General features: G+C 42.9%; 1 pseudogene; it reads left to right on the forward strand.

The window, feature by feature from the left end:
* The first annotated feature begins 18,365 nt into the window (after positions 1–18,365).
* Positions 18,366–48,753, forward strand: LOC149977443 (uncharacterized; annotated as a pseudogene).
* Positions 48,754–72,089: the final 23,336 nt, after the last annotated feature.

Genomic DNA, 72,089 nt, shown 5'->3' on the forward strand with positions numbered 1-72,089 from the left:
GCTAAGCCTGATAGCTCGCCACAGGAGAGGGACTACAGGACTCTGCCGGCAGCGTATGGGTGGCAGGGGTATTGGTGGTGTTGGTCTGGGATGGAGGGGCGCTGAGGGAGGGTGAGCAGCCACCTGCCATGCTGGAATGAATTTATGGAATGCCAGGCCAGTGAACAGACCGAGTAGGCAGCTAGACAGGTTTCCCTGGAGGAGGATAGGAGGAGGGGAAGGTGGGTGTGAACAGGCTAAAGCTACTGGAATGCTGGATGGGTTAGTTGTAGAACAGCAGTCAGGGCCATGCAGGGCATGGCACTAGGTGGGAGCAGTGGGAGGCAAGTGCTGTGCAGTTCGGAAGCACAGGAAGGTGTACAAGTCATTTAACTGGGAGCTGTGGAAGGTTTTCTAGAAACTATTGACACTTTTCTTTGATAATCTAATTGGTAAATATAGAGGTCAAGGCTCAAGGTGGGAGCAATGCATTGTGGGGGGGGGGGGGGGGGTGATGTGCAGGCCAGGAGTACAGGACAAGTGGCAGAATAATTTTCTTAAGATCGGAATAGTACAAGCTTTAATTGGTCTGACATGTAAGTAATGATAAAGGCTTGACAGTTCCTTAAAATTGTACGTAACAATTGCAAACTAGTAAGAGAACAGGAGCTGTACCTTGTCTCACTGGCAGAGAGAGACTATAGTCAGAGACAAACAGACTGCTAGAGTTCCAGTGTCCAGACAGAGGTTTTTCAGCCTAAGCGTAAACTAACTAAAGTTTCATTATGAGCTGAAGACTAATCTTTCGATTCATAACACTAACAGTTCACCACAGAGCAAGTCCATAGCATATGATCTGAGAACAGCTCGTGGGGTCTTAATAATGACTTTTCTTCACTTGAAAGGGGGGATTTGAATCTCAAAGGAAAACCCATCCAGCAGTTTCATGAAATGCATAGTTGATGAGGAGACAACCAGTGAGGCAAAGTCCTTTGACAGTTATTCAACGGTTATGGCTGCAGGGCAGGTAGTTCTGGGAAACGGAACTGTTATCTTGTCCTCCTCTCACTGGAGTTATCACCTAGGAGATAAGTTTAGCTACAGTAAATGTACGCACATCATTCTCCTTTCTTGCTGATCAGTCACTGTAACTGTCCCAGCAATGGAGAGAGAATGGAGCCCCCCCCCCATAGAGTCTTCACCGACAATGGAGAATTTTATTAAGCCCGCTCTTACCATGGGGGACGAGTGGAACTAACAGCAAGAGCATATAATTCAGTTCATAAAGGATGGCTACACCATATAATTGTTTGCCATCCAGGAACAATTCATATGGTTATGTTGTGTTTGAGTATTTAAAATAACTGGATGAGCAAGGGCTGTGAAAGGAAAAGCGGAAGGCAGATAGAGGTATAGAAGAGAAGATGGGATGGGACGGAAGATCAGGTAACAAAGTGTGAGTTGTGTAGGTTACTGTATGTCAATTTCAAACATGATCATTGATGAATCCGTGCAGTGCAGTATATCTTTGTTCTTCAGAGATTTACCCATTTTGAGCACTACAGTGGGGTGGAGAATTGTGGCCCATGTATTCCAGAGAAATACATATTGCATAGTATTCAGTAGAGACTGCTATCAGCCAACTTCTCTAACCCCTTTTCTGGCCTAAAAAGTACAGGTTCCGGTGTGGTCACTGTGAAATGTCTTTGGTCTTCAGAAATGTACAGATTTTGGGCACAGCAATGGGAAGATAATGGTGGCCCATATGTTCCAGACAAAAAAAGAGTCATCACCATGGACAGACAGAGCCCGGGAAATCAGATCAGTGCCAGGCTGTGGTCCCGTGCAATAACCCTAACCCTTAGTCTCCTGGGTGAACCATGGATCCACGCCCTCCTTCTCCCAACACGGTGTAATGGCTCCATCCGAACAGGTCGTTAACAGATGGTGACATTCAATACCCTCCTGATGTCCCTCTCAAAGCTGGGGACCTGACTTTGACTTAGTGTTGTTTATAAGTAGGCGCAACACCTGTCAAATGCAGGCCCTCAAGGGATGGGCATCTGTCTGGATATAAAAGTAATTTGACTTGGTCATTATACGAGAAAAAGAATGGGCCAGGCAAACGGAGACCTTGAAGTGATTTTAAGTCTTTCAGGTCTTTGTTTGTTGAAGACAAAGGGCATAATTTCTGGTGCGCTGTGGATCTTGTGATAATGTGAGGTGCATTATTTATCATTTAGAGAAGACACTCTCTCTGTGTTAAGTCCTTTTCCTGCCCTCGTCATTCTCACACAGAGACAGAAAGAAATAAGACAAAAAAAGGGAAAAGAAAGAGAGAGGCGTGAGTGGGGTACAGAGGTAGTTTATTTAAATGTTCCTGCTGAAGGAGTTAGAGGACCCTTGGCCATCTCACAGTCCTGTCTCTGTGTGCCCTGAGGGACACAGACGCCACCATCTGTGCTCTGTCACTCCAGTCACCCCTTTGTTTGCTCCAAGAAATAAAGGCTACCATTCGTTCCACTCCTTTCATTACATACTGATTTCCTTCTGCCCAAGTTGGACTATTTAGCTCACTTGTCCTTCGTGCGCTGCCGTGGGTGTTCCAAAATTATAATTGAACGTGTGAAATGATCCAAAGGTCATTCACGTAGGCTTTTTGTTCTTTTTACAGATTACCGCTTGACATGTTGTTTTGTTTTTCGATTGAGGACGGGTTCTGAAGTGTAGGTTATGAAAAATTCCATTGCGGCTTTAAGAAATCTATTCACAAATGTGTAATGGATTCAATAACACATCAAACAACTACAGAAGGATGCCTTTTCAGACAGCTTCCTTTTGGAATCTTTTTTTTTATGTGTTTAAAACAAGTCCTGGTCACCTACCCACCTTCCCTGTCAGAGACTAGGAAAAGGGATTAGAGAAAATGACCCCAACTGGGACCAGTGTGACACTGTATTCTCTCACAAAACATACTACAATAATACTGAAAGTGTGTGAGACAAACTCTCCCAATTACAAACATACACGATGAAATCCCTGCAGCATCATTGCTCCAGAGTTCCAGCACACAGAGCAAAGAAGATGACGCTTCTGTGTTATTATAACTCCGTCTTTATGCCGTATATGTATATCGCATGACCAGTATAACAGAGACCATATGGTAATCGTGATCGAGGCCCAGAGGGCATTGGTCTAAAGCAGTGCAATTTATAGGGCCATTTGGTACACAGACATGGAGACTGGACCTGCTTTAAATCTATCTCAGGCAGCTTGCAGTAGCAGAATGGGCTAATGAAGCAGCAGGACTCAGGCTGCCTGGGGTCAAAATGCACAAGCAGTTCAGACGGCTCCACTACTGCAAAGAGCTGGGGATTCAACCATGTATGCAAGCCAAATGACACCCTATTCCCAACATAGAGCAATACTTTTGACCAGAGCCCTATGGACCCTGGTCAAAAGTAGTGTACTATATAGGGAATAAGTTGCCATTTGGGACTCTGTCCAGACTTTTCTGACCAACCAGGACCCTTTGAACATACAGCCCCTCTCCAACGGGACCCTGCTTCATACTGTAGTATGGGGCCAACAGGGCCTTCTGAACAACCATGGCCCTCGGGGCACACAACCCCGTCTTCTCCACAGGACCCCACTATTCATAGCAAGAATACTGCATGCCTACGGCCAACAGGACATATACTGGACAAAAACATGGAATTGCAAAATATGCCCTATATGGGTGGGAATAAGGCACTGGCCAAGGGCTCTAGCCAAAAGTATATGGAGATTAGGGGTGCCATATTGGACATCTTTCCCTATTTCTCTTGCTGCATAGCAGGACTATCCCACAGGATTGAGAGGGGTAAAATCCCCCTGCTTGCCTCCTATTCCCCTGATGCATTGAGTACAGTAGTAGCATGTATATTGGTGCCATGCCCCGAAAGGAGACAAGCCAAGAGGAAGAGATGGGAGAGAGTTAGCCTGAGGCGATATGGAAGGTTTTAGTTGGCATCCTAAAATAACCTTTTAAAATGCGAGCAACCTCAGACCTCACAGGGGCAAGCTACTCACTCGCTTCGGGATGGAAGCGCTTATCTATTCAGCAAAAACACCTCAGTCTGCCAAAAATACTGCACTAAGCAGAGCTAGGGACTAGAGAAAGGTCACAGACAACCATATGTAAAATCCAACCCGTCTGCCTCCCTCCCATACTGCTCACACCCTGTGTGTGCCCTGTGTAATATCGAATGCGATATTAAACAACTTAAAAAGATAAATGCAATTTCAGGGGGTATAAGCAATCAATTTTCCAATGAAATAACGGGGATCTTGTGAACTGTTATTGCTTTCATATCATTTGGTAGGATATATTCATAAACAGCCCACTGGCACAAACTGTACTGGCGTGCTCAGCAGAAAATATGTGACAGATAAATGAATCAAAGCGTGGATGGTGCTACAAGGACACCACCTCAACATTGCAACTTCAAAGATGGCTGCCTTGTAGAAGACGCTGAGTTAGGAAAGACAAGCCATAATGTTACTATTATTATTAATCTACTATATTATTGGTTTATATACCAATAACACACATCACATTTTATAAAAATTCCCACTGAGGCACTCTTTGTCATTCAGTTTGTCCTTTGATGATAAGAACACATTCGACAATAGAAGTAACCCACTGGGCACAAACGCCAGTTCAATATCTAGCTTTAATTGACATTTGGATGTCACGACTTCCGCCGGAGTCGGTCTCTCTCCTTGTTCGAGCGGCGTTCGGCAGTCGCCGTCACCGGCCTTCTAGTCATCACCGATCCACTTTTCATTTTCCATTTGTTTTGTCTTTGTTTTCTACACACCTGGTTTCAATTCCCCCATTACATGTTAATTATTTAACCCTCAGTGCTTTTTTTGTTGTTTTTTGTTGTCTTTTTTGTTGTCTTTTTTTTTTGTTGCCGGGTTTTGTTATTTCGGCCCGTTTATTTCGTGGTACCAGTATTTTTCCCGCACCATAGTATTGTGTTTATACTGGTGTTATCTTGTATTAAATACCTTGTCCACGCATCTCAGCTCTCCTGCACCTGACTCCTTTCACCAGTTACCCACAGCCTTGACATTGGTTGAGTTTTCAACTAACGTGAAATCAACACAACATGTCACCATGTTATTGGATTTAGGTGAATAGTTGGGTGAAAAAAATATGAAATTCCATTAAGTTGATGACTTCTTGCAAATCTAATCAGTTTTCCACGCTGATTCAATGTCATCACATATATTTTTGTGGGGTGGAAATTACATGGAAACAACGTTGATTCAAACAGTTTCTGCCCAGTGAGAATTGGCTATAGCGACACTGCCAAGCTATGCCATGTTGACTATGGGTATAATACTGTATGATTCTGTTTTTACTGGGTTGTTGTCACGTTCTGACCTCTATTTCTGTTTTGTATTTATTTAGTATGGTCAGGGCGTGAGTTGGGTGGGCAGTCTATGTTTGTTTTTCTATGTTTTGGGGCATTTCTATGTTTTCGGCCTAGTATGGTTCTCAATCAGAGGCAGGTGTCATTAGTTGTCTCTGATTGAGAATCATACTTAGGTAGCCTGGGTTGCACTGTTTGTTTGTGGGTGATTGTCTATGTTAGTGGCTTGTGTCAGCACAGGTCTCATTTTGTAGCTTCACGGTCGTATTTGGTTTATTGTTTTCGTTACTCTTTTGCATAGTGTTCAGTCTTTCTTTATTAAAGATTCACCATGGACACTTACCACGCCGCATATTGGTCCTCTGATCCTTCTCGCCTCTCCTCTTCAGACGAAGAGGAGGACGATCGTGACAGAATCACCCACCAACCAAGGACCAAGCGGCGTGGTAGAAAACAGCGACGACAGCAGCAGCAGCAGCGGCAGCAACAACAACAGCGGCCGGCTTCACAGGACTACACAACTTGGGAGGAGATAGACAGATGGGCCATCGACCCAGGGAGAGTGCCGGAGCCCGCCTGGGATTCGATGGAGCAGTGCAAGGAAGGTTACAGGAGAATGAGGTTGGCGAAGGCAGCACGGCAGTGCGACAGGTACGAGAGACAGCCCCAAATTTTTTTTGGGGGGGGGCACACGAGGGGTGGAGCTAAGCCAGGTAGCAGACCTGCGCTCACCCCTCGTGCTTATTATAAGCAGCGCGATACTGGGCAGGCACCGTGTTATGCGGTTAAGCGCACGGTGTCGCCAGTACGTGTCCATAGCCCGGTGCGCTATAGGACAGCCCCCCGAGAGTGTCATGCGAGTACGGGCATCGAGCCAGGGCGTATGGTGCCTGCTCAGCGGGTCTGGTCGCCGGTACGCAGTTTTGGCCCAGGGTATCCTGCGCCGGCTCTGCGTGCTGTGTCTCCGGGGCGCTGGGAGGGTGCAGTGCGTCCTCTGCCCGCGCTCCGCTCGTACCGGGCGACTGTGGGAATGGAGCCGAAGGGAGAGGTGCGTGTAGTAAGCACTAGATCTCCCGTGCTTACCCACAGCCCGGTTCAACCTGTGCCTGCACTCTGGACGGTCCGGGCTAGAGTGGTTATCCAGCCTGGGGAAGTGGTGCCAAGGTTGCGCACCAGAGCTCCAGTGCTCCCCCACAGCCCGGTCTTTCAGGTGCCTCCTCTTAACCCCAAGCCTCCTGAAGGTCTTCCCAGCCTGGTGGTTCCTGTGGCAGCCCCACGCACCAGGCTGTCTCTCTGTCTCCTCCCTGCAGGTGGTCCCGTCTGTCCGGCGCCGCTGCCGGAGTCTCCCGCCTGTCCGGCGCCGCTGCCGGAGTCTCCCGCCTGTCCGGCGCCGCTGCCGGAGTCTCCCGCCTGTCCGGCGCCGCTGCCGGAGTCTCCCGCCTGTCCGGCGCCGCTGCCGGAGTCTCCCGCCTGTCCGGCGCCGCTGCCGGAGTCTCCCGCCTGTCCGGCGCCGCTGCCGGAGTCTCCCGCCTGTCCGGCGCCGCTGCCGGAGTCTCCCGCCTGTCCGGCGCCGCTGCCGGAGCCTCCCGCCTGTCCGGCGCCGCTGCCGGAGCCTCCCGCCTGTCCGGCGCCGCTGCCGGAGCCTCCCGCCTGTCCGGCGCCGCTGCCGGAGCCTCCCGCCTGTCCGGCGCCGCTGCCGGAGCCTCCCGCCTGTCCGGCGCCTCTGCCGGAGCCTCCCGCCTGTCCGGCGCCTCTGCCGGAGCCTCCCGCCTGTCCGGCGCCTCTGCCGGAGCCTCCCGCCTGTCCGGCGCCTCTGCCGGAGCCTCCCGCCTGTCCGGCGCCTCTGCCGGAGCCTCCCGCCTGTCCGGCGCCTCTGCCGGAGCCTCCCGCCTGTCCGGCGCCTCTGCCGGAGCCTCCCGCCTGTCCGGCGCCGCTGCCGGAGCCTCCCGCCTGTCCGGCGCCGCTGCCGGAGCCCCTCTGCCCAGAGCGGCTGTCTCTCTGTCCCGAGCAGCTGTCTCTCTGTCCCGAGCAGCTGTCTCTCTGTCCCGAGCAGCTGTCTCTCTGTCCCGAGCAGCTGTCTCTCTGTCCCGAGCAGCGGTCCCTCTGTCCCGAGCTGCCCCTCTGTCCAGTGGGGTCATTGAGAGGGGTGGTCATGCTGAGAAAGCCACGGAGGCGGACAATAAGGCGGACTAAGACAATGATGAGGTGGGGTCCGCGTCCCGCGCCAGAGCCGCCACCGCGGACAGACGCCCACCCAGACCCTCCCCTATAGGTCAAGGTTTTGCGGCCGGAGTCCGCACCTTTGGGGGGGGGTACTGTCACGTTCTGACCTCTATTTCTGTTTTGTATTTATTTAGTATGGTCAGGGCGTGAGTTGGGTGGGCAGTCTATGTTTGTTTTTCTATGTTTTGGGGCATTTCTATGTTTTCGGCCTAGTATGGTTCTCAATCAGAGGCAGGTGTCATTAGTTGTCTCTGATTGAGAATCATACTTAGGTAGCCTGGGTTGCACTGTTTGTTTGTGGGTGATTGTCTATGTTAGTGGCTTGTGTCAGCACAGGTCTCATTTTGTAGCTTCACGGTCGTATTTGGTTTATTGTTTTCGTTACTCTTTTGCATAGTGTTCAGTCTTTCTTTATTAAAGATTCACCATGGACACTTACCACGCCGCATATTGGTCCTCTGATCCTTCTCGCCTCTCCTCTTCAGACGAAGAGGAGGACGATCGTGACAGTTGTACTGTAATTGCTATTGTTTTACATTTTGTATAGATAATACAAATACTATTAACACTGGCTGGGATGATGCCCTGCTCAGTTTAATACATGGATTAAGTTTTTCAAATCAATCTGGACTTCATTTCAGCACATTTGGGTAGGAATGAAGAGAATTACACTGTTTTGAAGACTAGATCACAAAATCACAGATCCGGAATACAGATTTTAAACTCCACTATTTAATTACAATATTCATTTTTTATTTTACCTTTATTTAACTAAGCAAGTCAGTTAAGAACAAATTCTTCTTTTCATTGTCGGCCTAGGAACAGTGGGTTTAACTGCCTTGTTCAGAGGTAGATCTCCTTAAAGATCAAATCCCGTTAATGGGATTGATTTGACAACATCCGGTGAAATGGCAGAGTGCCAAATTCAAATTAAATTATTAGAAATATTTCACTTTCATACAGTCACAAGGGCAATACACCGAATTAAAGCTTTACTTCTTGTTAATCCAGCCACCGTGTAAGATTTCAAAAAGGCTTTACGGCAAAAGCAAACCATGCTATTATCTGAGGACAGCACCCCATCAAACAAACACAGACAAAACATAAAACTCAAAAATAACGTTATAATTCATGCCTTACCTTTGAAGAGCTTCCTCTGTTGGCACTCCAATATGTCCCATAAACATCACAAATGGTCCGTCGTTAAACAAATTCCGTCGTTATATCCCCAAAATGTCAATTTATTTGGCGCGTTCGCCCGACATGACTATCTAATAAGTTACCTGTAAACTTTGTCCAAACATTTCAAACAACTTTCCTAATCCAACTTTAGGTATTTTTTTACGTAAATAATCAATGAAATTGAAGACGGGATAAACTTTGTTCAATAGCGGATAAAAACAAAGTGGAGCGAGCTTTCAGGTTGTGCGCCCCAACCACAAGAGTACACTTGGCTATCCACCCAGATAGGAAAGGGCTACTTCTTCATTACTCAAAGGAATAACATCAAACAATTTCTAAAGACTGACATCTAGTGGAAGCAATTGGAACTGCAACCAAGTGCCTAAGAAATCTACATCCACATAGAAACCTATTGAAAACACTGTCACCTCAAAAATTTAAAAATGTCTTCGGGGTTTCGCCTGCCAAATAAGTTATGTTATATTCACAGACATTATTCAAACAGTTTTAGAAACTTCAGTGTGTTTTCTATCCAAATCTACTAATAATATGCATATCCTAGCTTCTGTGCCTGAGTAGCAGGCAGTTTACTTTGGGCACGCTTTTCATCCGGACGTGAAAATACCACCCCCTAGCCTAGAAAGGTTTTAACTTTGTTTAATAAAATTATACTTAAAAATTGTAGGTCATCAGACAATAAACTTGAAAGGCAGAATGTCATGATAACACTACAAGAAAATAGAGACAAAAGATGACCAAAAATAAACAACACTCAAGGAACCTCGATAGAGTTTTTTTCTAGTTAGCAGTAGGAGCGGTTGCAGGGCATTGAAACGATGAGATTTGCACATCACAGTATAAGAAAATAAACTCCCCATCTGTGGACTTCTAAAAAATGAGATAGCGATTGTACAACTGTAATCTGATGCATAGAGAGGGCAGCTTTCTGTGTAATCAATCTCCAAAAGGCTTTTAATGAAATCAATAAGAGAAAAGCCATTGATTTCCTCCATAGTATAGTGCCATTTTTAGATATCAGTCAGAGTGCCAAAACTCATGGTTGGACCGAAAACTTCCATCCACCAATATAGGTTAATTGCATATTGAATAAAGCAGACCCATTTGTTAAATGCCACACTTTCTTTCAGTGGCCATTAGGCCTAGGGAGCCATGCAGGCTGGCACAGCTAGAATCATTTGAGAAATGAGTAGTGATTTCAGCACCTGTGAAGCCACCAATTTCTCCCTAGCCCAGATATATTATACCAATCTGGTTCTCTAAAAATAAACATGGGGAAAGTTCTGGTTGTATCTACAGTGCCTTCAGAAAGTATTCACACCCCTTGACTTTAACAGCCTGAATTTAAAATTGATTAAAATTTAGATTTTTTTGTCACTGGCCTGCACACAAAACCCCATAAAAAAACATTGTTGCAAAAGGTACATCTGAAATGTCTTGAGTCAACTATTATTCAACCCCTTTGTTATGGTAATTTTAAATACATTCAGGAGTAAAAATGTGCTTAGCAAGTTACTTGAGATGCATGGACTCACTCTGTGTACAATAATAGTGTTTAACATGATCTTTGAATGATGACCTGATCTCTGTACCCCACACATACAATTATCTGTAAGGTCCCTCATTAGAGCAGAGAGTTTCAAACAAAGATTCAACCACAAAGACCAGGGAGGTTTTCCAATGCGTGGTAAATAAGGGCACCTATTGGTAAATGGGTAAAAATGAAATAAGCAGACATTCAATATCCCTTTGAGCATGATTATTTTGGATGATGTATCAATACACCCAATCACTACAAAGATGCAGGCGTCCTTCTAACTCAGTTACCGGAGAGGAAGGAAGCCGCTCAGGACATTCACCATGAGGTCAATTGTGACTTTAAAACAGTTACAGCATTTAATGGCTGTGACAGGAGAAACTGAGGATGGATCCACAACATTGTACTTCCTCCACAATACTAAAGTAATTTACAGATTGAAAAGAAGGAAGCCTACAATAAGGCACTAAAGTAAAACTGATAAAATGTGGCAAGAAAATAAACGTTATGTCTTGAAAACAATACATTATGTTTTTGGCAAATCCAACACAACATACCACTGAGTACCACTCTTCATATTTTCAACAATGGTGGTGGCTGCATCATTTTATGGGTATGCTTGTCATCAGCAAGGACTAGGTAGTTTGAATAGAGCTAAGTACATGCCAAATCGTAGAGGAAAACCTGGTTCAGTCTGATTTCCAACAGACACAGGGAGACAAATTCACCTTTCAGCAGGACAATAACCTAAAACACTGGAGTTGCTTACCAAGAAGACATTCAATGTCCTGAGTGGCCTAGTTACAGTTTTGACTTAAATCGGCTTGAAAACCCATGGCAAGACTTGAAAATGGCTGTCTAGCAATGATCAACAACCAACTTGACAGAGGTTGAAGAATATTGTACAATCCAGGTGTACCCAGAAAAACACAGCTGTAATCGCTGCCAAAGTTGATACTAACATGTATTCATGGGTTGAATAGTTATCTAATCAATATATTTTCAGATTTTTTTTCAGATTTTCTTTCAAACAAACATTAAAACAATTCTTCCATTTTGATATTGCAGCGTATTTTGTGAAAATCTTTGACAGAAAATTACAAATCAATTTTATTCCCACTTTGTAACACAACAAAATGTGGAAAAAGTAAAGGGGTATGAATACTTTCTGAAGGCACTGAACTATATGCAAAATCAGGTGAATTCGGCCATTTGTATGCTATATATGTATCATATTTTAAATGTGCATGTTAAATGAATCAGGGATCGACTGTAATATTTAATGCATTTGTCATTCATTGACAATAAAATGTAGTAGTCAGAATTAAATTCTGGTGGTGGGGTATTAACTTTCCCTACTGATTTATTTTGCTGCCCACTTAGAAGCACATCAGAGTGATTGAATAGGCACATATGAGAACATACTATGTTCATAGAAATTACATTAAATGACAAGCACATGTCAGCATCTTTATTCAAGGAGTCTTTATTTGTCTACAGCACTGCCTCTCCCCTGCCCACCTTGGTTGTCTCTGTAGACAAGGTGGAGGTGGCTTATGTTTGGAGATGACACGTTAATCTAACAGATCTGACAGAACGTTGACATTTTTATAAACTTGGATTTAACGCTCCTGGCAGATCTGTGGTGTTTTATTTCTCTGTTGAAAAGCCAATGAAATATGAAACACACGTGTTAACATGTCAGGTGCTTCCATGCCAGGTGACAGGTCGGTGCTCAGCTCACCTGACACTGACACACAGCAGTCATGTCAAGTATAGTTTTCCATTGGGTGTAACTCATTCTTCTCAAGTCTGTGTCATCCATTTACTTGTCTTATCGACTGTGACTGAGGCCCAAATGGAACCCTTTTCCCTTAGGGCCCTGGTCAAAAGTAGTTTGCTATAAAGGGCATAGGGTACCATTTGGGACACAGACTCAGTCAGTGTCATCCATTTCCTTGTCTTGTCGTCACTCCAACTACACAACAGTGTCTCTGAGCAGTAATCTGTTGGGAGCAGAAGCGTTGGGCAGATGCCTTTACACAATGTTCTTGTAGAATACTCAGAGGAGAATCTTGTTCATGTTAATAAAGCCACCAAAGAAATGTGCTACAGATAGATGCCTCCAGGTTATTTGCTTTGGTTTGTTTCTCCTTTCATTTCTCTATCTTTGTTTTTATTTTACTTCTTTAGTTTAAAATCCATGGGGAGTTTTGTCCATATTGTGTATAGGGACTGATTTTCAAAAACTCTGTTGTGATGTTTCTACAAGGAGAATGACACCCCCTCTTTCTCTGAGTTCGACTGAGCCTCACACTTCTGAAAGAGCTTTCAAAGACCAACATCTACAATACATGAGAAGTGGTAACTCGACAGCTCGAAACAAGAATAAAAAGCTATAATGAGGAGTATTTTTTATTTTCTTATATAGGAGTAAATAAATAAAGGCCTAGTTCACTAATTTTAAATTCACAAACATTTTGATTTATTTAGGGGGTTCTGCAACACCCTCAACACTCCTACTCCCCGCGGCTATGCACGGAGGGAGAGACAACTGCAAACCACAAGGTCTCTAAGTCTAGACAGACACTCTACATGTCAATGATACGGCCTGGAGGCAAACCCTCAATCCTCCTTAATCTTCCATGTCAAACGGAGAGCGAGACGAAACAGACTGGTATCATTTGACTGCTGTGCTGCTGCATACTGCCGCATCCTCCCGCCGTAATCCTTATCAGCCGCTGATCCTCACACTGATGTTACCCCCCTAATGGCTGCATCTCAAATGGTGCGCTATTCCTTATTTACTGTATCTCACTACGTTTGACCAGAGTCATATGGGCCTCTGGTCAAAGGAAGTGCACTACATAGGGAATAGGGTACCATTTGGGACACATACAGTGTCTGCCTTCACTTTACTTCCTGTGCTGTTTCACAGTGCTAATGCATGTTCTTTGGTTTAGTTTACACAGCTCACTCTGGCCTCTCAGAGTGTACTCGCCCTCTCCCCCTTCCTAATCTGAGAAACATGATTCCTATCTGATCTTCACCAAAGAGCCACTTAAACAGCCCCACACTGGGCAGGCCGTGAGTAGGTAGACACCAGTGCTGCACCCTTTCCCTTTATATTGCACTACTTTTCAACAGGGTCATATGGGTCCTGGTCAAAGTAGTACACTACAAAGGGGATAGGCTGCCATTTGTGATGCATATCATCTAGGCAACAGAGGAGGCATTTTAGTGGTAAAAATAGTGGTAAAAATGATTGTAATTTGAAATGCCTTTTTACAAGAGCACTCTACTCTTGGTGCCAATGGAAGTGGAACATAATAATTAATGTATATCAGCCATGGGCATGCATGTGTGATTACATTATAACACACACTGATATACAACCACATAGGCTACACACACATTTGAGTACAAATATGTTGAATGGTATTGAATGGCGTCTTGAATGGTGTGCGGACACTTCCCTGTCAATGAGTCCCTGTCATTTTTATTCCATACATTCAAAATTCTGAGTTCACATGTGACATTTCTGGAACATCCATGTGTTTTTGGAAGACTTCAAATGTGATGATTTTTCACACAAAGTTTCATGTGTGGATTTTCCCATGTGAAATCATGTGAAACCATTTGTTATTGGATCACATAAAATGTGATGATATTTCACATTAGGTTTCCCATGTGGATGTCCACGTGATCACATAAACGTTCACATTTTCACTTGAATATTTTTCACACGCAGTGCCCTGCAAGCAAAAATGTGTTGTTACGATACACACCTGGGATTTGAACTCACAAAATCTCAGTTATTGTATTACAGATCTCAGTTCTTGTATATCCGCCGGTGGGGATGGCTGCCGTTTTACAGGTTTCTAACCAACTGTGCTATTTTGTTAGTTTTTTCGAATCGTTTGTAACTTGTTTTTGAACGTAATTTATACATAATTTTGCTCTTACCCGTCTCTTATGACCGAAAATACTCACCTCTAACTTCTTTAACGAGTCCGACGCAAAGGATATACTGCTTTCTCGGGAACGGGCACAATCCCTGTCAATTGCGTGAAGAAAGGATGGAGAAAAAGGGGGTTGGAGGTGGGGCTGCCTTCTGAGAATTCGTAGGCGAGTGTGTAAACATCCACTACCATCCGTTCTATTGGCCAACATACAATCATTGGAAAACAAAATGGATGATTTTTGGTCAAGACTATCCTACCAACGGAACATTAACCTCTCTAGGCTAGGTGAGACGCTAACGTCTCACCAGGCCAACATCCGGTGAAACTGCAGAGAGCTAACATTCTAAATACACCATTTGTTATAGTAAACATTCTTGTAAATACATGTATCTTATATCATTTAAAAGATGAACGTCTTATTAATCCATCCTGAGTCAGATTTCAAAAAGCTGTTACTGCGAAAGCAAACATGCTATTTTCTGAGGACGGTGCCATGCACACACAAGTATTAATAGCATTTTCAAACCAAGCATTAGCGTCATGAAAGTCAGAAATAACAATGAAATAAATCGCTTACCATTGAAGATCTTCCTCTGGTGACAATGCCAAGTGTCCTAACTACACAGTGAATGTTCGTTTTGTTTGATAAAATACATTTTTATAGACTAACGCAAAACATTTGTAAACTGCTTGCGTCTAGATTTCCATCTCATTCAACTTTGGACAATGCGTTCGTGGTAATTACACACACTAAACAAACATTTATCCAGTCGTGGTTGGTTTCATTGCAATCCTCTGGTTGTTACTAACACAACCATACTTGATGGTTCTTTTCCCAGGACGTATTGACCGAAACAAACCGATTTGAAGACACCAATCAATGACATCATTGCGCACCAATGATAGGACCGATCTATCGTTGATTGACTGTATTTTGGCCCATTGACCACTGATCATCTTGAAACCTAGCTTGGAAGATAGCCAATGAGCTGAGGTAAACAGCAATATGTAATGGCTATACGTTTGAAAATAGATAGATGGATACAGCGAGACCGAGTTGCTTCAGGAAGATGAATCTTTCAGGGAAGCTAGTTTTGACTCCCAGGCGGAAGACATGTTTCTGCATGGCGAGGATGCCATGCTGGATTGGTAAATTATAATGCTAATGTCATTGTTTGAAATTAATAATATCAAATATTATTCATTTGATATTTTTTTTTAAGATTTTCTTATTTTATTTGCAATATATAAAATATCATCTGTAATGACATTAGCTATACTGTGTGTGTGTGTGTGTGTGTATTTGTGTGTGTATGTATTTTTTAAATGTATTTTACATAAACATGGAATGGAACAGCCCTTCACCACTTCACCATAGTGATTATGTTCCCTGTCCTATATATATATATATATATATATATATATATATACAGTGCCTTGCGAAAGTATTCGGCCCCCTGGAACTTTGCGACCTTTTGCCACATTTCAGGCTTCAAACATAAAGATATAAAACTGTACTTTTTTGTGAAGAATCAACAACAAGTGGGACACAATCATGAAGTGGAACGACATTTATTGGATATTTCAAACTTTTTTAACAAATCAAAAACTGAAAAATTGGGCGTGCAAAATTATTCAGCCCCCTTAAGTTAATACTTTGTAGCGCCACCTTTTGCTGCGATTACAGCTGTAAGTCGCTTGGGGTATGTCTCTATCAGTTTTGCACATAGAGAGACTGACATTTTTTCCCATTCCTCCTTGCAAAACAGCTCGAGCTCAGTGAGGTTGGATGGAGAGCATTTGTGAACAGCAGTTTTTAGTTCTTTCCACAGATTCTCGATTGGATTCAGGTCTGGACTTTGACTTGGCCATTCTAACACCTGGATATGTTTATTTTTGAACCATTCCATTGTAGATTTTGCTTTATGTTTTGGATCATTGTCTTGTTGGAAGACAAATCTCCGTCCCAGTCTCAGGTCTTTTGCAGACTTTTGGCTCCATCCATCTTCCCATCAATTTTAACCATCTTCCCTGTCCCTGCTGAAGAAAAGCAGGCCCAAACCATGATGCTGCCACCACCATGTTTGACAGTGGGGATGGTGTGTTCAGCTGTGTTGCTTTTACGCCAAACATAACGTTTTGCATTGTTGCCAAAAAGTTCAATTTTGGTTTCATCTGACCAGAGCACCTTCTTCCACATGTTTGGTGTGTCTCCCAGGTGGCTTGTGGCAAACTTTAAACAACACTTTTTATGGATATCTTTAAGAAATGACTTTCTTCTTGCCACTCTTCCATAAAGGCCAGATTTGTGCAATATACGACTGATTGTTGTCCTATGGACAGAGTCTCCCACCTCAGCTGTAGATCTCTGCAGTTCATCCAGAGTGATCATGGGCCTCTTGGCTGCATCTCTGATCAGTGTTCTCCTTGTATGAGCTGAAAGTTTAGAGGGACGGCCAGGTCTTGGTAGATTTGCAGTGGTCTGATACTCCTTCCATTTCAATATTACCGCTTGCACAGTGCTCCTTGGGATGTTTAAAGCTTGGGAAATCTTTTTGTATCCAAATCCGGCTTTAAACTTCTTCACAACAGTATCTCGGACCTGCCTGGTGTGTTCCTTGTTCTTCATAATGCTCTCTGCGCTTTTAACGGACCTCTGAGACTATCACAGTGCAGGTGCATTTATACGGAGACTTGATTACACACAGGTGGATTGTATTTATCATCATTAGTCATTTAGGTCAACATTGGATCATTCAGAGATCCTCACTGAACTTCTGGAGAGAGTTTGCTGCACTGAAAGTAAAGGGGCTGAATAATTTTGCACGCCCAATTTTTCAGTTTTTGATTTGTTAAAAAAGTTTGAAATATCCAATAAATGTCGTTCCACTTCATGATTGTGTCCCACTTGTTGTTGATTCTTCACAAAAAAATACAGTTTTATATCTTTATGTTTGAAGCCTGAAATGTGGCAAAAGGTCGCAAAGTTCCAGGGGGCCGAATACTTTCGCAAGGCACTGTATATATATATATATATATATATATATATATATATATATATATATATATATGTATATATGTTTATTTTACCTGTTGATACAGGGCTCATACGTGAAAGTAATGTTACTGATTTTTTAAATCTTTCACAGTGGCAGTGATTATGATTATGAGCCGCCAATGTCTAGGTGTCCATCTCCCTCTGAAGCTGGTTCATCCAGCCGGACCCCCGCTGTCTCCGGCTCCACACCTACCCGGCCATCTAGAGATGTGAAGTCAGTGACAAAGAAGCGGAGGTGGGGAAGAGAGAAACCTGGAGACAGAAGGTCAGAGGGTCATTGGCACTCTGTGTTAGAAGATGATGTGGAACCAAATCCACCAGTTTTTAGACCCCAAAGGCAGCCAGGACCTCAACTAGACATGACTGCAAAGTACAGCCCCCTTCAACTTTTTTAACTGTTTTTTACCTTGTCAGTTGTTGATTCCCTGGTGTTGAACACCAAAAAGTACGGGGCTAAGAAGCAGGCAGGAAAGAAAGAGGCATGGAAGACCATTTCCATGTCAGACCTTTTCTGCTACTTTTCAATGGTCATTTACATGGGGCTGGTGAAGTTGAAAACTCTAAGGGACTACTGGAAAACGTCAGCTCTCTATCAACTGCCTTTCCCCATGACTGTCATGTCTTGTAAAAGGTTTCTGACTATCTCACGGGCGCTTCACATCAGTGACCCAGAAATTGATGAAGGAGAATGACAAGAAGAGAGGCACACCAAGGTTTGATAGGTGGTGCAAAATCAAACCTCTCTACCCCAACATCGTTGAGGCCTGCAAGACCTATCTTCAGCCCTGTCCATCCATGAGAGGATGGTAGCCTCAAAGGCCAGAATCAGCCTCAAACAAGACATGCGTAACAAACCAACCAAATGGGTTTACAAACGGTTTGTTTTGGCTGATTCTGTGTGTGCCTACACTTGCAAATGTTTTGTTTATGAGGGGCAAAACAGTTTTGCTACCGGTAATGGACTGAGTTATGATTCCGCTATGGAGTTATTGGATTCTCAACTGCTAGGGAAGGGCTACAAACTGTTTGTGGACAACTTCTACATAAGCCCTACCCTGTTTACAGAGCTGAGGAAGCGGGATGTGTGGGCTTGTGGCAGCATTCGGACCAACAGAGTGGGCTTTCCAAAGACAAAGGTGAAGGACATGCCTAAGCGGGTTGAGCGGGGTACCATGCGATGGATCCATGAAGATGGCCTGCTCTTTGTGAAGTGGATGGATACCAGACAGGTTGTCATGTGCTCCAGTATCCACAAGTCCTTCAGTGATCACGTCGTCAGGCGTATGAAGGACGGTGCCGGGGCATGGACCACAAAAAATGTCCCCATTCCAGCTGCTGTGAAGGACTACAACAAGAGCATGGGAGGTGTGGACCTGTCAGATGCGCTGATAGGATACTACAATGTTCTCCAGACATGTTTCTATCATTTCATTGACATTGTTGTGGTGAATTCCTTCATCCTCCAGAAGGAACTGGCCAAGAGCTATGGACAGCCCCCATCTCACAGCTAGCCTTCAGGGAGCTGCTCATTCAGGAGCTTGCTAGCTACAGCAAGTCCACTGCAGCACCTTCTGTCCCTTCTGCTCCAACCAGTGGTGTTCACCTGCCCAGATTCATCTCTGCATGCATGAATGTGCCTCAGGGCAAAAAGGGCACTGTAGGGAGACATCGTTGTGCCCTTTGTCACAGGAAATGCCCCATCACCTGCACCACCTGTTCAGTAAGCCTTTGCTTTACAGCAGAAAGAGACTGCTATGGGCCAAAGCACCAGTAGCACAATATTGTGTAGAGGACTGAGGATCTTCACAATATTGTAAATAGAAAATATGTAAACAGTTACCCTTGTTAATTGTTTGTTCTATTATTATTATTATTATTATTATTATCTGTATTTTTTATATATATATGTTTTTATATATTATTTTTTTTGGGGGGGGGAGGTGTTAGAATAGCATTAATGTATTTTGTATATAGTTATTTCCTCCGAGATGTATCACTGTACCAATTCGGCAACTTGGGTACATTTGGGTACATTTGTGTGGGACACCTGGGTGACTTCATGCTCAATGTCATGTAGCTTGCTCATTTTTGAAGTTATCTGTTCAAAACTTTGCTCAGCCATTGTTGCCATCTTATGTTCTTCATTCAAATCATCCCCAGCATCCTATCTGTATGTTTGGCTGTTATTGGTCATTTGAAAGATGATGCAGCAACAATTAAAAACAGAAAAGGTATGTTTATTTCCTTGTATTTTCTTCTACCAGATCTATTGTGTTTTATTCGCCTACATTCAATTCACATTTCCACAAAGTTCAGAGAGTGTTTCCTTTCAAATGATACCAATAATATGCATATCTTGCCACTGTGCCTGAGCTACAGGCAGTTAGATTAGGGTATGTCTTTAGGCGGAAATTGAGAAGAAGGGGGGGTACCCCAAAGAAGTTAAAAACGGTAATATCTTATGTTTTACCTGGCTGAACGACGACATAAACAATATAGAGCTGGCAGGATTTCCCATGCATCGGCAGGACAGACAAGCTACGTCTGGTAAGACAAGGGACGGGGGTGTGAGTCTATTTGTCAATAACAGTTGGTGTACGATGTCTAATATTAAAGAAGTCTCGAGGTATTGCTCGCCTGAGGTAGAGTACCTTATGATAAGCTGTAGACCACACAATCTACCAAGAGAGTTCTCATCTATATTACTCGTAGTCGTCTATTTACCACCACAAACCGATGCTGGCATGAAGACCGCACTCAACGAGCTGTATATCGCCATAAGCAAACAAGAAAATGCTCATCCAGAAGCGGCGCTCTTGGTGGGAGGGAACTTTAATGCAGGCAAACTTATATCTGTTATACCTAGTTTCTACCAGCATGTCACATGTGCAACTAGAGGAAAAACACTCTAGATCACCTTTACTCCACACACAGAGATGCATATACAGCTCTCCCTTGCCCTCCATTTGGCAAATCTGACCATAATTCTATCCTTCTGATTCCTGCTTACAAGCAAAAACTAAAGCAGGAAGTACCAGTGACTTGCTCAATATGGAAGGGGTCAGATGACATGGATGTTATGCTACAGGACTGTTTTACTAGCACAGACTGGAATATGTTCCGGGAATCATCCAATGTCATTGAGGAGTATACCACCTCAGTCATCGGCTTCATCAATAACTGCATCTATGACATTGTCCTCACAGTGACTGTACGTACATATCCCAACCAGAAGCCATGGATTACAGTCAACATCCGCATTGAGCTAAAGGCTAGAACTCCTGCTTTCAAGGAGCGGGACACTAATCCAGATGCTTATTATAAATCCCGCTATGCCCTCAGACAAACCATCAAACAGGCAAAGTGTCAATACAGGATTAAGATTGTCGCTCGTTGGATGTGGCAGGGCATGAAAACCATTACGGACTACAAAGGGAAACCTAGCAGTGAGCTGCCCAGTGATGCGAGCCTACCAGACATGCTAAATGCCCTTTATGCTCTCTTCGAGGCAAACAACACTGAAGCATGCATGAGATCACCAGCTGTTCTGGACGACTGTGTGAGAACTCTCTTGGTAGCCGATGTGAGCAAGACCTTTTACCAGGTCAACATTCACAAAGCCGTGGGGCAAGACAAATTACCAGGATGTGCACTTAAAGCATGTGCTAACCAACTGGCAAGTGTCTTCACTGACATTTTCAACCTCTCCCTGACCGAGTCTATAATACCTACATGTTTCATGCAGACCACAATAGTCTCTGTGCCCAAGGAAGCGAAGGAAACCTTCCTAAATGATTACCGCTCTATAGCACTCACATTGGTAGCCATAAAGTGTATTGAAAGGCTGGTCATGGCTCACATCAACAACATCATCCCGGTTGCCATAGACCTACTCCAATTTGTATACCGCCCCAACAGATCCAAAGGTGACACAATCTCAATCACACTCCACACTGCCCTTTCCCACCTGAACAAAAGGAACACCTATGTGAGAATGCTGTTCATTGACTACAGCTCAGCTCAGCTCAACTCAAAAGTGCCCACAAAGCTGATCACTAAGCTAAGGACCCTGGGATTAAACACCTCCTTCTGTAACTGGATCCTGGATTTCTTGATGGGCCTCCCCCAGGTGGTAAGGGTAGGCAACAACACGTCTGCCACGCTGATCCTCAATACTGGGGCCCCTCAAGGCTGCGTGCTTAGTCTCCTCCTGTACTATCTGTTCCCCCATGAATGTGTGGCCAAACACGACTCCAACACCATCTTTAAGTTTGCTGACGACACAACAGGCCTGATTACCGACAATGATGATACAGCCTATAGGAGGGAAGCCAGAGACCTGGCAGGTTGGTGCCAGGACAACAATCTCTCCCTCATTGTGAACAAGAAAAATTAGCTGATTGTGGACTACAGGAAAAGGTGGGCTGAAACAGCCCCATTAACATCAACTGGGCTGTAGTGGAGCAGGTCGAGAGTTTCAAGTTCCTTGGTGTCCACATCCACATCAAACTGTCATGGTCCAAAAACACCAAGACAGTTGTGAAGAGGGCATGCCAACACCTTTTCCCCTCAGGAGACTGAAAAGATTTGGCATGCGTCCACAGATCCTCAAAAAGTTCTACAGCTGCACCTTCGAGAGCATGGTTGCACCACCGCCTGGTATGGTAACTTCTCGGCATCTGACCGTAAGGCGCTATGGAGGATAGTGCGTACGGCCCAGTACATCACTAGGGCCAAGCTTCCTGCCATCCAGGACCTATATATAAGGCGGTGTCAGAGGAAAGCCCAAAACATTGTCAAAGACTCCAGTCACCCAAGTCATAAACTGTTCTCTCTGCTACCACATGGCAAGCGGTACAAGAGCGCCAAGTCTAGGACCAAAAGGCTCCTTATCAGCTTCTACCCACAAGCCATAAGACTGCTGAACAATTAATCAACTGTTCACCCGGACTGTTTACATTGATCACCCCTCCATTTGTTATTGCACTGCTGCTACTCACTGTTTATTATCTATGCATAGCCACTTTACCCCTACCTACATGTACAAATTACCTCAACTAACCTGTACCCCCGCACATTGACTCGGTACCCCCTGTATATAGCCTCGTTATTGTTATTTTATTGTGTTACTTTCTATTATTTTGACTTTAGTTTATTTGGTAAATAAAAAACTCTTTCTTGAACTGCATTGTTGGGTAAGGGCTTGTAAGCATTTCACGGTATTGTCTACACTTGTTGTTTTCGGCGCATGTGACAAATAAAGTTTGATTTGATTTATGGCATTTTGCTCTTCCCGCTACACCACCATGTATATGTCAATAACTGATTTCACCAGTATTCTTACACTTTTGACTTGAAATTTGTAGTTTCACATGTCAAACTTTCACAGGTGAAAATTTAATTTGCGGTACAAATGGAAATCTAAACTTGGATATCTATCTCTCACATGTGGAATAACTTTTTCACATGTGAAAAACTTTGTTGAAATGTTGCATTCCCCTGTCTCATTTATGTCACATGCTATCATGTTTTCACATGTGTAATTTCATGTTATCACATGTTGTTTTTACATGTTGTCACATGTTATCACATTAACTTCACATACAATAACATGTAATTCCATGTGATCACAAATCATTTGCTTGGAAAGACTAGATAACTGGAATGTGTATTTTCCCATTCCTTGCCCAGTGAAGTCAAACACTTGATTTACCTGTATTGTATATTTAAGTGATAATGCCCTCAAAGCCGGTGTTTTGAGGATATATTGGCATGGTTGTATGTTAGGCCCGAGACAAAGTCAATATATCCTCCAAACAAATTGTGAAAATTATGATAATGCCCTTTTTAGTGTAAGAGCTGTTTGTAAAAAAACACCTGAAATTTCACTCTTTTTTGGTGGGATGTAGTTTTGTCATCACCAGGCGATAATTATTTCATTTATTTTTATTTTATTTAACCTTTATTTAACTAGGCAAGTCAGTTAAAGACCCAACAGAGACTTCTTTTTTTATCTCAATAGAAAATCCTTTCTGGGTAACTCAAGCAAGAATGTTGCTTGAACTGTGAGCGGGGAGGGGAAAACTGAAAACTTGCTTTTATTGATAGAGAGGTTTGCTTCTTATTGTTCTATCAACTAACCTTTTTAACCGGTTTCTCCTCTCTGGGGAGGTTCCCATTGCTTGGACAGCAGCCATGGTTCGTCCATTATTTAACCTCTTAAAGGAGGAGATCAAGCTGATCTTAACAGTTCTATTTTGCCAAGTTTATCAAGTGTTGGAAAAACTTGTCAATAATCAACTGACTGGATTTCTTGATGTCTATAGTATTCTCTCGGGTATGCAATCTGGTTTCTGCTTAGGTTATGGATGTGTCACTGCTACCTTAAAGGTCCTCAATGATGTCACCATTGCCCATGATTCTAAGCAATGTTATGCTGCAATTTCTATTGACTTGTCCAAAGCTTTTGATACAGTAGACCATTCCTTTCTTGTGGGCCGGCTAAGGAGTATTGGTGTCTCTGAGGTGTCATTGGCCTGGTTTGCTAACTACCTCTCTCAAAGAGTGCAGTATATAAAATCAGAAAATCTGCTATCTCAGCCACTGCCTGTCACAAAGGGAGTACCCCAAGGCTTGATCCTAGGCCCAACTCTCTTCTCAATTTACATCAAAAACATATCTCAGGCAGTAGAAAGCTTTCTCATCCATTTATATGCAGATGATACAGTCTTATACTCAGCTGGCCCCTCCCCAGATTTTGTTTAAAATGCTCTACAGCAAAGCTTTGTTAGTGTCCAACAAGCTTTCTCTAACCTTGTTCTGAACACCTCCAAAACAAATGTAATGTGGTTTGGTAAGAAGACTGCCCCTCTCCACACAGGTATGATTACTACCTTTGAGGGTTTAGAGGTAGTTCACCTCATATACGTACTTGGGAGTACGGCTCGATTTTGCACTGTCCTTTTCTCAGCACATATCAAAGCTGCAGGATAAAGTTAAATCTATACTTGGTTTCCTCTATCGCAGGTATTCTCAAATTGGGGTACCTGCAATGCTGTCAGGGGTACCCCCCCCCCAAAAAAAATGTATTTTAGTTATTCTTAAAAATAAAAATAAAACAATTTCAAACAGTCCGTTTATATTTTGCAACGGGGATATACATTTGGATGAGTTTTTTTTTCTCACCCGAGTAGCCTCGTTTCACTGCCAAAAATAAAATTAAACCATCTAGTGTTCAGCAAAATAACAACACAATGTAAAATACAGGTAGACTAGTCAAAAAATTAACATCCAATCACATTAACCCAATTCTCTAATAGCTGCTGCACATGTTGGTACCTGTACTGATGGCACAAAAGCTGTGACAGAGAGACATAGTGGAGTGGTAACGCGTGTGGAAGCAATTGCTTCCGACGCCACTTGGGTACACTGCAGCATCCACCGAGAGGCTCTTGCTATCAAGGGAAAGCCTGGCAGCTTGAAAAACATTTTGGACACTACAAGTGAAAAGGGTTAACTTTGTTAAAGCAAGGCCCCTGAACTTTCGTGTATTTTCTGCACTAATCAATGATATGGGCAGTGACCATGTAACGCTTTTACAACATACAGAAGTGCGCTAGTTATCAAGGGGCAAAGTATTGACAGTTTTTTTTTTAATTGAGAAACGAGATTAAAATGTTCTCTACTGACCATAATTTTCACTTGTCTGACCGCTTGCATTTCTCACACGACTGGCCTATCTCGGTGAATTTTTTTCTCGCCTGAATGATCTGAATCTAGGATTACAGGGACTCTCCACAACTATACTCAATGTGCGGGACAAAATTGAGGCAATGATTAAGAAGTTGGATCACAGGTGTTTCCATCATTCTATGATTTTTTGTGTGCAAATGAACTGAAGCTTACGGACAATGTCAAATGTGATATAGCGAAGCCCCTATGTGAGTTGGGTGCGCAATAACAAAGGTACTTTCCCGAAATGGATGACACAAACAACTGGATTCATTATCCCTTTCATACCCTGCCTCAAGTCCACTTACCGATATCTGAACAAGAGAGCCCCATTAAATTGCAACAAGCGGTTCTGTGAAAATGTATTTTAATCAGAAGCCACTGACAGATTTCTGGATTGGGCTGCGCTCAGAGTATCCTGCAAATCGCACTGTTAAGACACTGATGCCCTTAACAACCACGTACCGATGTGAGAGTGGATTTTTGGCCCTCACTACCATGAAAACTAAATACAGGCACAGACTGTGTGTGGAAAATTATTTAAGACTGAGACTCTCTCCAATACAACCCAACATTGCAGAGTTATGTGATTCCTTTCAAGCACACCCTTCTCATTAACCTGTGGTGAGTTATTCAGATGGTTAATAAGTAAAGAGCAAAATTATTGTTTATTATTATATTATTATTTGTGCCCTGGTCCTATAAGAGCTCTTTGCCACTTCCCACGAGCCAGGTTGTGACAAAAACTCACAGTCATTCTTATGTTTAATTAATTAATGTACAACACAACATTTGAGAGTGCAGTGACCCTGGTGCTAGAGGGGGTACGCCGCTGGAGGTTGAATGTTTGAAGGGGTGTGGGACTATAAAAAGTTTTGGAACCACTGCTTTACCGTAATCGCTCCTCTTTCACCCCAGCTGCCAAACTTACTCTGATTCAGATGACCATCGTACCCATGCTAGATTACAGAAACATCATTTATAGATCGGCAGATAAGTGTGCTCTCGAGCGGCTAGATGTTCTTTACCATTCGGCCAACAGATATGCCACAAATGCTCCTTGTAGGACACATCACTGCACTCTCTACTCCTCTGTAAACTAGTCATCTCTGTATACCCATCACAAGACTCACTGGTTGATGCTTATTTATAAAACCCTCTTAGGCCTCAGTCCCCCCTATCTGAGGTATCTGCTGCAGCCCTCATCCACCACATACAACACCTGTTCTGCCAGTCACATTCTGTAAAACATTCTTCAGGATCAGTGTCCCGTCCATGGGACGGTTGACCTAACGTAGGCTAAAGCAATTAGCATGAGGATTTAAGTAACAAGAACATTTCCCAGGACATAAACATATCTGATATAGGCAGAACGCTTAAATTCTTGTTAATCTAACTGGATTGTCCAATTTAAAGTAGCTATTACAGTGAAAGAATAGCATGCTATTGTTTGAGGAGAGTGCACAACTTTGAACATGAAAAGTTATTAATAAAACAAATTAGGCACATTTGGGCAGTCTTGATAAAACATTTTGAACAGAAATGCAATGGTTCATTGGATCAGTCTAAAATGTTGTACATACATACACTGATACCATCCAGTGGCCAAAATCTAAATTGCACCTGTGCTGTAATAACACATTATGGCCTTTCTCTTGTATTTCAAAGATGCTGGTACAAAAAAAAAGAATGCTTGCTTTTTTTTCTTTGTATTTACCAGAGATATTGTGTTATATTCTCCTACATTCCATTCACATTTCCACAAACTTCAAAGTATGTCCTTTGACATGGTACCAATAAAATGCATATCCTTGATTCAGGGCCTGAGCTACTAGCAGTTAGATTTGGGTACGTCATTTTCGGTGAAAACGTAAAAAAAAAGGGACGGATCCTTAAGCGTTTCCATTGTGCAGCAGTGTGCAGGACAACAGAAGAAGGGGAAAATAGCACAGGTTTGAAATGAGTTAAAATGGCACCCTATTCCCTATTAGTGCACTCCTTTTGACCAGGGCCCATGGAAAATAGAGTGCATCCCAAATGACCTCAACAGTGAATTGAGCGTGGGAGTATCACCATGCCAGCTGTCTGTCCCTGCTAAACAATAGGCTGTCAGCTGATAGGAGAATACTGAGGCAGACAGTGAAACATCAGTTTGTCGACGACAAGTGATATCCTGACGGAGATCATTGCAGCTAATCAGAACAGAGCAGGAAGTGCATAGTGATTATTAATCATTCAATCAATTACATTTATTTATGAAGCCTTTCTTACATCAGCTGATGTCACAAAGTGCTGTACATAAACCCAGCCTAAAACCCCAAACAGCAAGCAATGCAGGTGTAGAAGCACGGTGGCTAGGAAAACTCCCTTGAAAGGCCAGAGCCCAGGAAGAAACCTAGAGAGGAACCAGGCTATGTGGGGTGGCCAGTCCTCTTCTGGCTGTGCCGGGTAGAGATTATAACAGAACATGGCCAAGATGTTCAAATGTTCATAAATGACCAGCAGGGTCAAATAATAATAATCACAGTGGTTGTAGAGGGTGCAACAGGTCAGCACCTCAGGAGTAAATGTCAGTTGGCTTTTCATAGCCGATCATTCAGAGTATCTCTACCACTCCTGCTGCCTCTAGAGAGTTGAAAACAGCAGGTCTGGGACAGGTAGCATTATTAACGATGGCACCAGACTGCTGGCTTTCAGCTTTGAATAAATGAGAAAGACAATAAGACCTCAGTGTCTTCCTGATGAGAGAGAGAAAGAGGGGGGGGGGGTGAGCTCTGTTCTATTGTTCTGTGCATTTCTGTGCGGTATAGTTCTACATGTCTGGACATGCCCAATCACACATGTTAATGTCAGATCTGATCAGTGTAGACATGCATCAGTCCTGCATCAAACCCCCTTTGTCCTGCACTGCATGTTGACAAACCTGCAGGTACTGTTGGAGAGAAGGAAGAGATGCCCATCTATGATCAATATATCACAATCTGGCTTCATCTGCCTCTCTAATATGCTGCACAGCCACTTTTCCTTCTGCCTCCCATGTCCACAAGGCATCGGACCTGATATGTTGACTTATGGACGTGTCACCTTTCCCAAAAAGCCTGGAGTTAGCAAGCCAAGCACAGTCACATTACAATACAGCCAGGGCTTCTTATTTAGGTCAGTCATCGAACTTTTTGACAACAGAGGAGACTGATTTAAACAGATTTGCTGTATATTTTCTCACCTGTGTATTAACATGTCTGACAGGACTGGTTAACATTTACATTTTTTTAACTAACTCTGCCCTGAATTTTAGTCACTATTATTAGCCGGCTACCAAACAGGTACTCAATCATGCACCTTAGAGACTGCTGCCCTATGTACATAGTCATTGACCACAGGTCACGTTAAAAGTGTTTACATACTCTTTTACCAACTTCATATGTATATACTGTATTCAAGTCAAGGCTCATCCTATATAACTATTGTTGTACACACCTGTTCTATTCATATACTGTTCATCATTTCTATAATACACCATCACATACAGTGCATTCAGAAAGATTTCCGATCCCTTGGCATTTCCACATTTTGTTACCTTACAGCCTTATTCTAAAATGGATTAAATACAAAAAAATCCGCAGCAATCTACAAACAATACCCCAAAATGACAAAGCGAAAACAGGTTTTAGACATTTTTGCACATTTATTAAAAGTATATGACAGAAAATGAGACTCGAAATTGAGCTCAGGTGCATCCTGTTATCATTGATCATCCTTGAGATGTTTCTACAACTTGGAGTCCAACTGTAGTAAATTCAATTGATTGGACATGATTTGGAAAGGCACACACCTGTCTATATAAGATCCCACAGTTGACAGTGCATGTCAGAGCAAAAGCCAAACCATGAGGTTGAAGGAAATGTCAAAGAACTCAGAGACAGGATTGTGTCGAGGCATAGATCTGGGGAAAGGTACCAAAACATTTCTTCAGCATTGGAGGTCACGAAGAACCCAGTGGCCTCCATCATTCTAAAATGGAAGAATTTTTGATCCACCAAGACTCTTCCTAGAGCTGGCTGCCTGTCCAAACTGAGCAATCGGGGAAGAAGGGCCTTGGTCAGGGAGGTGACCAAGATCCCGATGGGCACCTAAAGACTTTCAGACAATGAGAAACAAAGTTCTCTGGTCTGATGAAACCAAGGTTGAACTCTTTGGCCTGAATGGAGGATACCTGGCACCATCCCTACGGTGAAGCATGGCGGTGGCAGCATCATGCTGTGTGGATGTTTTCTAGCTGCAGGAACTGGGAGACTAGTCAGGATCGAGGGAAAGATGAATGGAGAAAATTATAGAGATATCCTTGATGAAAACCTGCTCTAGAGCACTCAGGACAGACTGGGGCAAAGGACAACGACCCTAAGCACACAGCCAAGACAACGCAGGAGTGAATTCAGGACATGTATCTGAATGTCCTTGGGTAGCCCAGCCAGTGCCCGGACTTGAACCCAATCTAACATCTTTGGAGACACCCGAAAATAGCTCTGCAGCAACGCTCCCCATGCAACCTGACAGAACTTGAGAGGATCTGCAGAGAATAATTGGATAAACTCCCCAAATACAGGTGTGCCAAGCATGTTGCATCATTTTTATTTATTTATATATTTAACCCTTATTTAACCATGAAGGGCTCATTGAGATTTAAAATGTCTTTATCAAGAGCGTTCTGGCCAAGATAGGCAGCACCGAGTCTTTACAAAAATTACGGACAAACAACATGAAAAACTATCTATTAGAAACCATAGAATACACAAGAGTATAACAAAATCAAAAACAGCAAATTAAAAACATTGACAGGTCAGGGAATCAGTCTCAAGATCATTCATCAGTGATTTAAAAATACCAATCAGGACAAGTTCTTCCAGTTTAAAAGCATTTTGTAAGGCGTTCCAAGACGATGGCGCAGAGTACATAAAAAGCCCTTTTACCAAATTCAGTTTGAACATTTGGAACAGTTAGCAGGATAAAGCCCAGCGAATGAAGAGAGTACCCACCACATTTCTGAACAATAAAAATCCCCAAATAAAAAGGTAGCAAACCCAAAATGGCTTTGTAAATAAAAGTATACCAGTGCCTGAGCCTACGAGTGACTAGAGAAGGCCAGCCAACCTTGGTATACAAAGTGCAGTGGTATGTAAGGGTTTTGAAGTTTAAAATAAATCTCAATGTGCCATGGTAAAGGGTGTCAATTGATTTCAAACACTGAGCGGAAGCATTCATATATAAAATATCCCCATAGTCTAGTAAAGGCATAAATGTAGCTGATACTAGCCTCCTTCTGGCTTAAAAAAAACTGGCCTTATACCTAAAATAAAATACAAATTTTGTTGAATATGCAATTTAAAAGAGAGGCCGTCATCAATTAAAATTCAAATATATTTATATGAGGTTACAACCTCAATCTCTTTGCCCTGACAGGTAGTAATAGGTGAAAGGTTCAGAGGTCTATTTCTTGCTTTAGAAAACACCATTAGTTTAGTTTTGTCAGTATTGAGGATAAGCTTCAATTGACACAAGGTATGTTGAACAGTATAAAAAGCAGTTTCCAAGTTCTGGAAAGCTTTTGTAAGAGACGAGGCACAACAGTAAATAACAGAATCATCAGCATAAAAATTAAGTTGCACATTTTGGACATTTTTTGTCTAAATCATTGATATAAATAGTGAATAAGAGAGGACCAAGTACAGAGCCTTGGGGCAAATCATTAAAGACAGACAATTTAACAGACATAAGCCCATCAAATTGAGTGCACTGAGTTCTATCAGACAGATAGTTAGCAAACCATGCAACTGCATGCTCTGAAAGACCAACACTCAATCTCTGCCTTAGTATAGCATGATCAACTGTGTCAAAAGCCTTAGAGAGATACAGTGCTGTTTTTTGTCAAGGGCTTCAGTGATATCTTATAACACCTTCATGGCTGCTGTAATTGTGCTATGCTTCTTCCTGAAGCCCGATTGGTACATTGATAAAATAGAGTTAGTAAATAAAAACTATTTTAGCTGTTCACTCACAAGTATTTTCAAATACTCACAAGTATTTTCACCAGGGGTGACAGCTTTGAGATTGGCCTATAATTATTTGTAAGAGTTTGATCTCCCCCTTGTAAAAGTGGTAGGAAAAATGCTGATTTCCACATCATACCCACGACAACTCAATGCTGTAATCCCTGCCAAAGGGGCTTCAACAAAACGAAAGTAAAGGGTCTGAAAAGTTATGTAAATGTGATATTTACATCTATTTTTTTTATTTTTATAAATCAGCAAATATTTCTAAAACCTGTTTTTGCTTTGTTATTATGGGGTATTGTGTGTAGATTTAGGAGGAGAAAAAAACAAGTTCATACATTTTAGAATAAAGCTGTAGCATAACAAAAAGTCAAGGGGTCTGAATACTTTCCGAAGGCACTATATATCTTTATATTCCGGACTCTGACATTGCTCTTCCTGATGTTTCCTCATACATTTATTTGTATTTTTTGTATTTGTGTGTATTGTTTGTTATGTATTGTTAGGTATTAACAGCACAGTTATTATTCTTATCTCTTACTTTTTTAAAGTATTTTATTAAAACTGCATTGTTGGTTAATTAAGGGCTTGTAGTAAGCATTTCCCTCTATGGTTGTATTTGGCGCATGTGACAAATAACATTTTATTTTATTTGAAACACAAAGATTTTGCTGCACGTGCGATAATCTATTTAAAACATCTGTATGCAACCATTTTTTTTATATATTTTAATTGACTATCATCCCTTTATGTAATGAAAGAGAAATTCCCCTATTCCTATGATGTACAGTAAATCCTCACTCTCCCTCTGTGACTGGGTCTCTGTGCTGAGATACACTGCTCAAAAGGATAGTGACCTCAGTACTGGCCCAGCCCCAAAGCTTTCTGTTCCCCTCACTGAAAGGGTCACCCCTCCTCCATCTGGGTAGCCTTACCCCCCCACTCCAGCCCACCCTAGGGATCCCCACATAGTCCCTGCCTCAATGCCCTCAGGACTTAAGGACCAATGATGTCCTGAGCCTATCTCCATATGGACAGGCCTTTTAAAGAGCAAAGTCAAGGAAATATGGTAAGGTTACATCAGGCTCCCTAATTCATAATGAATTATTAAAACCAACCCTCACCCATTCTTGCTGACGGCACATAAGACATATAGTACTTCCAGACCCAGACTTGTCCCTGAAAGCTTGCCTATGAGTTTGTCCCAAATGGCACCACATTACCTATATAGTGCAGTACTTTAGACCCGAACCCAATGGGTCCTGGATAAAAGTATTGCGGTATAAAGGAAATAGGTTGCCATTTGTGACACACAGTACATGTTTCAGCTGTTTAGGCACATATCCTCCATGTCTGTCTGTCTGGTTTTCTCACTCTGTGTGCTTTGTGTGGTTGGGGGGGATTTGGTGGTACAGGAATGGTGATGTAGTTAGCATTTAGCCTGGAGAAAAGGAGAGTGGGAAAGAGAGAAGGCCGGCGGAGGAGGAGAAGGACAGGAGATGCCACTGCTGGAGGCTCGCCACAGGCTACGTCTGACATCCCTCCCTCCGACAGGCTGATGAGATTACCCTGACGTTTTTTCCTTCCAACTTAAATTGCATTACCTCAAGGATCTTATGTTAGCCAGATCCCCATATTATACTCAGGGGGATTTGAGTTCCATTTCGCTATCCCTCATCTCATCGTTCTATTCTATTTTTCTCTCTCTCCCTTGGAAGGAAGGCTGAAATCTTCTTACAGCTTTGCATGCATTAACCGTATAAAAATTCATGTGTCACAATATCAACGGTTGTGTGGCAGTTGGTCAACCATATCCTTGTAATGCAGTGTACTAGTTTAGTCACAGTTATTTGGACTGTTTCAAATATTCTATTCAAAATACTCTTTTATCCAAAGTGACTTAGTCACGAGTGCGTGTATTTCAAGTTTAATGTTTCAACATTTCTTCCTCACATGCACAGGATAAAACAGGTGTACAAAAGTACAGTGAAATTCTTAACACGAGCGCTCTTTCCCAACAATGTAGTGATAATAATAATAACAATAATAACATATCAAATTCAAAATCAATTATAAAAAAACACATACAACAACTAAGAGTTAAGGAAACATGATAATGCAAGTATATGCAGTGCATTCGGAAAGTTTTTGGACACTTTGACTTTTTCCACATTTTGTTATGTTACAGCCTTTTTCTAAAATTGATTAAATCAAACATTTTCCACATCAACCTACACACAATACCCCATAATGACAAAGTGAAAACAAGTTTTTAGAAATGCTAGCAACTTTATAAAAATAATAATACAAAAAACACCTTATTTACATAAGTATTCAGACCCTTTGTTTTATACTCAAAATTTAGCTCAGATGTATCCTGTTTCCATGGATTATCATTGAGATGTTTCTACAACTTGATTGGAGTCCACTTGTGGCAAATTCAATTGATTTCAAATATATATAAAGTCCAATAGTTGACAGTGCATGTCAGAGCAAAATCCAAGCCATGAGGTCGAAGGAATTGTCCGTAGAGCTCAGAGACAGGATTGTATCGGGGGAAGATCAGATCTGGGGAAGAGTACCAAAACATTCCTGCAGAATTGAAGGTCCAAAAAACACAGTGGCCTCCATGATTCTTAAAATGAAGAAATTTGGAACCACCATTACTCTTCCTAAAGCTGGCCGCCCGGCCAAACTGAGCAATAAGGGGAGAAGGGCCTTGGTCAGGGAGGTGACCAAGAACCTGATGGTCACTCCGACAAAGCTCCAGAGTTCCTCTGTGGAGATGGGAGAACCTTCCGGAAGGACAACCATCTCTGCAGCACTCCACCAAGCAAGCTTTTACTCCTCAGCAAACGACACATGACAGCCCGCTTGGAGTTTGTCAAAAGGCACAAGATTCTCTGGTCTGATGAAACCAAGATGGAATTCTTTGGCCTGAATGCAAAGCGTCACGTCTGGAAGAAACCTGGCACCATTCCTACAACGAAGCATGTTGGTGGCAGCATCATGTTTTTCAGCGGCAGGGACTGGGAGATTAGTCAGCATCAAGAGAAAGATGAATGGAGCAAAGTACAGAGCGATCTTGATGAAAATCTGCTCCAGAGCACTCAGGACCTCAGACTGGGGCAAAGGTTTTCCTTCCAACAGGACAACAACCCTAAGCACACAGCCAAGACAAAGCAGGAGTGGCTTTGGGACAAGTCTCTGAATGTCCTTGCGTGGCCCAGCATGAGCCCGGTCTTAGAACCTGATCAAATCTTTAGAGACCTAAAAATAGCTGAATACTTATATTTAGACCTTTTAATATCAGTCTTGTAGGTTTAATACATTTGCAAATATTTCTAAAAAAATTGATGAGGAAAATAACAATTAAATCCATTTTAGAAGAAGGCTGTAACGTAAAAAAATGTGGAAAGAGTCAAGGGGTCTGAATACTTACCGAATGCACTATACAGGTCAGTGCCAGTACATTATTTATTGTGTCGTGTTACTGGAGTGGTTGAGGTGGGTTTATACATACAAAGTGACTGGTAGTAGGATAGACATGTAAACAGGGTTGAAAAGTGACTGGTAGCAGGAACATACAAATACTTATGGTAATACACCAATGGTAATGTATACACATAAATAGGAATAACAGTGAGCGGTAGCAGGAGAAATAAATAAATAATTATTGTAATGGAAATCAATAATCAATGGACAACATCGTTATGGAGTAATACATCACATCTAATCAATAGTACCGCCTGCCGGACCGGAGCATGGAGAACAGTACATGTCTCAGTTTGGTGAAGTCTTAGGCAATTTTTCGGGCCTGGAAGCTCACCCACATGTGATGCGATGGGCTGTCTGCACCACCCTCTGTAGGGTCTTCCGGTTGCGGGTGGTGCAATTGCCATACAAGGCAGTGATACAACCAGTCAGGATGCTAATGGTGCAGTTATAAAAGTTCCAGAGGATATGAGGGGCCATGCCAAATCGTTTCAGCCAGAATCAGCTCCTTGGCCTTTCTTATTTTGAGGGAGAGGTTGTCATGGCACCATGCCAGATCTGTGACCTCCACACTGTAGGCTGTCTCATCACCGTTGGAGATCAGGCCTTCCATCGTCATGTCATCAGCAAACTTGATGATAGAGTTGGAGGCATTCGAGGCCACACAGTCGTGGTTAAACAGGGAGTACAGGAGGGGTATAAGCAAACACTCCTGGGGGGACCTGTGCTGAGGGTCAGCATGGCGGAGGTGTTGTTGCCTATCTACTCTCATCACCTGGGATCGGCCCGTCAGAAAGTGTAGGATCCAGTTGCAGAGAGAGGTGTTCAGTCCCAGTTCAGCCCTGAGCTTGGTGACGAGCTTGGAAGGCACTATGCTGTTGAACATTGAGCTGTAGTCGATGAACAGCATCCTTACATAGGTATTCGTCTTGTCCAGGTGAGAGAGGGCAATTGAGATTGCATCGTCTATAGATCTGTTGGGGCGGTATGCAAAATGTAGTGGGTCTAGGTTGTCTAGGATGACGGAGGTGATGGGAGTCATGCCTTTCAAAGCACTTCATGATTACAGATGTTAACGCTACATGGCAGTATTCCTTGTGGCAGGTAGCATTAGAGTTCTTGAGAACAGGAATGATAGTAGTCGACTTGAGTCGTGGGGATTACAGACTGAGACAAGGAAAGGTTGAAGATGCCTGTCAGCTAGTCTTAGCATGCTCTGAGTAAGTACCTTGGAATACCGGTCGGCCCTGTGGCCTTGCGAATGTTGCCCAAATTAAAAACGTTACTCATGTCAGCCTCGGAGAGTGAGATCACCCAGTCCTCTGCAATGGTGGGGGTCCTCGTGCACAGCTCTGTGTTGTTTTTGTCAAAGCATGTATAAAATGCATTGAGTTCGTCTGGTAGAAAGGCATCGTTGGGCAGATCACGGCTGGGTCTAACTTTGTAATCCATGTTGGACTTTAGCCACTGCCATATGTGTTGACCGTTGGAGCCGTCGTACATATGGGTGGTCTCTGGAATCAGATCCAGCAAGTGCCATGCTCTAGCAACTCAGCTTCAAAGGACCAACATTTCATATATTCAGTACAGGTCAGGGGGAGCCCATGTCACTCTCCTACTCACCACATTAATGGCACTGTGTCTGCATCCAAATTTGTGCCCTAGCACATTGACTATATAGGGAATAGGGTGCCATTTGGGCCATAGTCATCGTCTGCTGGTTCTCATTGAACCATGGAACTTCATAAGTCTACTATCCCTGAATTCAAGACTAGCCTAGTCGTGAATCAACAAACATTGAGAGTTAAAATGTAAGCAAATAAAACAGGGAATCCAAATGGATTGGGGTCATGAAGCAAGTTGTTTGGTTTATTGTCACCTCTAATAGGGCTTACATTTCCTGCCTCCATATTTGACTGGTAGTAATTTCAAACTTGACATTTAAGGTTAACTGACAAATTGGGCAGATATATGGGTAGAAGAGAAAGAGGTGGATGGTGTCCACCATTAGTCCATCACATCAGCACACTCTCTTTGCTGTGCCTCGTAGCGTAATGCGCTCAATTATTCTCAAAATCACCGGTGTCAATAATTCACCTCTCTAAGGCTTCATTTCCTGCTATCCTAGTCAATCATGGTGCAGGAAATGACGCTTCAGGAGCATTTAAACAATGACGAGGTCAAGCGGAGCGATCAGGGGTAGTAAATCATATGAGCAGATTTCTCTCGCCTCATGGTGGGGGTTGCGGGTGTGTTTGGCAGGGGGGCTGTCCCTCCATTGGTGACGTGTTCATCAAGATTCATGTTGTGACGTCACTCAATCATGGTCGCCTTAGTCACCGGAAGTTCTCAATTGGCTCCATCGTATCTGGCAAACTAAATCAAGTACAGCTTCAAGTATTTGAACATATTTGACAACCGTATGTATTAGATCAAGGTCTGGACATGGACACTTCTTCTGCATCCCAAATACATCCCAAATGGCACCCTATTCCCTCAATAGTCCAGTAGTTTTGACCAGAGCCCTATGAGCTCTGATGAAAGGGGTGTACTGTATATGAAATAGGGTGCCATTTGGGACAAAGTCCATAATTGCTGCAGTCATGTCTGTGATCAAACATCACAGCAACCAACCCATAATTTGCACCTTGTAAAAGTTGCTGCGTGGTGTGTAATTACCCAAGGGATAGCCAGGGGATCAGTTGTGACCTTGAGTCCATCAGGGGGAGGATAGAAATGTTTTCCATATTCATCCTGAGCAGTAAATCATGACTAACCAATCATTAGCAGGCTTATAGATTGGCATCCCCCTGCACCATCCCACCCCACTCCACCTCTCCATTTATCATGCAACTAGCTAATGATAATTATTATTCAACTTACATACATGCCCAAGCTGAACGTGCGGTTTACTGAGGATTGTGTCCTTAATGGCATCTGTTTACCTATATAGTTTGCTACTTTTGACCAGCATCCATAAGGTTCTGGTCAAAAGTAGTGCACTATGTAGAGAATAGGGTGCCATTTGGGACACAGAGTTTTCCTGATTGTCCTCTGCCTCTTCTTGCTCTGTGTAACAATACATGCTACAGGTTTTGGTGATAGGGGTTTATTTTAATTGGTGCAGATCTCAGATATAATAGCTTGTGGAAAATGGAAAAGTTGTAACTTTAGGCAATTATCACCTTTTGACTGTGCTGATTCTTTAAATTATTAATTTATTTCCCCCCTACATGGGGCCGTCTGCATCACCTTGCTCTCACAGTTCAGCACAAAATAGGAATCAGAAACTCTATGGTTTCATCCCAAATGGCACCCTATTCCATATGTAGCGCAATGTTTGTCAAATCTTTTAAACGCTTTTAGTGTTTGCTTGAGCATGCTTGGAATGCCAGGTGAACAAGGTTTGACATTTTGTGACTATTTTATTGGTTCCATTGTGCCAGACAAACTCAAACAACCCCTATTTCAGCAATGTTAAGACAAGAAGGACATAGAGAGGGCTGGTGCAATATTGTTGCCACGTGTACTGATGTCTCAGGAGAGAGCTGGAAATAGTCAGGATGTGTCTCCTATCTGCCTCCCACCCTCCCTCCATCCCTCCCTTCAACCTTCCATCTTTGGTCTCTCTGTCCACACCCCACTACCTACATCACCTTCCCTCAGTGTGTGTGTTTGATGTCCAGATTGAGCTTTGCCTCAACGCCTCCATCTCTATCTCCCTCCATCCCTACCCCTCTCGCCTTTCCCTTTCACGAAGGAGGAGACTCTTACAAAACCTAGCCATGGCTTGCATCTCAAATGGTAACCAATTCCCTATATAGTGCACTACCTTTGACCCGGGCCCGGGTCAAAAGTACTGCACTATATGGAATAAGATCTCATCTGGGATGCATCCCTATAGCTGTTGTGTCTCCTGCTGTCCCCCTCACTTAACCCTTCTCAATGACCCTGCTGAACACTGGTCAAGTGCTCAATGAGTTGTGCTGTGGCCGTCACTCTACTGCGACATGTCTGGGCTAGGGAAGGGGAGGAGGGTGAGGAGGGAGTGAGAGAAAGGGGCACCATAGGGGGTGAGGAGGGGGGGGAGAACAGATTGGTGGATAGCACACTCTAACTCAAGGGATAAGGGAGTGAAGGAGGAGGGGTTACTGACTGGGGAATTGTGGGAAATTGTGAAATCTCAGGACCAGCGGGTTTGGTGTGCCTTGACCCCATGCCAACCCCTATTTCCTGTCTCAATTGCTTCCGCGCGAGTTGGATTCTGTCTTTCGTTAATGCTGTGTTCCAGTCCGCGACCGCCTGACCTCACATGGGACATACAGTGCCTTTGGAAAAGTATTCACACCTTTGACTTTTTCCACATTTTGTTACATTACAGCCTTATTCTTGAATGGATTCAATAGTCCCCCCCCCCCCCCCCCGATAAATCTACACACAATACCCCATAATGACAAAGCAAAAACAGGTTTTTAGAAATGTTTGCACATGTATAAAAAATAATAAACTAAAACATCACATTTACATAAGTATTCAGACCCTTTACCCAGAACAGCACTTTTTGCAGCGATTACTGCCTTGAGTCTTCTTGGGTATGAAGCTACATGCTTGGCACACCTGTATTTGGGGAGTTTCTCCCATTCTCTGCAGATCCTCTCAAGCTCGGTCAATTTGGTGTGCGAGTTCGATCGGGTTCAAGTCCGGGCTCTGGCTAGGCCACTCAAGGTCATTAAGAGACTTGTCCCAAAGACATTAATGCATGATCTTGGGTGTGTGCTTAGGGTCGTTGTCCTGTTGGAAGGTGAACCTTTGCCCCAGTTTGAGGTCCTGAGTACTCTGGAGCAGATTTTCATCAAGGATATCTCTGCACTTTGCTCCGCTCATCTGTCCCTCGATCCTGACTAGTCTCCCAGTCCCTGCCGCTGAAAAACATCCTCACAGCATGATGCTGCCACCAACATGCTTCCTTAAAGGAATATTGCCAGGTTTTCTCCAGACGTGACGCTTGGCACTCAGGCCAAAGACTCCAATCTTGGTTTCATCAGAACAGAGAATCTTGTTTCTCATGGTCTGAGAGTCTTTAGGTGCCTTTTGATAAACTCCAAGTGGGCTGTCATGTGCCATTTACTGAGGAGTGTATTCCGTCTGGCCACTACCATAAAGACCTGATTGGTGGAGTGCTGCAGAGATGGCTGTCCTTCTGGGAGGTTCTCCCATCTCCACAGAGGTACTCTGGAGCTCTGTCAGAGCGACCACCATTTGGATGGGCTGACAGCTTTAATAAGAGTCTTGGTAGTTCCAAACATCTTCCATTTAAGAATGATATAGGCCACTGTGTTCTTGGGGACCTTTTTTGTTCTGACATGCACTGTCAACTGTGGGAACTTATATAGACAGGTATGTGCCTTTCCAAATGATGTCCAATCAATTGGGGCAGCAGGGTAGCCTAGTGGTTAGAGCATTGGAAGGTTCCAAGTTCAAACCCCCAAGGTACAAATCTGTTGTTCTGCCCCTGAAACAGGCAGTTAACCCACTGTTCCTAGGCTGTCAATGAAATTAAGAATTTGTTCTTAACTGACTTGCCTAGTTAAATAAAATAAAACTCCAATCAAGTTTTAGAAACATGGAAACAGGATGCACCTGAGCTCAATTTCAAGTCTCATAGCAAAGGGTCTGAATAGTTACATAAATAAGTAGAAATGTAGAAAATATCTAAAAACTAGTTTTTCGTTATGGGGAATTGTGTGTAGATTAATGAGGGAAAAAAACAATTGTTAATTTTAGAATAAGACTGTAATGTAACAAAATCTGAATAATTCAATATTTAAATGAAAACAATGTTCTACACAACACACAACAATGGTGCGTGAATGTTTATTCTTTACCCTGCATTACCGCAACCTTGTGACTCCACTTAGGTTCATTCATAAAAATTCTTACAGGAAATCAGGCTTACTTGTGGTTATTTCCATGTAAAATTACCCATGAACACCAACATGAAGTTCATAGGAGCGTGTAAAAATCCGGTGTCAAATGAAAGCTAATAGTCTATATATTTGTGTGTGTGAAATTAAAGCATCTAAAAAAAAATCTGCCACTTTCTATCCTAAATATTAGGAATAAGCAAAGGCTTTGATTTCTGGTCAAACAGATGGACAAGGGGTCTTAGAAAACATCTATACACACGTGTGGCTCTGTGTCCGCCCACCTTGAACGGAAATTAACAAGAGCAGGTCCCGGATTGCAACAAACACTCTCTCTTTTGTTAAAAAAAGTGCCACTTAAAATCATCCATCACCACCCCAATGAAGAGGGACGTTTGTAAGAGGAGAGTAGGGTCCATAAAAGGGAAGGTTTCCACTTCAAAGCTGTCCTATAAAATCCATCATTAGACATAACCTCAGGGCATTGGCCATTTCCCCTCATGGGAGTTGAATGGAATGACTCTATGGTCTGCGTGTTCCTATTGATGAGTCCCAAATGACACCTTATTTCTTATACAGTGTACTACTGTTCATGGACTCTGGTCAAAATTAGTGCACCATATAAGGAATACGGTGCCATTTGGGAGGCAAACCGTATTGTTTTCCCCAATGGTCACTTGTGAAATGGAAACATATATGGATTGGATTGATATGTTACAATATAAAGGCTTTCAAGATTATTTACAACATTGGAATCCAATAAATGTCATCTAACATATGAGATAAAGTAATACAATCCGTAGAAATATGTGGCTTTAAAACCATCATTACATGGAGTGAATACTGAGCCATCCATATTAAATTATTTGTGTCCCAAATGGCACCCTATTCCCAATGTAGTGCACTTCTTTAGAACATGTTAAGGCTGTGCTTTGATCTTTACAATTTAATCTCATCTGATTACTTCACTTAGCCATGTCACATATCACAAACTCTAATGAAATCCTGAATGAAAAAAAAACCCACCAGATGGAGATTGTACCTATTCCCTTTCCCTCATAAATTACCATGTACTGTATCATCTCTCTTCACATCGTGAAAAACATGCACATTCATTTAGTCTCATTTTCGTGCTTAGTCACTGGGGAGGGTTTGAATGAAAGGCACCAAAAGAGAGGGTCCTTCTTATTCCAGCATCAGCACTCAGTAGTCTTTCTAAATCACTTCTAATGAGCTGAGAGAGAAGGAGAAGAAGCTAGCTCGCTCTGTATCACTGAATCAATCATTCACTCTGTTTTCCTCCTCCTGTAGCCATCCACTGGATCACGTTGGTGCTTTAATGAGCCATTTCAATTCCTATCAGACGATCTGTGTCGCTCCAGTGTGTGTGTGTGTGTGTGTGTGTGTGTGTGTGTGTGTGTGTGTGTGTGTGTGTGTGTGTGTGTGTGTGTGTGTGTGTGTGTGTGTGTGTGTGTGTGTGTGTGTGTGTGTGTGTGTGTGTGTGTGTGTGTGTGTGTAGAAGTTGTGTGTGCATGTACGTCTCTACCCATCACGTGGTTACACTCATGCTGATACCAGATTGTTCAAATTGAGTTTGTGAGATATTAGTCTCTCTCTCTCCCTCTCTTACTCACTCACTCACTCACTCACTCACTCACTCACTCACTCACTCACTCACTCACTCACTCACTCACTCACTCACTCACTCACTCACTCACTCACTCCCTCACTCCCTCCCTCCCTCCCTCCCTCCCTCCCTCCCACTTTAATTCCCTCTCTCTATAACTCCCTCTGCTCTCTATCTCTATTGCTCTGTAGTGGACGACAAGATTGTGCCACAACGGTAATTGCATTGTGTTGTCATCCTGCTTGGACTCCGCTCATCTGTCTCTTTTATATCCACTAAGCACTCTTGACCTTGAGGAAGGCACGATCGCACCCAACCAGTGTCAGGCCTAGTGTATGACTGCATGCCTTCTCGCTAGAGAGCAAAAGAGAGGAGAAAGGGAAGAGGACGAGTGAAAGTAAGGCAGAGTATAGGACTACGAGACAGAGACAAAGAGTGTGAGTGTGCCAGGGAGAAGTAGAGAGAGTAGTAGCTAGAGGTAGAGAGGTAGGTAGAAACAGAGGAACAGACAGGAGTAGAGGTTAGAGCGAGGTATATGTAGAGAGAAGGAAAGAGATGTAGGAAGACAAAGGTGGAGATAAAGGTGAAGGGTGAGGGCATTTCCATGTAAAGGACTCATGAGGTTCAAAGTTCAAAAGAGCAAATGTCAAATCTGGTGCACTGTAAAACGGAACTACCTAACTCATAAAATAGATTGAGTAGTTACTGCTCTAACATCTCCAACAAATAATTAAAGTAGTACTATTTCATATGCCAATAAGATTTCTTATCACTTAATGTTTTTCTGTACTGTTAACAAATATTAGGTTATTGCGTAAACATAACTTTACTTATTTGTGTTCTGCTAATCTAAAGTTATTGAGTTTTTACAATTTACGATTGTTTAATATTTATAAGTATATCTAACATTTATGAAATATGTTTTATATCTTTAATTAAAGTAAAACAGTTGTAGTCAGACATACTGATATTTGAGTAAAACATTGTTTATTTATCTGTGCTGTGCTGATATGGAGTTATTACATTCTTGCAAGATAGCAATACTTAATAGCGCCACGTGACTCTGTTTTTAGAGGACTGTGGGTAATTCACAAATATTTGATTTCATGATACTTTTACACAATGTTGTATGCATGTTGGAATAAATAAAAGTATATTTCTGAAATAGTAGTATGCAGTTTGTTGTGTTATGAGGTGTAATTGATCATACTGAACGGATATCAAAACCGTTGGACAAATTGACGTTCAGTAATGAGGAAAGCCATTCCCACCATCAGCAAGGTCATGACTGCCACTCTTAATGACAAAGGCTAATACATGTCCTGTAATGCTTGTAGCTCTTCCTGCAGTTATTGCTAGAGGAATGAGTACTGTGCTCAACAATGCCTGCTAAGGTGGATAAAAATACCAAGTTGTTAAAATATGTAAAATAATGTTAAACATTACAACCACTAAAAACGATTAATCAGAACTACTTACTACTTGAACAAAACAAAAGTAATTAAGGATACAAACTTAAGTAGTTCTGAATACATAATGCAGATAACCACATGGGCATTGTCACTTTATTACTTTAAGTTTTGAACACTGAAATACTTTGAGTTGGATTACTAGAAAGGTTCAATTTAATGGGTTTCCACCCCCAAATTGTTAGCAGTGTGTCAAATGAAAGCTAAGAGTATATCTTTGAGAGATTTAAGGCATATATACATTTTCAATTATTTTATATCCTAAATATTAGGAATAAGCAAATACGTATGGTCAAACAGATGGAAAAGGGTCTTAAAAATATCTTAAAATGTATTAGATAAACATCAAAACACAATAATGTTGAAATAAGCACACCTGCCAAAATAGTGTTTTTACTGATATCTATTTAGTTTAGAATTTAATAAGTAATTAACACAAAAAAATATGTTACCGACTTCGTGACAGAATTCCCCCAAAATCAGTTATTACTGCAATTGAATTGGCTACAATGGGAAATCCTAATAGTTACAAACCACAGTTGGGTCACCTGTGTGTCCCTATTTCTGGCATACGGTTATGTTCAATTTATAACTGTTTTCTTTCTCTTTCTGTCTTCTGGTGGTCAAAGCAAGTGTGAAAACAGTCTGGACATCCTCTCTATCTCATTTCAATTTAAGGGGCTTTATTGGCAAGTGAAATAGATACAAAAACAATAAAATAATTATTTACAGTAAACATTACACTCACCAATGTTCCAAAAGAATAAAGACGTTTCAAATATCATATTGTGTGTAAATAGTTGAAATACAAAAGGGAAAATAAATATGGGTTGTATTTACAATTCTCTCTCTCTCCCTTTATTTGGCCCAAACATAGTGTTGCATACAGTATGTGTATGTATTTCAGGAAATGGCTTTCTGGATTCCCCCAAGCAGCTAATTGGAGCTGACCATGCCCTCTCGTCAGAGGATACAGCTGTATCCCATTACAGACTCCTTCTCCAGCTGAAAATAAGCCAGTGTTCCTTTGTTCAGTGAGCGAACTTCTGGGTATGCCTCAGTATTGTTTATTGCTCAGGGAGAGTGGTGTTGATGTGCTGTGTTAGTTGTTGCGCAGACAGTTTTTGTGAAGTATTTTGTAACTGGTCCTGTGGAGGTGTGTTTATGTCAAAAGGACTGTTATGATTATTGAAATTGTTCTGTTTCATTTGTTCCCATGGGGGAAGGGGAAGGCACATTGGGAGTGCTTAGGCAAGAGGCCTGCGGGAATACATATACCCGTTGTATGTACTCTGTCTAGGTAAGACCTGGGCGGACCACCCCTTGTATTTTGGTTAGCACGCCAGGTGGCGTTAAGAATAGGTACGTTGTGGGTAGGTAGGAGAGGGGGCTCTTTAACCTTTACTTTCTTTGCTTTGGTTCCATCCAGCCCCTTTTCCCCAAATTACTCTGTGATTGAATAAATTCCCTGTTAACAGTAAACTTCTCTGCCTCTGTCATCCTTACCTGTACCTACAGTCACATACCTCTCACTCCACGGGGAGTTGACTGTAGCAGGGTGCTGTTGTCCCCCTCCCCTCCAAGAGGCGTACGTAACATAATGGGGCCTCGTCCGGCATCTTTAAACCCACTGGACCCTGCTGTTCTGAGTTCTCTGTGATTGATGATTGAGGTGTGGTGGTAGGTTGTGAGTTTGGATGACTGGTTTGGGTGTGTTAAGTAGGCTGCTTGGGCAGGCATTTTGTACACAGCAGTCTCCCAGTTTATTGAAGTGCCCTCTGTTGATCGAGTTACGGTTGTGGAAAGTAGACCTTTGCGCTATAGTTGACCATTATGGACTCTTTGTCCCTGAGAAAGCCCTAAAGGCTGAACTCAGGGAGGGTTTAATGAACATAGATTTTCTCATTGAAAGATGAGGGAGGCTTCATTAGAGGAGATGGGTAGACTTTCTGATGCAAAGTCGGAGGAAGGGGTTGCTCGTACCCCCCTTTACAGTGCTCCAATTCAACCCTTTATGTTCTGCTTCGGGTTGTTCAGACGGGACCGCAAGGCTGAAGGTATGGCAGGCCCGTTTGGAAATGGCACAAAAAGATAAAGAGCGAGAGACAGACAAGTTTGATTTAGGAAAATGGAAATCAACAAGGAGGTTAGGATCTGACAACTTGAGCTAGATTCTGGCTCCAGTGTGACTCCACAACCTGCTCATCATTAAGCCCACTTTGTTGTAAGTAAAAATATTGCTTTAGTTCCTCCGTTTCGGGGAGTCGATTCCTATTTCTCTGCGTTTGAGCATGTGGTCACTGCGCTGCATTTTTTCACTCAAGGTCTGGCTGCTTCTGTTACAATGTAAATTGTCTGCGAAAGCCCAGGAAGTAGTAGCTGCTCTCTCCCTGGAAGACAGTTTACAGTATGATATAGTTAAAACAACTGTGTTGCGGGTTTATAAATTGGTGCCTGAAGCGTATAGGCAGCACTTCAGGAACCACAAAAAACCCTCTCACCATACTTTAGTTGAGTTTGCTAGGGACAAAGTGTCTGTTTAAAAGCTAACACCTTTGCTCATATTCGGGAGTTGATTCTGTTGGAGAATTTTAGGGTTCTTAAGGTTCCTCTGACAACCCTAAGCCTTCGCACGAGATCCGTGAATGTTTTTACCAAGGGTCACGTGATTGCGGACTACCCGGTTTAAAAAAATAAACCGACACAGTCCCTGTCACCATCCCCTAAATTGAAAAGCGTTGGTTTAGTTCAGGCTATAGCTCATCCGTTGGACCGAGATATTGATTTAGGATTTGGTTTCCCAAATGCCATCTATGCTCAGTTTATCTATGCCAGTTGTTTCCTTAACTGGAGAACAAGCGGGTCAAAAGTTCATACAAATCTTACAAGACACTGGGGCGGCGCAGTCAGTAATCATTACTGATGCTTTACCCTGGTCTCCTGAAACGTATTGTGGCTCACATGTCATATTATAGGGTATAGAGACAAACCGTACCTGTACCATTACACTGGGTCCACTAAGTGTCAGACTTGGTATCAGAATGTTTCCGTGTTGGTGTAGTGTCTACACAGCCAGTAAAAGGAGTCACATTGCTACTAGTGAACGATATCGCTGGTGGTAACGTCACTCCTGTGTTAGAAGTAGTAGACAACCCAGAAATAAAAACTACAGAAATTGGTTCAATAATTTCCACATTTTTTCCCTGGTTGTCTTAACGAGGGCACATTCTCGCAAGCTAGGAGATGTGGTGGATTTGTCTAGTTCAATTGTTGAGAAGGTTGAGGTAGAAGACAATGCACTGAGTATTCCTTCTGCACGGCCAACGGTTTTTATCCCTGTAAAACTTAAGGCAAGGGAAAGCGAAATCGCGCCCCAATTACTTGACATTCTTTTGTCTGTCACCCCCGAGAAGGTGATTGAATGTCAAAAGGAGACACCAGTCTTCGCAAGTTTTTTGCTTTGGTAGTTTCCACTTAGGAAGCTAAAACTAAGGAGACTGCCTTCTTTATGGAAGCAGGAATTTGATGCGTAAATGGGCAGCTCATGACACCGTTAGTGACTGGAGTGAAGTGTGTGTCAAGTGGTTGTTCCTACACCGTTCCGACAACAGGTGCTGTCACACGCCCATGACCAGGCGTGTCCGGACATTTGAAGATCACGAAGACCTATAACCGAGTCCTTCGACATTTTCTATCTGGCCAGGTTTGAAGTCTGACGTAGTCCAATTTTATAAATCATGTCATGTATGTCAACTCACCGGGAAAGTGAATCAAACAGTTCCTCGTGCGCAGCTCTCCCTGATTCCTGTGGTGGGAGAATCGTTTGAACAAGTGATAATCAAATGTGTAGGTCAGTTGCCGAAAACCAGATCAGGTAACCAGTTCTTATTAACAATGTGAAGGCACTAGTGAATAAGTCTCTATGTTTGGACTCCCTAAAGTAAACCAAACTGATCAGGGAGCCAACTTTGTCAAAACTGTTCTCAAATGTGTTAAAGACATTGTGTATTTCCCATCAGGTCTCCATTCTGTATCTTCCGGGGAGTCAAGAGGCCCTCGGACGCTGGCATCAAATGCTAAAGGCATTGCTATGCAAGTATTGCATTGATACCAGTACCGATTGGGATGAGGGGGTGCCCTTTGTCCTATTTAATAATCCTTAGGGTTCAGCCCTGCTGACCTTGTGTTTGGACACACCCCACGGGGTCTGCTAAAAGATTTGAAGTAGCATATCTTATCTCCTACACCCAGTAGCACTCCTAAAAATGTGTTGGATTATGTCAGAGACTGCAAGCTGCATGTGCGTTAGCCCAAAAGTCTCTCCTCGTCTCAAAAACGCAAGGAATTACATTATGACAAAGAGGCTGTTGGCCATTCTTTTGCACCAGGGGATCAAGTTTTAGTTTTGTTGCCAATCCCTAGGTCATCTCTGTCGGCATGTTTTTCTGGACCATATCTTGTGGAAAAGAAAGAAGACACCAATTATGTGATAAAGACCCCAGATCGTAGACGTTCTTCCCATGTGTCATGTTAAAACCTCTTGCCACGAGCAATCCCGTATCCGGGAGCGTAATCATAGCCTCAAATGCATTAGCATAACGCAGCAGACATAAATACCACTAGAAACTTTTCCTATTCATGAAAATCGCAAATTAAATGAAATAAATATATTCAAACACAAGCTTAGCCTTTTGTTAACATGCTGAAAGCGTATTATGTGTGTGATTCTCCAGACAGCTCCTCAAGTAAGCCGGTCCAGCCCGCTGTCTCCAGTGTGGCTGCGGTGGTGCTGAAGCCTGGCTGGGACCTAGATGAGGAGGACGGGTTGGAGTTACGCCATACATTACAGCAGTGTGAACGCTTATGTAATTCGGAGATAGTGAAAAAGTTTCCATCTCAAATGGAAAATTTGGATAACGATCAAACTAATGATCTTATCCTATTGATAAATAGTTTTCTTAATGTGTCAGGACATTCCAAGTCCCACATCCATCTTGGAACATGACGTGGATGTGGGGAACACTACTCCTATACGTCAGCATCCATACCGGGTTAATGCTAGAAAAAGGAGGTAATAAAAAGTGAGGTAGCTTGTTTATTACAGAATGACATGGCAAAACCCAGAACAGCTCCTGGGGGTTCCCTGTGTATTCGTGTTCCTAAGCATGATGGTACATCCCGCTTATTTACGGACTATCGTCGCGTAAATGCAGTTAAAGTCTTTCTCTTTTCCTCTACCTCGATTAGATGACTGCATTGATAGAATTGGCTCTGCTGCTTAGATTTGCTAAAAGGATATTGGCAGGTGCCTCTGACTTCTCGAGCTTCTGACATCTCGGCTTGCGTTACGCCTGATAACTTCGTACAATACACTATGATGCCCTTCGGAATGTGTAATGCACCTGCTACTTTTCAGCGTCACGATATCGACCTGTGTTCCATGGCTTCTCTAGACATAAAGGAATTCTCCGGTTGGAATGTTATTGAAGATTTATGATAAAAACATCCTAAAGATTGATTCTATACTTAGTTTGAAATGTTCCTTCGACCTATGCGGACCTGCACGAGCGTTTGAGTTTGTATACCTAAGCCCTAACAAAAGTAGCTACTTGGACATAAATAATGTACATTATCGAACAAATCAAGCATTTATTGTGGAACCAGGATTCCTGGGAGTGCTGATGAAGATCATCGAAGGTAAGGGAATATTTATAATGTTATTTCTGGTTTCTGTTGACTCCAACATGGCGGATAATTTTATTATTTTTCTGAGTGCCGTCTCAGATTATTGCATGGTTTGCTTTTTCTGTAAAGTTTGTAAAAAATCTGACACATTGGTTGCGGTAACTTGTTAAGTGTCATCAACAACCGCTGAATAGCATAGCGCTACATTCAATTGATATTACTACAAATATTTATGTTCATGAAATCACAAGTGCACTATAGGAAAACACATTTTAGCCTTTTGTTAATCCACCTGTCGTGTCAGATTTTGAAATTATGCTTTTCAGCGAAAGCAATCCAAGCGTTTGTGTAAGTTTATTGATCGCACGAAAAAACATTAAGTACACTTAGCATCAGGAAGCTTGGTCACGAAAATCAGAAAAGCAATCAAACAAATCGTTTACCTTTGGTCTTCGGATGTTTTCACTCACGAGACTCCCAGTTACACAACAAATGTTCTGTTTGTTCCATAAAGATTGTTTTTATATCCAAAATACCTCCGTTTGTTTGTTCAGAAATCCACAGGAAAGAGCGGTCACGACAATGCAGATGAAATTTCCAAATAGTTTCCATAATGTCCACAGAAACATGTGAAACGATTTTTATAATCAATCCTTGTTTTTAAAATATATAATCGATAATATATCAACCGGCACTGTCTCTTTTTCAGTAGGAGAGGGAGAGTCAACGGCTGCCCCATTGTTACGCAAGCAAAACTCAAGGGAACACCCAGCTATACACCGACGCGATGTTATCTTTCTCGCTCATTTAAACAAATAAAAGCCTGAAACTGTCTAAAGACTGTTGACACCTTGAGGAAGCGATAGGAAAAGGAATCTGGTTGATATCCCTTTAAATGGAGCGAAGGCAGGCTATGGAACATGGAGCTTTCAAAATAGAAGCCACTTCCTGGTTTGATTTTCCATAGGTTTCGCCTGCAATATCAGTTCTGTTATACTCACAGACAATATTTTGACAGTTTTGGAAACTTTAGTGTTTTCAATCCTAATCTGTCAATTTTATGCATATTCTAGCATATGGGACTGATAAATAGGCCGTTTACATTGGGAACGTTATTTTTCCAAACAAAAATAGTGCCCCTTAGCTGAAAGAGGTTAATCCAACCACAGTGTCCGATTTCAAAAAACGCTTTTCGGCGAAAGCACAACATATTATATTATGTAACCATTATGTTAGGTCAGCAACTAGTCACAGAAAGCATTCCGCCATTTTCCAACCAAAGAGAGGAGTCACAAAAAGCAGAAAAATAGATAAAATGAATCACTAACCTTTGATCTTCATCAGATGACACTCATAGGACTTCAAGATTCACAATACATGTAGGTTTTGTTCGGTAAAGTTCATATTTATATCCAAAAATCTTAGTTTACATTGGCGCATTACATTCAGTAGTTCAAAAATATCCGGTGATTTTGCAGAGCCACGTCAATTCACAGATATACTCATAATAAACAATGATAAAAGACAACTATTTTGCACAGAATTATAGATACAGTTCTCCTTAATGCAACCGCTGTGTAAGATTTTTTTTAAAAACTTTACCGAAAAAGCACACCAAGCTATAATCTGAGTACAGCGCTCAGCGCCCATACATATATCCGCCATGTTGTGGAATGAACATTAGTCAGAATAGCATTATAAATATTAACTTACCTTTGATCTTCATCAGAATGCACTCCCAGGAATCCCAGTTCCACAAATGTTTTTTGTTCGATAGTGTCCAATTATGTCAAAATAGCTCCTTTTGTTAGCGCGTTCAGTCCAGTAATCCACATTCATGAAGCGCGTTCACTAGTTTCAGACAAAGTCAAAAAAGTTCCATTACAGTCCGTAGAAACGATGTATGGAATCAATATTTAGGATGTTTTTAACCTCTTGAAGCTAGGGGGCACAATTTTTTGGGGAAAAATAACGTTCCCAAAGTAAACGGCCTATTTCTCAGGACCAGATGCTAGAATATGCATATAATTGACAGCTTAGGATAGAAAACACTCTAAAGTTTCCAAAACTGTAAAAATATTGTCTGTGAGTTTAATAACAGAACTCATATTGCAGGCGAAAGTCTAAGAAAAATCCAATCAGGAAGTGACTCATATTTTGAAACAGTTGTGTTCCTATGCATCCCTATTGAGCATTGAAAGGGATATCAACTAGATTCCTTTTTCTACATATTCCCTAAGGTGTCTACAGCCTTTAGACGTAGTTTCACGCCTTTATGTTGAAGAATGAGCGTAAAGGACCACATTGCGTAAGTGGCCAGCTGAGGGCTCTCGGAGTGATTCTTGCGTAAAAGACAGAGGTAGCCATTTTTCCTCTCGGTCCTACTGAAAAGCCAATTGTCCCGGTTGATATATTATCAAATAGATATTTGAAAAACACCTTGAGGATTGATTATAAAAAACATTTGCCATGTTTCTGTCGATATTATGGATATAATTTGGAATTATTTTTGGCGTTGTCGTGACTGCTATTTCCGGTGGATTTCTCAACATAACGTGACAAACAAATGGAGGTATTTTGGGTATATAAATAATCTTTATGGAACAAAAGGAACATTTGTTGTCTAACTGGGAGTCTCGTCAGTGAAAACATCCGAAGATCAAAGGTAAACGGTTAATTTGATTGCATTTCTGATTTTCGTGACCAAGCTTCCTGCTGCCAGCTGGACATAATGCTATGCTAGGCTATCGATAAACTTACACAAACGCTTGTCTTGCTTTGGCTGTAAAGCATCATTTCAAAATCTGAGACGACAAGGTGATTAACAAAAGGCTAAGCTGTGTTTCGCTATATTTCAGTTGTGATTTCATGAATATGAATATTTTCGAGTAAAATTATTTGGCCGTTGTGCTATGCTAATTTGTGGAGTTGATGACAATTCTCCCGGATCCGGGATGGGTAGTTCCAAGAATTAACATAAATCTTCAATAATGTTCCAACTGGAGAATTCCTTTGTCTTCAGAAATGAAGTGGAACGCAGCTACCTTTCACGTGAGCACGTGAGACTGAGCTTGTTGCTGCTGGCAGACCTCTGACTCATTCCCCCCTCCTTTGTAGTAGAAGAATCAAACACATTTCTAAAGACTGTTGACATCTAGTGGAAGCCTTAGGAAGTGCAAAATGACCAATATCCAACTATGTATTCGATAGGGTGCTGAGTTCAAAAACTACAAACCTCAGATTTCCCACTTCCTGGTTGGATGTTTTCTCAGGTTTTGGCCTGCCATATGAGTTCTGTTATACTCACAGACATCATTCAAACAGTTTTAGAAACTTCAGAGTTTTCTATCCAAATCTACTAATAATATGCATATCTTAGCTTCTAGGCCTGAGTAGCAGACAGTTTACTCTGGGCACCTTATTCATCCAAGCTACTCAATAGTTCCCCCCAGCCCAAAGAGGTTAAAGTGGTCTGAAGAATGTAACTATGTTTTTGATTCCGCTAAAGCGCTACTTTATAGTGCCCCAGTGCTTGCCGCCTCCAACTTTGACAAGCCTTTTAAGTTTTGAGGTAGACGCTATTATTGTGGGGGTGGGTGCGGTTCTCTTGCAGATTCTTCTGTAAGTTCAACTCGTGTCAGTCAAGGTACTACACTATTGAACAAGAGAAGCTGGCTTTATTGCTAGCCTTACAGTTTTTTGAGAAATGTGGGCTCCAGTTCCTTGCCTGTACTGGTCTTCACGGACCATAATTCTTTGGCTGCCTTATGCGGTGGGCTCTGATTGTACAAGGATACAATGTACAAATTCACTATGTGAAGGGTTCGGCGAATGTGGTTGCAGAGGCTCTATCATGGGTTTAGTAACTAGGGATGCGTGTTGGGTTTTGTTATTGCAAACTAAGTTTTGGGGTGAGTGTGTTACGTTCCCACATTTGTGTTATGGGTTTGTGTGTATGTATTTCAGGAAATGGCTTCCTGGATTAACCCAAGCAGCTGATTGGTCAGCCCCATTGCTAATTGGAGGTGACCCCACCCTCTCATCTGAGGATACAGCTGTATCCCATTAGACTCCTTCTCCAGCTGTATATAAGCCTGTGTTCCTTTGCTCAGCGAGAGAGCTACTGGGTATGCCCCAGTATTGGTTGCTGCTCAGGTGTTAGTTGCTGCTCAGGTGTTAGTTGCTGCTCAGGTGTTAGTTGCTGCTCAGGTGTTAGTTGCTGCTCAGGTGTTAGTTGCTGCTCAGGTGTTAGTTGCTGCTCAGGTGTTAGTTGCTGCTCAGACAGCTTTTGAGGTATTTTGTAGCCGGTCCTGAGGCGGTATGTTTATGTCAAAAGGACGGTTTTGATTATTGAAATTGTTTGTATTTTTCTGTTTCATTTGTTCGCAGGGGGAAGGGGAAAGCACCTTGGGAGTACTTAGGCAAGAGGCCTGCGGGCATACATATACCATAGTATGTGCTCTGTCTATGTACACTAGGTAAGACTTGAGCGGACCACTCCTTGTATTTTGTAGGTAAGAGAGGGGGGGCTCTTTCACTTTCTTTGCTTTCATCCAGCCCCTTTTCCCCAAATTAACTTGTGACGGAATAAATTCCCTGTTAACTGTAAACTTCTCTGCCTCTATCATCCTTACCTGCACCTACAGTCACATACCTCTTTCACTCCACGTTGTGTTGCGTTCCCTCCTCCAAGAGGTGTGTGTAACAATAGACGCTTATGATTGTTTCAGATTTGGTCCAGTCTGTTTCATAAGTTTGAATACAGTACAGGAGAGCACAGTACAGTAAAATAAAAGTTGAGTATAGTTCAGTACATTACATTACACAGTGTAGCACATGAGATTGTTATGCTATAATGTACTGCGTTTTAAACTATACTATACTGTACTATACTATACTTTACTGCACTCTGTATGGACTGTACTCTGTATTATACTGTACTGTGCGGTACTCTGCTGTTCTGTGTTTTTGCGTAGTGCAGTTTCTCTGTACTCCCCTGCAAAGTTGAAAAAGATTCTAAAATGTCAGCCACACAAAGTATAGACTACCGATCGCTGTCCATGGTTCTGAAATTGCGTCATCTACGCGGCTGCGTAAAACCAGTCAAATAATACAATCAGTCCATCGTCAAAACAATAGCTTACTAGTCATTGTTTTATTATGGAGACAATGCAGTCCAGGCTAGTAGGCTATCTATAGCTACGGCATATATAGTAATTAGATGGTACCCTATTTATATTAAACAATGGAACTCAGACTCCACGCTGTCGGGGCTATCTGTCTCATCACTTGTAGGCTTACCAGTGTTAAGTGAGGTCGCTCTCATGAGCTTTGCTGGGTCTCTGGCAGTCATCAGCTTGGTTTTCTGGGAGAGGAAGAGATGTTGGGCCGGCACTCATGGAACTCACTATTCTCGAGGGTTGGAAGAAGAGAAGGAGCAAGGTCATTGTTGGCCTGGACAGTGAGGTCTCTCTGTCATGACTGGGAGGCTGCTAGTGCTAGCTGCTGCATAAATAGGACTACTAGCTTTCACCTGCGATGGTGGTTCGTCAGTAGAGAGCGAAGTGGTAGCTTTATTTTCGATAATTTGGCACGAGCTTTGTCAGTTTTTTTGCAGGGTTTTTGTGCACCACTTGGCCTTTTGTTTATCCATCTTGAACAATGCACTCGCTCTCTGTCCGACCTGACTCACCTAACTTTTTAAATACTTGATAGCCAATTAGGTGAGGAGGCCAGGAGGTCAGCTCTAGCAAGGCAGAAAGTTGACGAACTGACTTGTTGGAATCCTATGAATGACAGTGCCATGTTGAAAGTGCGAGATTTTTAAATAAATGTATTTCTACTTTGTGGTACTTCGCCCCTCCCCAAGCGGGCTTTTTGAAGGGGAGGCGGACACTAACACAAAATCTATTGGGCAAAACTGAAAGAACTGACCAGACCACAATTGCTTCAAGTGATTCCTCTCATCAACACAAATTCAAACATGTAGCATTTTTTATGTTTCAACTGGAATATAGCAAATAGTTTTCAAAACAAAGAGTTGGATTTAGCTAGAAGCTCAGCTACAGCTGGTGCCAGCACCAAGAGGGCAGCCGACAAATACGATGGCTAGCGAAGTACTTTTTAAATGCAAGCCACCTAGCTAGCTAACTTTAGTTTATATTATGTATTGCTGGCTATTATCTATTTTGTTACAGTGGTGGGAAATCAAATAGTTGTTCTGTTTGCTAACTTGAAGTAATAGAGGACGCAGACAGTATCGCCAAGATAAGATTGGTCAAACATGATCTGTTCTACACCAAACAGTACCTATCCTGTAACTACCAGTAATAGATACCAATAACCTTTTGTTAAATCTCATTAGCTGGTGTAACAATCTGTAGCTACAGTTCTCTACACTTTACTCCACCTGAAACAGACTCACACTGAACTGTACTATCTTTTTTTCTTTATTTTACCATATAACATTCTTGTTGAATACCCAGTTCTCTGTTTGAGTTAGTATTAAAATAGTGTACACTCCCCTGTAACCATCATTCTTGATAGCTGCAAGTCACTGTCAGCATCGGGGTAAATCTCTGGTAGGTAGAATGGTAAAAGATAACTAATTTCCACGCTTGTTTGTAATTAGCACAGCCAGGCACAGAACACCACACGGGCAGAACATGACACGGAACAACACCACTTGGCACTTGTTTTTTTGTAAATAATTTTAAAAATCTTGCCTTTTTGAAGTTGAGATTACTGTGTTACCGATTCTACCAGTGAAATGAAAATGTGCTCATTCTAGCTTGTGGTTTGGATGATTTAGATGATTTTTGGAAAATGTATTTGAATAAACTGTCAATTGCTCAAAGTAGTTTGAAATCATTACATTTTGTGTGGCATGTATTTCAAAGTGAAAAATTGGAGTCTCAGCGTAATTCTTTTAACATGGAATTGCCTATGAGATAGAGGTGTTATGACAGAGGTAGCACGAGTGGTAGAGAGAGATGTAGATATGGTGGCTGACAGAGAGCTGAATGTGAGCTCACAGCTGGATTTTTTTGGTCTGTAGCTGAATGCATGGCGGTCATCCAGTCTAGGGGTGTGCCACAAATGGCACCCTATTCCCTATATAGTGCACTTCCTTTGACCAGAGCTCTACTTTTGACCAAAAGTAGTGCACTATATAGGGAGAGGGTACCATTTGGGACCTAGACATAGCCTGGAGGGCCGAGCCAGGGCAAGACTTGGTACAGTACACATCATTATTTCTATCTGATCAACCTTCCCCAGTGACTAAGTACAAAACACCTCAAGGACAGACCAGCTCAGAGTCACAGGACCCAGTGTATACATTTCATGGCGGGAATCTCATATGTTTGTATTTCATGTCTCTCAGAGTATAGCTGACTCATGCTTTGAAACAGTGCACTAAGCAAGCATTCAATGTCTGGAAAAGACAGGTAATATAATGGATAGGCAGATGATGCAATGCAAGAGAGTAGAGCTTACACTCATCTGATTTTCACTGATGAGAAGTTACTTGCAGTGATGTAAAAATATAGGTGGGTAAAAGCTGATCAACGCTGAATAAAGTAACGGTCCCTATATTTTCTAAAGAAATTCCACGATAGATATAGGTAAATTCTAATAAAATAAAGGTGTGAAAGAGTCCCCACCACGCCACTTGTTACATGTATATTAAACAGCATCAGAATATGAATCAGATTCACCTTAATTGATCAATTGCATCATGTACCGTTGTTTTGCTTCTAGTATTGAAAGAAGAATTGAGAAATTTCACTCCAAAATAAATTGTAATACATTTTTTGAAATGTTGGTAAATTTGCTTTTATTGTTTTAAAGAAATTATGAAGGTTGGTATGTTTTTTTCACGATCTAATCATGGAATGGGATTGTTCAATGATGAGGCATGTATTTGTTTAAAATCTATCACTTAATGATTTCATTTCACAGAGACAATCTTGTTTTTTTGCAAAATGCTATATCCGCCTCAGTCTCAGAGAAATAAGTAGTACTGCTAGGTTTTACACAGTCAAATGTAACAAATGTAACAAAACGAATATGAAAAAAACTGTACACATGATACATTTGACATCTATTTAATATGTTCAATATTTACTTAAATACAGTAACATGACATGTAAAATATTTATATATGACATTTTATTAACTTAGCAGATGCTCCTATCCAGAGTGACTTACAGTAAGTGCATTCATCTTAAGATAGCTAGGCGAGACAACACAGTCAAATATACACAATATGAATAAACTTTTAATACACATCTAAAATCTATGAATTAAAAGTCAGAGAACAGATATATTTTACACACACATGAAGGGACCCATAAGAAATATTTCAGTGAAAAATGTGTGGATATAGTGGGGTTTTTTTTAATACATTTTTTTACTAAAGCACTTGGAAATGTACTGTATGTATCTTTCATACATCAATCGGTCAAATGTATTTATAAAGCCCTTTTTACATCAGCCAATGTCACAAAGTGCTATACAGAAACCCAGTCTAAAACCCCAAACAGCAAGCAATGCAGATGTAGAAGGAAAAACTCCCTAGAAAGGCAGAAACCTGTGAAGAAACTTAGAGAGGAACCAGGCTCTGAGGGGTGGCCAGTCCTCTTCTGGCTGTGACCAGGGTTGAGATTATAAGATATTCATCCACTCATTATACAGTATATCAGACATAAAGAATAGAGTAAGTCGACAATATATCCCAGGTTTGTCAGTTTAAGGTGATGATATAGAAAATGTTAACCCACCAGAGTGTGGTTATCTTTATCACGTAACAATGGGTGATTAACATGATTGATGGGCTCTTTCCTTCAAGGATTGTTGGCCCACAAATTACAGTAGGGTGATAGCAAGACTCTCTCTTTCTCTGCTATGTATCTCGTTCTATAACACATTTTTAGCCATATCACTTATCGCACCATCTGAGCTTATAGGAAGGAGCAAAGTGTGTTATGGGATTCATTGAAACCTCAGTCTTTCCCCTACAGTAGCAGTAAAGAGATTGAATTGTCTTTAAAATAATGGCTTGGAGAGAGTTAATTTGGTTTTCAAGCCCAAATGGGGAGAGGGAAGGAATGGGGACCGGCACGGTCCAGGCCCAAACCTGCCAAAACCCTGTAGTGTAACGTCATGCACAGTGTAATGACTACCGTGCAAATTGAAATAATGTGCTGAGTCATTTATGAAAGCTATTAAACTGCATGGGTGGATTTGAAATTCACTAAACTTCACTTCAGCTTCTTCAACCCTGCCAGATCTAGAATGTAACCCAAATGGCACTCTGTTCCCTATAGAGTGCATTACTTTAGAGCAGGGAAGATGTAGAGAAGAGAAGACAAGAGAAGAGGGTAAGGGAAGTCTGTGGCATTGTCATAATGGCACCCTTTTCCATATACTGTATAGTGCACTACTTTGGGTAGTGCCTTATGGGCCCTGATCAATTTGGGCCTCCTTTCCCTGTACTCTTTTACATGGTTTCTGACAGAAGATGTCTCATGAAGTAGGAAAGTACAGCTGTGTATTTACTCATACTTAATTGAGCTGAGCATGTGTTTTAAAAACATTGAAAGCAATCTGGTGATGCCATTTCCAATTAATGATCTTCCAGAGAACAGGGGAATATCAAAAAAGGATAAAAATGCTGGCAAATTCATTGTCGCTGGCATAGTACACCATTTTGTGGGAAAACTATAGGGCACAATGATGGAAAGCATTCCAGGTGAAGCTGGTTGAGAGAATGCCAAGAGTGTTCAAAGCTGTCATCCAGGCAAAGGGAGGCTACTTTGAAGTATTTCAAATATAACATTTTAATTTGTTTATCACTTTTTTTGGTTACTGAATGATTCCATGTGTTATTTCATAGTTTTGATGTCTTCACTATTATTCTACAATGTAGAAAATAGGAAAAAATAAAGAAAAAACCTTGAATGAGTAGGTGTGTCCAAACTTTTGACTTGTACTGTATATTTGTTCTTTCTTTTGGAACTAGGTCAAGTAAAACTGGACTTGGGAATACAGGATGTTTAGAGTTGAATTAATGTTTTCCAAAAGCTAACCTAGCAGACAGGTGAAATGAAAGGTGAAGAAAGAGGGAAAAACTGGGACAGAAAACAAGAAAAATCAGACATAAAAATTTAGGTATAGGTCTATAGAAAGACAGATACCTGAAAAGGAAATTATTTTCTAGCCTATGTCTCAGGTTTCTAAGTGTAGAATAAAGGTTACCAATTGGAAAGAGCACACACAAAAGGGATTAAGTTCTACATCCACTACATATTTGGTTGAAAGGTCATGACTTAGTCTTTGAAGGTTGGACAACATGAATAGTAGGGACCTACCCACATTCCTATTCAGGGGACATCAGGCGTTTTTTTGCTTCTGTGACTTAATTTTCCCACATCAATGACTTCTTGACTTTTCTTCTCAATTACGCAGCTAGCACTCCAACTGGAAAGTGATACATGCCCCACCCCTGTCGGTGAAATAATTTTCCCAGAAGCCATGTAACGGGAAAAACGTTACCACTCTTGATGAGTTGTTTTCATTGGTTGCAGCCCAAATGACACCCTGCAGGCATGCTATTGGCACCCTATTCCCTATGGGCCCTGGTCAAAGGGAGTGCACTAGATAAGGAATAGGGTGCCTTTTGGGGAAAAAATAATCACCATGAGCACCCCTTGTTTGACTGGTGGGAGCCAGCTGGATTAGCTGTCATAGCGCCCCTGGAACATTCCAATTAAAATCAAAGCAATCACCATCTCGGAGAGAGAGAAGTCGTTAGATTGAAAGGCTGTTTGAGCCTAAACGTTATAATAACACAGAGCAAAAGGATTTCAAAAGCCTGTCAGACACTGATTTCATACATAAGAAAAGTTTGATGAATGGAGTCTTTTGAGAGCTAGGCAACTTGAGCGCCCGCCACAACATTACCGAAAGATTTACTGGGGGATTAGAGAAAAAGACAGAAGCTTTTATTCCTTTAGTACGTCAAAGTATGAATAATTTACACAGTGGGGATCTCTTCAGTCCCTGACTTTAAGCCTTGGTAGTCTTTTATTTGTATGTTTTCTGTCAGAAGTAATCTGGCATCCGGGATGGTATGTACAGGGTAGATGTGGCTGAGCCCTGGTAAAGGAAGCATGATCCCTGTTTGATGTGACGTCTGTTATAAGTGTTAATTAGCTAACCGTTTCACTACGCTGTCCTAGTAACACACACACAAACAGACACACACACACTCTACTTACCATTTCAGTCCCCTGTCCTACAAACTCATGTGAGAGGAGAGGGGTTGTGGAAATGAGACACTTAGCACACACAACTCTCTCTCTCTCTCTCACACACACACACACACACACATTTGTGCGCACACACACTTACACAAACTATTTTTTTTTCTTATTTCACAGAGTCAGGCACACACACACACCCACACACCAACCCAAACACCTAAACAGTATTAATCCCCAGAGGGGGTCCCTAAAGGGGACTTTAAAAAGCTGATTCCGCTGTGGGAAGGCTTCTTAGGTCAATACTTATTACGGTGCCTATGGTGCTGAAGCTTTCAAGCTTTAACCCCCCCCCACACACACACACACACACACACACACACACACACACACACACTGTCTTTTGCTGTCTCCTCTCTCGCTCTCTCTTCCTTCCTTTCTCTCCCTGCCTCTCCCTCCCTCTCTCTATATCATCTCGCTCTGTTGTCAAATGCAATCTGTTTTGCATTTGTATAGCAGGGTGCTCTTTAGCATAAATCGAAGCAACTTTAATCAACAGTAAAATGAATGCATGAGCCCTTCTCTTTCTCTGGGTAATTAGTGGGAGGACTTTGGCTTACTGTATCTGTTTTCATAGGACCTCCATGTCTATTACTTGGAAAATTTAAATCAAGACATTTGCATCATTGTATGTGACTTCTGATTTTAGGTTTTTAGGTCTCTAATTTTATGGGGCCTGATAGAGTGCAAGACACTAAATTGAGGTAAGCGGTAAATCCAGGGAACTGCCTTCTCTCTGAGTTGCTGTCTTTTGTCAGTATGTTTACACATTGGTTTTATTTTGTATTTGATCACAGGCTATCCTGCTACGATGAGTGCATCAGTCAGTTTAAAGCCAGATTGATGTTTCCAGTGCAAATATTGGTTGGTGTGCTCATCCAATCCATGACAATTCCAGACAGTTTATTGAATGGGGAAAAAAGCAAATATGTTATGGGTATGATTCCACATGATTCTCAACACACACACAGACACACTCACCCCCTTCACACACATATGAACACACACTCTAAAGATATGGTCTGTGTGGTTCCTAACAGGGAGTGTTAATATGTTAATGGATGAGTCTATCAGCAGCAGGACTTCATTTTCCATGTCTGTGAACCGTGACATGAATGGTTCACTCCCTGTGTTCTCTCTCTATAAGCAAGCCTTCCTGTTCACCACCTCAACACACACACACACACACACACACACACACACACACACACACAGCTCTACACCTCCATCCATTCACATTCCCACCTCTATCCTTCCCTCTCCTCCCCTCTTCACCCCTCTATTTCCCACATGACCGCCTGGCTGATTCACATGTTAGATATCTATTCTGACACCCCGATACTCCCTACTCCCTCATTCTGAACCCACTCCCACTAGGCCTATAGCACCTAAATGTGGCTACTTTATGTCTAACAATGTGCAAATAAATGAGTGTTTGTGTTAAAAGTTAAGTGTTAAGGTTCCAGACTCTCTGGGTATGTCTTTTCTTTTTTCACCTTCAATCTCGTGTTAATTAGGTATAGAAACAAGACAGATGACGTACCTACTGTAGATTGGAACAGTATGTAGCTATTATTACTGCAGTGATAACAAAATAAAAAGTTTGACCTCTGAACATCACAAACAATTTCCTAAATGGAAGGTTTCAGTGTTCTTACAATATTACAACAGATCACTGTTTTTATTTGTCAGTCCCTGGATGCGTCCCAAATGGCTCCCTACATAGTGTACTATTTTTGACCAGAGCCCAGGGCACTATGTAGGTTAGGGCGCCATTTGGGAAGTAGTCCCTGTGCTGTGGTGCATGAGCAGTATGCCTGCCTGACCTTGTCCCATGCTGTCATGTCCTCCTCTAATTCCCATAAAAGGGGAGATGATTGGAGCAATCAGGTTTAGTTTATTGGTTTCTATTGTTCTGTCTGAGACAGGGAGAGAGATGTGTACCTTCAGTGGCATGGATAACATTGAGCTAATGAATAGATTGTCGGACACAGCTTTCTGAATTCCAAAGGGGAGGGGGGGCAAGGTCATGGCCATCTTACCTTCAAACCTATAAGTCTCCAGGCTAGTGCCCATGCTAGTTAATCCCACAAAGATATGTACTTTAATATAGGATAGGTATAGGATTCAGGATTCATTAATTGACACAACAGCTGTAAAGTGTGTGTTACAGGATTTTGAAAATAATAAAATGGGCAAATGTTGCACAATCCAGGTTGGAAAGCTCTTAGAGACTTATTCAGAAAGACACAGCTGTAACCGCTGCCTAAGATGCTTCTACAAAGTTTTGACTCAGGAGAGTTAATACTTACGTAAATTTGATATTTCTAAAAACATGTTTTTACTTTTTTCATCATGGGGTATTGTGTGTACAGTAGATGGGTGAGAGAGAAAAAAAATCTACTGAATCCATTTTGAAGTCAGGCTGTAACACAACAAAATGTGGAATCAGTCAAGGGGTATGAATACTTTCTGAAGGCACTGTATATGTTGAAGAGGGTGGGAGTCAAGCTGCAGCCCTTGTATCGCAACCATTGTATGAAATGAATCAATTGTACAACGTGTGTACGTGGGCCTGTGTCTAACAGAAAGAAATAAGGCATATTCTCGGCTTTATACTTACACTTTCATATTGGATAACATTGCAAGGTCCAAGGTTGCCATTCAATAGATACCGTATAAACTCTGTCAAATTGGTTGTTGATCTTTGCTAGACAACAATTTGCCATAGATTTTCAAGTAGTTTGGTCACTCAGGGACATTCGTTGTCTTTTTGGTAAGCAACTATAGTGTATATTTGGCCGTGTTTTAGGTTATTGTCCTGCTGAAAGGTGAATTCATCTCCCAGTGTCTGGTGGAAAGCGGATTGAAAAAGATTTTCCTATAGTATTTTGCCTGTGCTTAGCTCCTTTCTGCATCTTCTTTTATCCTGAACAACTAGTGCGAAATCCAAAATACAAAAATCGTAATATTTAACATTGATGAAAATACATAATTAAAAATCTTAACTTCTTCTTAATCCAGCCACTTTGTCAGATTTCAAAAAGGCTTGACGGCGAAAGCATACCATGCGATTATCTCAGGACAGCGCCCCGCATACAAAATAATTAAAAACATTTTCCAAACCAGCAGAGGTGTCACAAAAATCTGAAATACCGATAAAATAAATAACTTTGAATATCTTCCTCTGTTTACAATCCCAAGGATCCCAGCTACACAACAAATGGTCGTTTTGTTCGAAATAGTCCTTCATATCCCAAAAAAGTAAGTTTGGTTGGTGCGTTTGATTCAGTAATCCAGCCGTTCCAGTCGTTCAATCATGGAGACAAAGCAATCCCAAAAGTTACCAATAAACTTTGTCCAAAAAAGTCAAACAACGTTTCTAATCAATCCCCAGGTACCCTAATATGTAAATAACTTACAAAATTTAAGACGGAGAATAGTATGTTTAATACCAGAGATAATAACGAAGTGCGCCGCAATCATCCACACGCGCCACAAGACTACAGTCCTTGAAAAACTACAAATTCTAGCTAATTTTTCAAAAAACAACCTGAAACCCTTTCTAAGGACTGTTGACATCTAGTGGAAGCCATAGAAACTGCAATCTGGGAGAATTTCCTTCTAATTTCCCATAGACAAGCATTTTCAATGGGTGGTGACCTCAAAAGAAAAATTCCAGATGGATTCTCTTCGGGTTTTTGCCTGCAATATCAGTTATGTTATATTCAGATATTATTTTAACAGTTTTAGAAACTTCAGAGTGTTTTCTATCCAATACTATGCATATCCAAGCTTCTGGGCCTGAGTAACAAGCAGTTTACATTGAGCACGTCAGTCATATGAACTTCCGAATACTGCCCCCTAGCCTTAAGAAGGTTTGGCGGGTCATGTTTAGGAGGACGCATGACTCAACCTTCGACTCTGCTGAGCCAGTTGGGGAGTTGCAGCAATGAGACAAAATCGCAGTTGGATATCAAACATTTATTTAAATATATATTTATATAAACTAAGGAAAAAAATAATTCCCCCAAATATTTGCATATTCCAATATGGGCCCTTTGCGATAATTTCCAACCTCCCTGGAATCTTTCTGGTTGAATCTGTGTATGAAATGCACTGCTCAAATGAGGGACTGTACAGATAACTGTATGTGTGGGGTACAGAGATAGTCATTCAAAAATCACTCCATGCAATTTATGTGAGTTAAGTAATTTTGTACTCCTGAACTTATTTAGGCTTGCCATAGCAAAGCGATTTAACACGTATTGTCTCAAGACATTTCAGATTTTCATTTTTAATTAATTTGTAAACATTTCAAAAAACATAACTCCACTTTGACATTATGGGGTATCATGTGTAGGCCAGTGGCACAAAATCTCAATGTACATTATACATTTTAAATTCAAGCTGTAATACAACAAAATGTGGAAAAAGTAAAGGGTTGTGAATAGTTTCTGCAGGCACTGTCTAGACAACTGTTGTGTACGTACTTTATTTCAGAAAAACTATTGGATTGATCACAACCAAATCTGTTGTACATTAGTTGTACAGCCTGAGAATGTACTGGGCCTGAGACAGAATGGCTATGTAAAGCCTTTGGTCATTGGGTCTGATGCTTGGGTGGACAGTTTCCCTGCCATGTCCACAGTGTTGTTAGGGTCAATACTACTCTCTGTAGGTATCAGATACCAATCAAAACTGTTGCAAACAAAACCTGAGCCAAAGATCTATGTGGACACAGTCACATAGTGTAACCGCCGCAATCGAACACTACAGCTAGATTACAATATCACCGGGCATCTCAACATAACTTCACATCAAACATGTAAATAAGAATATTCAATGTCATACGTTATGGGACATGCGCATTAATTTACCTGTATTTATGCAATTTATGTATTTATGTATTTCAGGGTTAAGAAGGCACAGTGATGCCGAGACGTTGGTAAATACCCATTATATTTTTGGGAGATTACACATGGAGTGTGCGACTTTCTTTATTTTGATGGTCACAAGTGATATCTCAGACATTGCTGGCCCGATTTCGACACAACTTATTAAACGCTTAAAACTACTCTTCTTGCACAGAATGTCCGATCTGCACAAAACGTATATGTGGCATCTATGGACAAAGGTCTCAAAGCAATATTTTCCAGACTACTACCTAAAACAAATAACATTCACCAATGATTGACCTATAAACAATCAAGTGGGCGAGGTCTTGCACATAAATGCATATAAATCAATCAAGGATATTGGTATTGCAACACAATTTGGTGCACATGTTGCAAACACTGTCAGGACTCAACATCTGCAATAACATTCATATCTACGACTTGGTGGCACTATAACAGGCACTTGTTTTTATCTTGATCATTTTGACTCAGAGTGCTGAAATTTGGCACACATGCTCAGGGACATGAGTCTAGATAACCTACACAATATCTCAGACACCACTGGCCCAATTTTGACAAAATCTCGGTGAAAGATGCATTGCCATAAAGTTGGGTCAATCAATTGCACTGATTGGCCCAAACGGGGCACTATAGTAATCAACTGTATGTATGTTAGTCACATGCAATATCTTAGACACCACTGGCACAATTTGGACTTTAATTGGGTGAATGAGTCTTGCCATAGAGATCCATCTACAAAATTAAAGTGATTGGCCAAAGGGGGGTGCTGCATCACTCGTGGGGGACTACATGTTTACTGTTGCCTTTAAAAAAAAGCATGGTTAGTGATGCCACCCAGCAGTCATATGAGACAGAACTTACTTACCAAGTGGTCACCAAGCTCTCTCTCTCTCGCAAGACTGTTTGGAGATGTTGTGTGGAGGGCTCTGTCCTTTTTCTTTTGCTTGTTTCTTTTTTATTTCTATTTTCACGGTGGAGGCCTAAAACATTGTTATTGCCCCCCACGGTGAAATTGGAGGGGGGACTATGGATCTCTCTCTGTCCATTCAAAAGTTATTCACACGTGTAAGGGCGTTCGTCTGTAGGAGGAAGAGAAGCGGACCAAAGCGCAGTGTGGTGGTTATTCATGTTTTAATAAATCACTACACATGAACAAACTAACAAAAACAAGAAATGTGAAAACGCAAAACAGTCCTATCCTGTGACAACAAACACAGTGACAGGAACAATCACCCCCCAACACACAGTGAAACCCAGGCTACCTAAGTATGATTCTCAATCAGAGACAACTAATGACACCTGCCTCTGATTGAGAACCATACTAGGCCGAAAACATAGAAATGCCCCAAAACATAGAAAAACAAACATAGACTGCCCACCCAACTCACGCCCTGACCATACTAAATAAATACAAAACAACAGAAATAGAGGTCAGAACGTGACAGTACCCCCCCCCCAAAGGTGCGGACTCCGGCCGCAAAACCTTGACCTATAGGGGAGGGTCTGGGTGGGCGTCTGTCCGCGGGGGCGGCTCTGGCGCGGGACGCGGACCCCACTTCACCATTGTCTTAGTCCGCCTTATTGTCCGCCTCCCTGGCTTACTCACCATGGCCACCCCTCTCAATGACCCCACTGGACAGAGGGGCTGCTCGGGACAGAGGGGCAGCTCGGGACAGAGGTGAAGCAGCTGCTCGGGACAGAGGGACAACTGCTTGGGACAGAGGGACAACTGCTCGGGACAGAGGGGCGATAGCAGCTCGGGACAGAGGGGCGGCAGCAGCTCGGGACAGAGGGGCGGCAGCAGCTTGGGACAGAGGGGCGACAGCTGCTCTGGACAGAGGGGCAGCTGCTCGGGCGGCCCCTGGCTGACTGACGGCACTGGCGGCCCCTGGCTTACTGGCGGCCCCTGGCTGACTGGCGGCACTGGCGGCCCCTGGCTTACTGGCGACACTGGCGGCCCCTGGCTGACTGGCAGCCCCTGGCTGACTGGCGGCACTGGCGGCCCCTGGCTGACTGGCGGCACTGGCGGCCCCTGGCTGACGGGCGGCACTGGCGGCCCCTGGCTGACGGGCGGCACTTGCGGCCCCTGGCTGACGGGCGGCACTTGCGGCCCCTGGCTGACGGGCGGCACTGGCGGCCCCTGGCTGACGGGCGGCACTGGCGGCCCCTGGCTGACGGGCGGCACTGGCGGCCCCTGGCTGACGGGCGGCACTGGCGGCTCCTGGCAGACGGGCGGCACTGGCGGCTCCTGGCAGACGGGCGGCACTGGCGGCTCCTGGCAGACGGGCGGCACTGGCGGCGCTGGGCAGACGGGCGGCACTGGCGGCGCTGGGCAGACGGGCAGCACTGGCGGCGCTGGGCAGACGGGCAGCACTGGCGGCGCTGGGCAGACGGGCAGCACTGGCGGCGCTGGGCAGACGGGCAGCACTGGCGGCGCTGGGCAGACGGGCAGCACTGGCGGCGCTGGGCAGACGGGCAGCACTGGCGGCGCTGGGCAGACGGGCAGCTCAGCTGGCGCTGGGCAGACGGGAAGCTCCGGCAACGCTGGAGAAGAGGAAGGCCCTGGTAGCGCCGGAGAGGCGGGAGACTCCGGCAGCGGCGCCGGACAGGCGGGAGGCTCCGGCAGAGGCGCCGGACAGGCGGGAGGCTCCGGCAGAGGCGCCGGACAGGCGGGAGGCTCCGGCAGAGGCGCCGGACAGGCGGGAGGCTCCGGCAGAGGCGCCGGACAGGCGGGAGGCTCCGGCAGAGGCGCCGGACAGGCGGGAGGCTCCGGCAGAGGCGCCGGACAGGCGGGAGGCTCCGGCAGAGGCGCCGGACAGGCGGGAGGCTCCGGCAGAGGCGCAGGACAGGCGGGAGGCTCCGGCAGAGGCGCCGGACAGGCGGGAGGCTCCGGCAGCGGCGCCGGACAGGCGAGAGGCTCCGGCAGAGGCGCCGGACAGGCGGGAGGCTCCGGCAGCGCTGGAGAGGAGGAAGCCCCTGTAAGGATGGGCCGGAGAGACAGCCTGTTACGGGGGGCTGCCACCGGAGGGCTGGTGCGTGGAGGTGGTGACGGATAGACCGGGCCGTGAAGGCGTACTGGAGATCTTGAGAGCAGGGCTGGCACCAACCGCCCTGGCTGGATCTTCACCCTAGCCCGGCAGATGTGGGGAGCTGGGATGTAGCGCACCGGGCTAAGCACGCGTACTGGGGACACCGTGCGCACAACTGCATAACACGGTGCCTGACCAGCACCACGCCCGCCACAGTTAGCACTGCTAGGAGCACTGTAGTGCTGAGATGGCACAGGACGTGCAAGGCTAGGGAGATGCACAGGAGGCCTGGTGCGTGAGGCTGGCACAGTCTTCACCAGACCCCTCGCACGCACCTCAGGATGAGTATGGAGAGCTGACCCCGGTGCCATTAAATCCCTGACACGCTCCGTCGGGCGAATGTCGTGCCTCATGCACCAAACCAGCAAGTCCCTCATATCACTCTCCTCCAATTTCCCCATTAACTCCTTCACAGTCTCTGCTTCGCTCACCTCCAACACCAGCTCTGGTTCTGAGCTCCTCCTTGGCTCCTCACGATAAACGGGGGGAGTTGGCTCAGGTCTGACTCCTGACTCTGCCACACTCCCCCTGTGCCCCCCCCCAAGAAATTTTGGGGGGTGACTCTCGGGCTTCCATCCGCTCTGCCGTGCTAGTTCCTCATAATGCCGCCTCTCTGCTTTTGCTGCCTCCAGCTCGGCCTTGGGGCGGCAATATTCTCCTGGCTCTGCCCAGGGTCCTTTCCCGTCTAGAATCTCCTCCCAAGTCCATCTCTCCAAGTAGTGCAGCCTCTCCCACTGCTGCTTCTGCTGCTGTTGCTCCTCCTGCTGCTGCCTTTGCTGCTGCTGCTGTTGCTCCTGCTGCACCAGTCGCTTCTCCTGCTGCTGCTGTTGCTCCTCCTGCTGCTGCCTTTGCTGCTGCTGTTGCTCCTGCTGCACCAGTCGCTTCTCCTGCTGCTGCTGTTGCTGCAGCCTCTGTTTACCACGCCGCTTGGTCCTTGGTGGGTGGGTGATTCTGTAAGGGCGTTCGTCTGTAGGAGGAAGAGAAGCGGACCAAAGCGCAGTGTGGTGGTTATTCATGTTTTAATAAATCACTACACATGAACAAACTAACAAACAAAAACAAGAAATGTGAAAACGCAAAACAGTCCTATCCTGTGACAACAAACACAGTGACAGGAACAATCACCCCCCAACACACAGTGAAACCCAGGCTACCTAAGTATGATTCTCAATCAGAGACAACTAATGACACCTGCCTCTGATTGAGAACCATACTAGGCCGAAAACATAGAAATGCCCCAAAACATAGAAAAACAAACATAGACTGCCCACCCAACTCACGCCCTGACCATACTAAATAAATACAAAACAACAGAAATAGAGGTCAGAACGTGACAACACGCAATATCTCAGACACCACTGGCTCGAATTTGACGAAACTTGGGTGACTGAAGTGTCTTGTAATAGAGATCCGGCATTTACAAAATTACACTGATAGGCCCAACGGGTTGCTATAGTAATCAACTGAAATTACAAACCTTGAACAAGCATAACATTATCTTCCTTCCCGTTTGACCTTAAATTGTTGTCACTAATTGGCTCAAGGGGGGACAACATTCGTGGGGGACAGCATGTTTACAGTTGAATTGTTTTTACAATTTTTTTTTACTGCTTTAGGATTATTGTTACTGCTTGGATAACTATTATGTATTGATTTCTTTTTCATTCTTTCTGTGGTGCGCACTGCACAGAACACTACAAGAATTAGGTCCAAGAGACTTCTGGACAGCTTGTGCCCCCAAAACATAAGTCTCCTGAACACCAAATCAAATGGCTACCCAACCCTCCCCCTCTTTTACACCACTGCTACTCTTGTTATCATCTGTGCATGGTCACTTGGTGGTATTTAGATTAAAAAAATTGTATGATAGTACTTTATAAAAGTGGAAATATTTTGAGAATCAACTGGCAATATTTCAAGAATAAAGTCAAAATTACATTTTGGGAATAAAGCGCCAATATTGTGAGAATCAAGTGGCATTTTATTTTGAGAATTTAAGTCAACATTTTAAGAATAAAGTCACAGTTATATTTCAAGATTAAAATATGGGATTTGGTTAAGAAGGAGAGCCCACAGTCCTTGGTAGCGGGCCACGTCGGTGGCACTGTGTTATCCTCAAAGTGTGCAATGAAGGTGTAGCTTGTCCGGAAGCAAGACGTGGCTGGTTTTACTTTTGTAGTCCGTGATTGTCTATCGACCCTTCCACTTACGTCTCATGTCTGAGCCCTTGAATTGTGACTCCAGTTTGTCTCTATACTGATGTTTTGCCTGTTTGATTGCCTTGCTGAGGGAATAATTACACTATTTGTATTCCGTCATATCCCCAGTCACCTTTCCATGATTAAATGCGGTGCACGAATGCTGCCATCTATCCACGGTTTCTGGTTAGGGTAGGTTTTAATAGTCACAGTGGGTACAGCATCTCCTATACACTTCCTGATAAACTCAGTCACCGTATCAGTATATTTGTCAATATTGTTCTCGGAAGCTACCCAGAACATATCCCAGTGTGCGTGATCAAAACAATCTTGAAGCAAGGATTCTGATTGGTCAGACCAGCGTTGAATAGTCACGGGTACTTAGCACGGGTACTTCCTGTTTGAGTTTCTGATTATAGGAAGGGAGGAACAAAATGGAGTCATGGTCAGATTTACCAAAAGGAGAGCAGGGGAGGGCCTTGTAGGCATCCCGGAAGCTGGAGTAGCAGTACGAGTGCTACAGTTGATGTGTTGATAGAACTTCGGAAGCCATTTCCCCCAGCTACAATTAATGCGACCTCAGGATATGTGGTTTCCAATTTGTATGAAGTCAGTGAAGTTCTTTGAGGGCCGTCGTGGTATTGGCTTGAGGGGGAATATACACGACTGTGACTATAACTGAAGAGAATTCTCTTTGTAGATAGTATGGTCGGCATTTGATTGTGAGGTATTCTAGGTCAGGTGAACAAAAGGACTTGAGTTTCTGTCTTTTATCACAATCATACCATGAGTTGTGAATCATGAAACATACACCCCCGCCCTTCTTCTTCCCAGAGAGATATTTATTCCTGTCTGCGCAATGAACTGAGAACCCAAATGGCTTGACCGACTCCGACAGTATGTCCCGAGAGAGCCATGTTTCCGTGAAACAGAGTATGTTACAATCCCTGATGTCTCTCTGGAAAGAAACCCTTGCCCTGAGCTTGTCAACTTTATTATCCAGAGACTGAAAAACATTAGCGAGTAATATACTCGGAAGCATTGGGTGGTGTGTGCGCCTAAGTTGGACTAGAAGACCACTCCGAGTACCTCTCCTACCCTGGCTGTGATTTGGATCAGCCTCTGGAATCAGTTCAATTTCCTTGGGGGTTGCAAACAAATCCGCTTTGGCAAAGTCTTATTCCTGGTCGTAATGC

This window comes from Oncorhynchus mykiss, chromosome 15 (assembly GCF_057628025.1).
Source record: "Oncorhynchus mykiss isolate SJ-2025 chromosome 15, ASM5762802v1, whole genome shotgun sequence".
In the NCBI taxonomy this organism is placed as follows: domain Eukaryota; kingdom Metazoa; phylum Chordata; class Actinopteri; order Salmoniformes; family Salmonidae; genus Oncorhynchus; species Oncorhynchus mykiss.